This window comes from Lolium perenne, chromosome 7 (assembly GCF_019359855.2).
Source record: "Lolium perenne isolate Kyuss_39 chromosome 7, Kyuss_2.0, whole genome shotgun sequence".
Taxonomy (NCBI): domain Eukaryota; kingdom Viridiplantae; phylum Streptophyta; class Magnoliopsida; order Poales; family Poaceae; genus Lolium; species Lolium perenne.
In genome coordinates this window covers 129,336,746-129,408,834 of record NC_067250.2, presented here as the reverse complement: position 1 = coordinate 129,408,834, position 72,089 = coordinate 129,336,746, and the positions used below count along the sequence as shown (strand labels likewise).

At 45.3% G+C, this 72,089-nt stretch overlaps 1 protein-coding gene across 1 annotated transcript; it reads right to left on the bottom strand.

Annotated features, from left to right (window-relative positions):
* Nucleotides 1–40,149: 40,149 nt before the first annotated feature.
* LOC127318517 (uncharacterized) lies at nucleotides 40,150–46,354 on the bottom strand. Its single transcript, XM_051348997.1, has 3 exons — nucleotides 45,958–46,354; nucleotides 41,293–43,319; nucleotides 40,150–40,703 (listed from the first exon to the last, which is right to left on the bottom strand). Exons 1-3 carry the CDS (start codon nucleotides 46,264–46,266, stop codon nucleotides 40,508–40,510), a joined length of 2,532 nt encoding a protein of 843 aa, XP_051204957.1. The 5' UTR covers nucleotides 46,267–46,354; the 3' UTR covers nucleotides 40,150–40,507.
* Between the last annotated feature and the right edge of the window lie 25,735 nt (nucleotides 46,355–72,089).

Sequence of the window (72,089 nt, the reverse complement as noted above, 5' to 3'; positions counted from 1 at the left end):
CCCTGGTGTTGCGCCGCACTACATCCCGCCGCCATCAACCTTCAACGTGCTTCTTGGCTCCTCCTGGTTCGATAAACCTTGGTTTCTTTCTGAGGGAAAACTTGCTGCTGTGCGCATCATACCTTCCTCTTGGGGTTCCCAACGAACATGTGAGTTACACACCATCAAGCATATTTTCTGGCGCCGTTGCCGGGGATCTGAAGAAAAGCTACACCACAAAGATTTTTAACTCCCACGTCAACTACGCGCCAAGCATATTTTCTGGCGCCATTGCCGGGGAGATCAAGACACGCTGCAAGGGGAGTCTCCACAATCCAATCTCTTTACTTTGTTTTTGTCTTGCTTTATTTTATTTACTTTCTTGTTTGCTGCATTATATCAAAACACAAAAAAATTAGTTGCTAGCTTTACTTTATTTACTGTCTTGCTCTCTATATCAAAAACACAAAAAAATTAGTTACTTGCATTTAGTCTACTTTTTGTTATCATGTCTAGCTCTGCACCTGTTACTTCTTCACCTGAGGAATTAGTTTTTACTTTTAAACAAGGGGATGAGGAGAGTTTTAAAGATGCTTGGTCGAGAATTTTTACTTCTTATCGTAAAGCTGAACCTCAAATGACGCTAAGTTTGCTCCTTAGTAATTTTTATTTTGGTCTTATGATTCGCTATAGATATGCCTTGGTTGCTGTAGTGGGAGGAGATTTCCTTCATTGCAATGGGGATCAAGCTTTTAATGCCATAAAAAAGTTGGTTGCATCACATGATTCAGCTAATAACTTTGATTCAGCCCTTATTAGCATTTATAATAGATTAAACACTCTTGAGACAAGAGCATCTCGCTTGAATGAAAATTATAGATATGTTCGTAACCGTCTTGATCAAGTTTTAGTGAATTCTGAACCTTCATTATGGGATCCTACTATTAAAATTGTTATCGGTGACCAAACTCTTCATGCCAATTGTGATATTATGTCTGAATTTTGCTTAATGCCTAGGAGTATTCATGAATCTTTGCAACTTTGGGGATTCGTTGAAGGGGGAGAAGGAATAACTCTTATTGATAACTCTGTTATAATTCCTAAAGGAATAGCTGCGGGTGTGCATACAACCATTCTTGGGAGAACAATATCCATTGATTATCTTGTTATTGAATGTGCAGGAACAGGACAAATCACACTCGGAAGATCCCTGCTGAAACTATTGGGAGCAGTCATAGATATGGGAGAAGGCACCCTAAAATTCACCTCTACACCTGGGGGTAGACATATATTACCCAAATCAAAGAGTAAGAAAAAGAACAAGAAAGTTAAGGGTAAAGCCCAAGGTAATGTCGATGCTTCATCCCTTGGTAACACTTGATATACACTTTCTGCGCCTAGCTGAAAGGCGTTAAAGAAAAGCGCTTATGGGAGACAACCCATGTTTTTACTACAGTATTTTTTTTTTATATTTGAGTCTTGGAAGTTGTTTACTACTGTAGCAACCTCTCCTTATCTTAGTTTTGTGTTTTGTTGTGCCAAGTAAAGTCTTTGATAGTAGGGTTCATACTAGATTTGGATTACTGTGCAGTTACAGATTTCTTTGCTATCACGAATTTCGACCTGCCTCTCTGTAGGTAGCTCAGAAAACTATGCCAATTTACGTGCGTGATCCTCAGATATGTACGCAACTTTCATTCAATTTGGGCATTTTCATCTGAGCAAGTCTGGTGCCACTTTAAAATTCATCTTTACGAACTGTTCTGTTTTGACAGATTCTGCCTTTTATTTCGCATTGCCTCTTTTGCTATGTTGGATGAATTTCTTTGATCCATTAATGTCCAGTAGCTTTATGCAATGTCCAGAAGTGTTAAGAATGATTATGTCACCTCTGAACATGTTAATTTTTATTGTGCACTAACCCTCTAATGAGTTGTTTTGAGTTTGGTGTGGAGGAAGTTTTCAAGGATCAAGAGAGGAGTATGATATACTAAGATCAAGAGGAGTGAAAGCTCTAAGCTTGAGGATGCCCCGGTGGTTCACCCCTGCATATTTTAAGAAGACTCAAGCGTCTAAGCTTGGGGATGCCCAAGGCATCCCCTTCTTCATCGACAACATCATCTGGTTCCTCCCCTGAAACTATATTTTTATTCAGTCACATCTTATGTACTTTCCTTGGAGCGTCTGTTTGTTTTTGTTTTTGTTTTTGTTTGAATAAAATGGATCCTAGCATACATTGTGTGGGAGACAGACACGCTCCGCTGTTGCATATGGACAAATATGTCCTTAGGCTTTACTCATAGTATTCATGGCGAAGGTTGAATCTTCTTCGTTAAATTGTTATATGGTTGGAATCGGGAAATGCTACATGTAGTAATTCTAAAATGTCTTGAATAATTTGATACTTGGCAATTGTTGTGCTCATGTTTAAGCTCTTGCATCATATACTTTGCACCCATTAATGAAGAAATACAAAAGAGCTTGCTAAAATTTGGTTTGCATATTTGGTCTCTCTAAAGTCTAGATAATTTCTAGTATTGAGTTTTGAACAACAAGGAAGGCGGTGTAGAGTCTTATAATGTTTACAATATGTCTTTTATGTAAGTTTTGCTGCACCGGTTCATCCTTGTGTTTGTTTCAAATAACTTTGCTAGCCTAAACCTTGTATCGAGAGGGAATACTTCTCATGCATCCAAAATCCTTGAGCCAACCACTAAGCCATTTGTGTCCACCATACCTACCTACTACATGGTATTTCTCCGCCATTCCAAAGTAAATTACTTGAGTGCTACCTTTAAATTTCCATCATTCGCCTTTGCAATATATAGCTCATGGGACAAAATAGCCTTAAAAACTATTGTGGTATTGAATATGTACTTATGCACTTTATCTCTTATTAAGTTGCTTGTTGTGCGATAACCATGTTCCTGGGGACGCCATCAACTCTTTGTTGAATATCATGTGAGTTGCTATGCATGTCCGTCTTGTCTGAAGTAAGAGAGATCTACCACTTTAATGGTTAGAGCATGCATATTGTTAGAGAAGAACATTGGGCCGCTAACTAAAGCCATGAATCATGGTGGAAGTTTCAGTTTTGGACATATATCCTCAATCTCATATGAGAACACTAATTGTTGCTACATGCTTATGCATTAAAGAGGAGTCCATTATCTGTTGTCCATGTTGTCCCGGTATGGATGTCTAAGTTGAGAATAATCAAAAGCGAGAAATCCAAAATGCGAGCTTTCTCCTTAGACCTTTGTACAGGCGGCATGGAGGTACCCCTTTGTGACACTTGGTTAAAACATGTGTATTGCGATGATCCCGGTAGTCCAAGCTAATTAGGACAAGGTGCGGGCACTATTAGTACACTATGCATGAGGCTTGCAACTTGTAAGATATAATTTACATAATACATATGCTTTATTACTACCGTTGACAAAATTGTTTCATGTTTTCAAAATAAAAGCTCTAGCACAAATATAGCAATCGATGCTTTCCTCTTTGAAGGACCTTTCTTTTACTTTTATGTTGAGTCAGTTCACCTATCTCTCTCCACCTCAAGAAGCAAACACTTGTGTGAACTGTGCATTGATTCCTACATACTTGCATATTGCACTTGTTATATTACTCTATGTTGACAATTATCCATGAGATATACATGTTATAAGTTGAAAGCAACCGCTGAAACTTAATCTTCCTTTGTGTTGCTTCAATACCTTTACTTTGATTTATTGCTTTATGTTGGGGGGATGACCCCCGGTATGCCAAAGGCATGCCAAACCGGATGGTTTGAGCCATCGAGATACCGGTTTAATGTTTATACCGGAGCACAAGATAAGCGTTTGGCTAAGCGGGGCTAAGCCGGTATCCTCAGGAGAGGTATACCGGAACCGGATAGGAAATACACCGGGTTACCGGAAAGCAGAGCAAGTCGGCAGGACTGGTCAAAGATCCTCTCCAAAGCTAGAAGACAAAGATGAGCTAAGCAAAGTAGCTTTAAACGAAGGGCTGACGATAAAGAGGAGGATGACGATGAAAGAAGCCGGAGGACGTCAGCATCCCTGATTAAAGGAGACCCCGGTGTCATCTATGATTAAAGTAGCTTTGTAAAGTAGCTTTGTAAAGTAGTTTGTCTAGTCAAAGATGCCATTAGGGTTTCTTGCCCTGTAAGCCACCCTCTCCCCTATATAAGGAGAGGGGGCAGCCCTCCTCACGGGCGACGCACGGAACACAGAGGAAGAGATTCTGTAAACACAAACCTGTAACCTGTGGAAATCAATGAAGAAAGTGATCTAGAGCGAGTTCTTCCTTGTGCCTTTCTTCTTCAACCTCTAGCCTCGGCTAAGTTCTATAGGAAACCATCCGGAAGTTCATCCCATCTGATCGCAAACCCTCCCCCGAATCCTCTAGCGTCCATTCGGCCCCAACATAAGCCATCCTATGGCATCTGTCTGTTCACCACGACGACAGTTGGCGCCCACCGTGGGGCCTGAAGTGGCGCTTGCAGGAGTTCATATTCGAGCGGGCATCCTCGAGGTCGCCGGCGAGCGTACGGTGTTCGCGCTCGTGCAACGCATCTACGACATGGACTTCATCAACGACAACGCGGGCTGCTTCGCCAACGGCGGCAAGTTCCCGCAGAACGGCCGCATCATCGAGTTCGGCAGCCACCACGTCTACTTCGGCACCGTCCCCGTGCACCAGCGCCTCTCGCCGGTGCTGGTGGCACCGGACCCGCCAAGATGGCTCTGTGCTGGCCGCGCCGCCGGCAGCGTCGAGGTAATGATGACCGGTGCGGTTGGTGCAGGCAAGGAAACTGTGGATGAAGGTGCTAGTCGTGCGGCTTCGACCCGTGCGGCCAAGCCACCGCTGGAACGAGACGCTGGCGCTGCGGGAGCATCATCCGCACCACCGGCAACGCCACTCCAAGCGGCGATGAACGTGCTGGCAACCCCCATCGCGCAGAACATCGACCCGGCAGCGGCTCAGGCGGAGCTGGAGGCACAACGCCAGAAGCTGCTCGCGAACGGCGCCGACATCGTCCGGGCGCAGCGCGAGCTGAACCTAACCCTACGTGAGTACAACGCTGCCCATGGCTTTGCTTCTGTTAGCGCTCATGCTGCTAGGATACCGGAAAACCGGCTTAAAGCTCGCAATCTAGATCAGGATTTGCGCAAAGAAGTTCTTGTCGGCAAAAGTACCTCTGCATCTGTTAGCATCATGGAAAAACCTAAGTACAGTAGCCCGGATAAAACTATAAAAGCTGCTAAAGCTGCAGTAGAGCTATGTGAATCGCTTTCCGGAGATGCTTTGGCAAAACAGCAAGAGCGTGTTAGAGAGCTGCTGGAAACTATTGAGCAGCAGAATGCTGAGCAGCTGGCTAAGCTGAACAAGGCCGCGGCCTCAAAATCCGCGCGTTCAACAAAGAATGCCGGAAGCAAGTCCCATGGGCAGGCATCGTCCCCCCACCCGGACAGAAGAAGAGAAAAAGAGATGAACGCACAGCAGATGACTGTGTACGATCCGGTTCTTGCCGGAAAACAACAAGCCGGGCAACACGATGCCGGAAGAAAAAGCCAAGGGGCAGGTCGAGGCTACGCCAGAGGAGGCTATGCCAGAAACAATCATGCCGGTAGATATGAAACCGGGCAAAATTATCGAGCTGCAAGGGCAGCGTATGAGGAAATGCCACCACCAAGGTACCGGCAGGCAAGAGCCGCGGAACCGGAAAGATACGGTGAGGGAGATTCCGAAGTAGAACGAACCAGAGTCTACCGGAACCCTTTGGGGGAACGCCTGGGGGAAGATGTTTGCCAGACCACGATGCGAGGCATAGGCTGGACAGGGTACATCTTTCCGAGATGATCGAATCTGAGGGTCCTCCTGGCCCGAAATGTTTTGGCCCACGGATCATGGGAGAAGAGCCACCGGTACGCAATTTCCAGCTGCCCCGGGACACAAAAACGTATGATGGCACGACCAAGCCGGAAGATTGGCTGGCGGACTATGTCACAGCTGTTTATGTAGCTGGTGGTGGAGTAAACCAGCGTTGGGCGGTGAGAATCATACCTTCCTACCTGGTAGGCCCTGCACGGATTTGGCTTAACAACTTGCCGGCAGGAAGCATTAACGGATGGCTGGACTTTGAGGAAGCCTTCGTGAACAACTTCAGTAGCACTTACAAGAGGCCAAACCGGCCCCAACAGCTCGCTTTATGCCAGCAACGTGCCGGTGAAACAGACAGGGATTATCTTACCCGATGGAACTCAACAAGAAACACGTGTGAAGGAGTGATTGAAGCACAAGCAATTGCTTGGTTCAGTCAAGGATGCCGGAGAGGATCACCGCTGTGGCAAAAGCTGCAGAGAAGCATGCCAGCAACCTTGGCAGAGATGATACGTGTGGCGTATAGCTATGCATTGGGAGACCCATTGCAACCAGCAGTACAAGCTGAGCCGGAGCAGTCAAACCCGCCTCAGCAGCGACAGGAACAATACCGGGACAACCGGAACAACAAGAGAAGGGAAGATTTCTCGGATCGAAGGTACGCTCCGCAGCACGTTGCTGCCGTGCAAGAAAATTATGATGCCGGCGGTAGCCAAAGGCAAAAAACCGGATCGCAGCCATGGGCGGGTCCTAAAAAGCAGTGGGTCGAAAAGAAGCCCTGGGGCCAGAAAAAGAATTGGCAGGAACCCGTAAAATACACCATGGAAGCCGCCATGGATCAACCTTGCCGGCGGCACACGCCGAACCCGGATCACCCGTCAAACCACCTGACGAAGGATTGTTCTTGGACCAAGTACTTGATGCAAAGGGGAGCAGTAAAGGACGCGCAAGCACAGGGGTGCTCAACAGTGTTGCCGCCATCGCAAGATATGCTGCATCAGCAACAACTACCACCACCGCCACCACTCACCGGAGCAAATGCTTTACCGGTACAGCATCAGCCAAACAGGCAACAATACCAGCAAGTTAACCGGGTGGAGCAAAACAATGATCAACCACCTCCACCGGCACCTTTAGGCCGAAATGTTTACGAGGACCCGCATCTCTGCTGTGTTGTCTTTGTCACTGAGCCGACAGACAGGAAAGTATGCATCGCCGCTCCATGGAGGTAAACGCCGTGATGCCGGCAGTTCCCAGATACATGCTGTGGTCAGATCAGGAAATTACCTGGTCATTCAAGGATCACCCCAAAATCATGCCGAATCCGGGTGGATACGCTCTTGTTGTGGACCCAATCATGAAAGGGCCACAAACTCGAGTAAGATTCAGCAAGGTGCTGGTAGACAACGGCAGCAGCATATTCCACGGAATCGTTCCGGGCTTGTCCTGCGCCCCGGTAGGAAAAGTTCGGGTGGACGTATCGTTTGGAGGACGTGACAATTGCCGGGTTGAAAATGTTGAGTTTGAGGTGGTGGACCTAGACAGTCCTTACCATGCGTTGCTGGGAAGACCAGCATTGGCAGCTTTCATGGCTACGACTCATACAGCTTACCTCAAGATGAAGATGCCGGCACCTCGTGGACCCTTAAATGTGGTGGGGAACTATAAGGTCTCACTGGAAACAACATCTGCCAGATCAAACCTAGCGGAATCGCTGGTGATCGCGGAGGAAAAAAGAAGAATGCAAACCGCGGTTGCGCTGGCTCAGTCCTCACAGTTGAGCTTAGCGGCAATGAGTGGAAGCTTGGGCTCACCGGCATTCAAGCCGACAAATGAAACAAAGGACATTGTGCTGGATCCGGCTTACCCAGAGCGCACCGTTCGCATCGGTGCCGGACTCGATCAAGCATAGGAAAACGCGCTCGTCAGCTTCCTCCGTGAGAATCAGAATATCTTTGCCTGGTCAACTGATGACTTGGTAGGTGTTCCGAGGGAGCTGGCTGAGCACTCTTTAAATGTCCGGAAAGACGCCAAGCCGGTGCGGCAACCCTTGCGCCGGTTCGCTGAAGATAGGAGAAAGATTATTGGAGAAGAAGTGACCAAACTGCTCGTTGCCGGATTCATTGTGGAGGTCACGCACACAGAGTGGCTGGCCAATCCGGTAATGGTCGAAAAGAAAAAAGATGAGAACCTGGAGGCAAAAGCTCCAAAGGTATGGCGCATGTGCATCGACTACACCAACCTAAACAAGGCCTGCCCAAGAGATCCTTTCCCTTTGCCGCGGATCGATCAAGTGATTGATTCAACTGCTGGGTGTGAGTTGTTGTCCTTTCTGGATGCATATTCCGGTTTCCACCAAATTCCCTTGAAAAAGGAAGATCAAATAAAAACTACGTTTATTACCCCGCATGGGGCTTATTGCTATGTCACTATGCCCTTTGGTTTACGCAACGCTGGTGCAACGTACCAGCGCTGTATGCAAAAAATGCTTGTTTAATCAAATCGGAAAGAATGTGCAAGTCTATGTAGACGACATTGTGATAAAAACTAAGGTAAAGAATACCTTAGTCAGTGACATCCAGCAAACATTCGATAACCTAAGACGGTTCCGGATGAAACTTAATCCGGCAAAATGCACTTTCGGTGTCCCTGCCGGCAAGCTGCTCGGTTTCCTTGTGTCAAGCCGGGGCATTGAAGTCAATCCGGTAAAAATCCGAGCAATAGAAAGAATGACTATCCCACGAGAACTAAAAGATGTGCAAAAATTTACCGGAAGCTTGGCATCGCTAAGCCGGTTCATAAGCAGGCTAGGAGAGAAAGCTTTGCCATTATACGCTCTAATGAAAAAATCCGATACGTTCGTCTGGACCCCTCAGGCAGACGCGGCGTTTAAAGAGCTAAAAACCATGCTTGCAACGGCCCCAATCTTGGCCTCACCTTTAGAAAGGGAACCCATGTTGCTTTACATAGCAGCAACGAACCGGGTGGTTAGTGTTGTAGTTGTAGTAGAACGAGAAGAGGAAGGAAAAACCGTGCAGAGGCCGGTATACTACCTGAGCGAAGTGCTCTCCTCCTCGAAGCAAAACTACCCGCACTTCCAGAAGATGACTTATGGCGTGTTCATGGCCGCCACGAAGCTCAAGCACTACTTTGAGGAGCACCCCATGAAGGTGGTGAGTGAGGCACCCATCTCCGATATCATGTGCAATAAAGACGCCAGCGGCCGGATTGCAAAATGGGCAATTCAGTTATCACCGTATGTGCCGGTATATGAAAGAAGGGATGCCGTAAAATCACAAGCTTTAGCTGATTTCTTGGTTGATTGGGCGGAAATGCAATACAAGCCCTCAGACCAGAGGGTAGAATACTGGAAGATGCACTTTGACGGATCCAAACTCAAAGAGGGTCTAGGTGCCGGTGTGGTGCTCACCTCACCAAAGGGAGATCATCTTCGGTATGTTTTACAAGTACATTTCAGGGCATCAAACAATGTCGCTGAATACGAAGCTTTGATCCATGGGCTTAAGGTCGCAAAAGAAATTGGTGCACACCGGATCATTTGCTACGGAGATTCAGATCTTGTGGTACAGCAGTGTTCCGGGGATTGGGATGCAAAAGATGCCAACATGGCCTCGTACCGGTTTCACGTGCAAAATATTGCCGGATTCTTCGAAGGGTGTGAGTTTCACCATGTGCTGCGCGCAGAAAATGAAGCCGCGGATGCTTTGTCCAAGCTGGGCTCATCTAGGCAGGAAATTCCTCCCGGAATAGCTTTAGCTCACTTAAGAGTGCCATCGATCAAACCGAGTCCGGAATCGGAATCAATTTTTGTACCGGAGTCACATGTTGCACCAATGGATATCGACGAAGGGAACCCGGGGACTGCTCCGGCAAGCTCGGGGACTGTTGTGCCCATACCGGAAGAAGCAATGCCGGTGGATAGCATGGACGTAGACGTACCGGTGTTCCTAGTCCGGGAGGCACCATCATGGGTTAAACCTATTAAGGAATTCCTGATCAACGGCACCTTGCCGGTTGACGAAAATGAGTCTAGAAGGATCCAGAGGAGGTCCAAAGCTTACACCATCATCAATGGCGAGGTATACAAGAGAAGTGTTACCGGTGTCCTCCAAAGGTGTGTGGAACCGGAAGAGGGAAAAGAAATGCTTGAGGAAATTCACCGAGGAGAATGTGGGCATCACGCGTCATCAAGGGCGCTGGTGGCAAAGGTATTCCAGCATGGGTTCTATTGGCCAATGGCTTTGCAAAACGCGGAAGATATGGTAAGAAAATGCAACGGGTGCCAGAGGTACGCCAAGCAAAACCATACCCCAGCATCCGGTTTAAAGAGAATACCGCTAACTTGGCCGTTTGCCGTTTGGTGCCTAGACATGGTTGGCCCGTTCAAAACCGCAAGGGGAAACATGACCCACATCTTGGTTATGGTGGACAAATTCACCAAGTGGCTAGAGGTGAAACCCATTGCAAAGTGTGATGGGCACACAGCGGTCAAGTTCTTAAAAGATGTTATCTTGCGGTATGGCTACCCGCATAGCATTATCACTGACAATGGCACAAATTTTGCTCAAGGTGAGTTCAAAAGATTTTGTGAAGACAACAACATCCGGTTGGATTTGTGCTCAGTAGCGCATCCACAAGGCAATGGCCAAGTTGAAAGAACAAACGCTTTGGTACTTTCCAGTATCAAACCAAGACTCATTGATGCGGTGGAAAAATCACCGGGGTGTTGGCTCGATGAGCTACCATCAGTACTGTGGAGTATAAGAACAACTCCAAACCGGTCTACCGGATACACTCCATTCTTCATGGTTTATGGAGCAGAAGCGGTCATACCAACCGACATTCTCCATGATTCGCCAAGGGTGCAACTCTATACCGAAGAAGAGGTAAAGGAGTCCCGAGAAGATGATGTGGACTTGCTAGAAGAAGCAAGAGAATTAGCATTGGCAAGAACAGCCATTTACCAGCAAAACCTCAGACGCTATCACAGCCGGAAGGTTAACCCGAGAGTATTCCGGGAAGGGGACCTAGTGCTACGCCTAGTGCAGCGCACTGAAGGCCGGCACAAGCTGTCCCCCCATGGGAAGGACCCTTCATTGTGAGCAAGGCTCTCCACAATGATGCCTATTACTTAATTGATGCGCAGGAATGGAAGAAAGGAAAGGCGGACAAATCCGGAGAGGAGACCAAACGACCGTGGAATGTAGCTCTGTTGCGTCCTTTCTACTCTTGAAGTTGTGGTGTAAGAAGTTCCTTTTTATACCTTAATTGCCATGAATAAAAGATGTCGGAACCTTGAATGAATCTCGGGGACTACCCCACTAAGGTTGCATGTAACTTGTTTATTTTTTTCAGTTTACCGGTAGCTTATTGAACGTTTTTTCTTTCCGGTTTAGTAGTGTGCTAAACCCTACCGGAGTCTTCGACTCTGCTGCTGTCCGCAACCCGGCTTCATGGCAAGCAAGATAAACCGGTAGGGGATAAGCACATGAACTACGAAGAGCGAGAGCGGGAAAGAACAATCCGGAAAAATTTAACTAACCCCGGTTATACCAGTTCTTTGCAAAAATTTCGAGTTATTTCTAAGTTCAAGAAAATGCTTGCTTGGTGAAAGAACTTTGTGCTCATACGCCAAAAACGCCCAGAGAAGGTAGGCAGAGCCAAAGCAAAAGAGCCAAGTGTGCATCGAATTGGATGCGGAAACAGTTTCGGAATAATTGCAGTGCAAGACAAAAATCGAAACGATAAGCAAAGTGCTAAGTAGCAAACCAGCATAACTTAATAAGTTACCGATGTGCAAGACACCGGCATAAAATGTTGCACCACAAACCACAAGGACAAGTTTTATCTTACATCATACACCCCGGCATACCGGGGTCGAATTTAACAAGTTCTATTATCAAGCAAGCAGGAGCAGATAAGTTTGTTCAGGCAACGGAGGCGTCTGGTGGAGCAGCACCGGTCTCGGGGGCTTCAGGGGGAGTAGCGCTGGCCTCGGGAGCTTCCGGCAGCACATCCTCGGCATCCTCATCTTCATCTCCCTCTTCTTCTTCCTCATCACTGAGGTAGTCCTTGACATCAGGGGGGGGAGGGATGAAGGTGCGGACCTCGGCGAACTCCGCGAGTCGGTACGCCCGATCCTGCCGCTTCGCGGTAAGAACCGGGTCCACGTCGGTTGGAGCATCTTGGCGCACACCTTGAAGCGCATCCAGATCCAAGTCCGAATACCAGGAGCATGCGGAGCGCAGCACCGTGTCAGCTCCGGCACGAGCCGCGGAGCACTGCCACTCACGAATCCGGCGCCCTGCCTCCTTGAGCCGGTGGGCGGTAAGGGTGATGTTTGCCGGCATCTCTTCTTCAGGCCACAACACCTTGAAAAGTTGGATGGCGGCATCCGGTAGATCGCCAAGGAGCCGGTCCACTGAGCGCATGTGTTGGACTCGAGCGGAGAGGGCGACCAGATAGTCGTACCCGTCCCAGTGCGCGTCCATATTGGGAAATTTCCGCGCCACCCGATCCTCCATCACCTTTTTCACGGCGTGTGCCTGGGAGTCCGGGAAGTGTTCTACAGGAAGAAGGGAAAAGCATAAGCACAAGATACCGGAAAGCAGTATGCCGGAAGGAAAAGGAACACGGATACATTTTCAAAAGGAGAAAGCTTATAAGCGAAAGAAGGGACAAGGCAAGGACTTACGGAAAGCCAGCGCATCAATCTGCGTAACCAGCCGATCATATTCTTTATGATCAGTGGTCATGACCTCAATAAGGCGCTCCGCTGCCTTCCGCGCCTTCCTTTCCTCCTCCAGCTCCATCGTCAGCACCGTGTTGGATTTCGTGGAGTCCTCCACGACCTCCGCCAGCCTGGCCTCGGCTGCAGCCCGGGCATCCTTCAGAGCTTGCTCATGCTGGAGCGCGGCTTGCATAGCTTGTTCCTTCAGCTCCCTCGAGGCGGTCTTCTGGACGTCCAGTGCCTCGTGGTGCTCCTTGATGAGCCGCTCTTTCTCGCCTAGATACCAGAAAGAAGGGTGTTAGCAAGTGGCAACTGATAAAATGAAAAAAGAACGGGTTAACCAGAAAAGAAAGAGTGATACCTTGAAGCGTGGCAATCTGGGCCTTGAGGGCCTCGATGGTAGCTTCCGGAACAGCTGTTGAACAAAAGATGCATAAGTATCAAAGAAGAAAACATTCCGGTGAAAAGATGCCGGAGGAAAAGAAAGGAAACAAACCTTGGCAGTGGCTGTGGGCCTCAGCAAGGTCCCGATGCTCCCACAGAAGCTCCTCGAAGAGCTGCTTCCGGGCATCCGCGGTGCTCTGTTCAAAGGAAGATAATTGTGAGAAAGAAAGAAACAAAGATCTTAACCCGAAACTCGGGGACTGGCTATGCCAGTTTCGTGCGTTTCTAGTTAAGTTTCGCGCTAAGAGCTACGCTCTCAACACGAAACTCGGGGACTGGGAGGATAGACAAGATCCGGAAAGAAAGAAACCGGCATCAACAAAAATTACAAGAAGGTTGGCGAAACTTACCACCACGTTGCTGGTGGCATCGTACCACGCACTGTCGAACTCCTTCACGGCACGCTTGAGCCGCATAAAGTGTTCTTCAGTGGACCGAGGCCCAGCGGGATCTGGCACTGGAAGGCGGTCCTTCCCCAAGCCACGGGTGGATGCAGAGATGTCCGCATCGTTCCATTTTTGGGCATAGGGGAGAAGGTGCCCCAGGTCCTTTCCCTCACGTTTCAGCTCAACGATTCGGCCCAGGAGGCCGGAAGGTTTTTCCGGGGCCGCAGCGGCGGCAGGCCCGACATGCAGCACTAGAGGCTGCGAGCCGGCTGAGGCGCCGCCCTCCACGGCCTTGCCCCGAGAAGCCCCGGCCTTGAGGAACTTGGTGATCTTGGGGGTTTCTGGCGGCGGCATTGGCTTGGCCGTGGAAGGTCCTTGGTTTGGTGGCGGTGTTGGAGCAGCTCCGCTAGGCTCAAGAGTAAGAGCTTCCGGGTGCGGTGCAGAGGAGGCCGGCGCGGAAGTATCCGGCGCAGTTTCGGTGGGGGAAGAGCTTGGCTGCTTCTTCTTCTTCTTCGGGCCAGGAGGAACCAGAGGTTCCGCCTGCCCGGCAACTGTGTCGTCGGCGCCGGTGTTGCTGGTGCCGGTGTCCTGGGTTTCAGGAGGGGAGGTGAGATCCTCCTCCGCGCGGTGATCAGGAGGTGTAGGGGCCGCGCGCCCCGAACTTGTAGTGCCTCCCGGAGGGGAGGCAGAGGTGTTGCCGGCACCAGATGGTGTCGGACTTGAGTGAGGAGGAGGAGTTGAGGTCCTTGCGGAGCCGGCAGAGCCCTCCGGCTTGGAGCCAAGCTCAAGCGCAGGGCTGAAAGAGAGAAAAAGGACGAATTGGAAAAAAGCAACCGGAAAGGAACTTGGTAAGAACAAAACATACAAAAGAGAAGTAAAAAATTTACCCGGAAGAAACCGGCATCTTCTTGTGCTTGTAGCACTTCGTGCCTACCTGCTTTCCCCCAAGGACTTCAGTCCGAGGGCGTTTGGCAGGAGGAGCTTGGCTAGGGCCGGCGTCAGCAGCCGGAGCGTTGTTCTTCTGGCCTTGGGCCATAAGTTTGTCCAGGAACTCCTGGCCAACCTCGGCCTGCAGCGGGGTGACGTGCTCATGGACCTGTGGGTTGATGTTGGCTGAGGGAATGTCTACAGAAGAACAATAACAAAAGAGTATGAGAGATCAAACAGAAGGGCTACCTCAAGCAAGGTCAGGTCATCAGACGAACCGGCTGGTTCCGGCGGAGACTTGCCGAGGCGCGAGGCTGGAGTCCGGCCCATCTTCAGATCCTGCCAGTGAATGAAAGGGTCCGGGTCGAACTTATCCAAAGGCCGCTTCCGGCAAGGGCCTCGCTGATCTGAGTCAATACGGGGGAAGTGGTCCCTGGCCTGAAAACAAAAGAAAAAAGGGGTTAGTCACAGTATAAAAGTTACCGATAAAACGACCCGAGTCGCATAATTTCTTACTTCTTGGGACGGAGGATTCGTGGAGCTGAGAGGACAGAGGCCCCATTCCCAATCAACCGGCATGTCCGTCTGGCATATTTGGCTAGCCTTCAGGACCACATCTGCCGTGCTCAAGGGCAAGCCGGTGATCTTGGTGGGATCGCCGGGGCCGTACATCTCGCTCATCTTGTGAACGCGACGCTTGAGGGGAAGCACCCGGCGGCTGATGAAGGTGCGGATGATATCGTCGGAGCAAATGTTGGTTTTGTTCATCAGCTTCAACATGAAGCGTACCACCCGGTTCGTCTCTGTGTGATCCGTACCAGGGTTGTAGTTCCAGTTAATCTTGGTGGGCGGTGCCGGGTTGAACGCCGACAAGTTGATGAGGTCAGTGGCGCTCTTGTTCTTCACGTAGAAGAACGTTGTCTGCCACAACCAGCAAGACTCGAAGCCGTTAAACTTAAAAAGGGGGCTCCCTTGGCGGGAGCCGATGATACAAGACCCGCATTGTACGGGGGGTTTGGGCTTGGGAATGTCCTTGCCCTGGACCGAGTTGATCCGAAGAGAAAAGAAGCGTGCAAACGTCTCGCGAGCGGGACGGATGCCGATGTAGCCTTCCATGAAGGCCACAAAGCAAGAAAGGTAAAAAACGGCATTGCCGGGAAGGTGGTGAGGTTGGAGTCGATAAAAGTCGAGGAATTGGCGGAAGAAGTCGGAGGCAGGAAGGCCAAAGCCACGCTCAAAGTGAGCAAGGAAAACAACGACTTCACCGGGTTCAAGCACCGGTTCGGTCTCATCACCTGGAAGCCGGCAGGAGACTCCATCCGGTATTCTCCTGGACCGGTAAAGCCAGTCAATCTCATGTTGAGTCATGTCGGAACCTCTCCAGGCTCCGCGTGTGATACCGGAAAGATCCTTTCCGGGGGCCCGGCTAGACGTACCGACCTCTTGGTCTTTGCTGGATTCAGCTTCCATCCGGGCGAGATCTTCGGTTAGCCCGTCGGAGGTCCTACTTCCTTGACTATTGGAAGAGGAAGCGAGAAGAGATTCTTCGCCAGACATGTAGATCTGGAAGACGCCGAAATCTACCGTAAAACAGTTTCCCCCAAAAAGACCCTCGCGCGAAGATCTACGAGTAAGAGAAAAAGCAAAATAAAGAGGGGATAAATACTCTACCGCCCCAAGATCTGGAAAGCAAGAAGAAAAGAGGTAGAGGCGTATCGGGCCTAACCTGAAGCGGCGGAGGCGTTCAGGGAGAAGTCCGCCGGAGGAACGGCGAGCCCTTGGCCGTCGACAAAGGCCGGCGATGGAGAGGGGTGAGGTCCGTCGGAGGAAGCTTGAATTTGCGGCGAGGAAGGAACGCAGCAAGAACTCCGTGCGGTGAAGAGCTTCGGCGCGGTGAGAGCGACGTCCTAGCACCGACAGAAGCAGCACTCTGGCGGCGACCGGCGGCGAAGAGGAAGCAAGGGGCGAAGGGCTCGAACTGCTCTGGAAACGGGGGCAAGTGCGAAGAAGAAGACGAAGAGGAACTGCCCCTTCTTTATATAGAGAGAGGGGAGAGTGGGCCGAAAACCGTCGGGCCACGGCGGTTCACCTTGGGGGCCGCCATGTGGCGCGCAAATACACGTGCAGAAAACAACATGTCACAGGAAGGCCACACGGATCCGGAACGGCCGCGAGGATCCGGTGTGGCGCCATAAATGATGGCGCAGAAGCCGAAGGGAAGTGACCCCTGACACTGGCGCGTCAGTCACAGTGCGCATGTCTCTGACAGGCACGGGGCCCGAGATATTCTCGGCTTCGCCGAGGAGGTGTTTAATGACTAAGATGCCGGAGGATAAGATACCGGAAAATGTCTTGCATAGAGAGATAACGAAAATACGGGCAAAGATGCCGGATCCAAGCCCAGCACGGATAGATTAAACCGGTATCCAAAGATGTGAGAACCTGGCATGGTCTGTTGGATAGAATCCGCCAGACTATACCAGCTTCGGGGACTAATGTTGGGGGGATGACCCCCGGTATGCCAAAGGCATGCCAAACCGGATGGTTTGAGCCATCGAGATACCGGTTTAATGTTTATACCGGAGCACAAGATAAGCGTTTGGCTAAGCGGGGCTAAGCCGGTATCCTCAGGAGAGGTATACCGGAACCGGATAGGAAATACACCGGGTTACCGGAAAGCAGAGCAAGTCGGCAGGACTGGTCAAAGATCCTCTCCAAAGCTAGAAGACAAAGATGAGCTAAGCAAAGTAGCTTTAAACGAAGGGCTGACGATAAAGAGGAGGATGACGATGAAAGAAGCCGGAGGACGTCAGCATCCCTGATTAAAGGAGACCCCGGTGTCATCTATGATTAAAGTAGCTTTGTAAAGTAGTTTGTCTAGTCAAAGATGCCATTAGGGTTTCTTGCCCTGTAAGCCACCCTCTCCCCTATATAAGGAGAGGGGGCAGCCCTCCTCACGGGCGACGCACGGAACACAGAGGAAGAGATTCTGTAAACACAAACCTGTAACCTGTGGAAATCAATGAAGAAAGTGATCTAGAGCGAGTTCTTCCTTGTGCCTTTCTTCTTCAACCTCTAGCCTCGGCTAAGTTCTTGAGGAAACCATCCGGAAGTTCATCCCATCTGATCACAAACCCTCCCCCGAATCCTCTAGCGTCCATTCGGCCCCAACATAAGCCATCCTATGGCATCTGTCTGTTCACCACGACGACACTTTATGAGTTAACTCTTATGCAAGACTTATTGATGCTTGTCTTGAAGTACTATTCATGAAAAGTCTTTGCTTTATGATTCATTTGTTTACTCATGTCATTACCATTGTTTTGATCGCTGCATTCATTACATATGCTTACAATAGTATGATCAAGTTTATGATGGCATGTCACTCCAGAAATTATCTTTGTTATCGTTTACCTGCTCGGGACGAGCAGGAACTAAGCTTGGGGATGCTGATACGTCTCTGACGTATCGATAATTTCTTATGTTCCATGCCACATTATTGATGATATCTACATGTTTTATACACATTATATGTCGTATTTATGCATTTTCCGGCACTAACCTATTAACGAGATGTCGAAGAGCCAGTTGCTGTTTTCTGCTGTTTTTGGTTTCAGAAATCCTACAAAGGAAATATTCTCGGAATTGGACGAAATCAACGCCCAGGGTCCTATTTTGCCACGAAGCTTCCAGAAGTCCGAGGGAGAGTCGAAGTGGGGCCACGAGGTGGCGACACACCAGGGCGGCGCGGCCCAGGCCCTGGCCGCGCCGGCCTGTGGTGTGGGCCCCTCGCGTCGCCTCCTGACCTACCCTTTCGCCTACTTAAAGCCTCCGTCGCGAAACCCCCAGTACCGAGAGCCACGATACGGAAAACCTTACTGAGACGCCGCCGCCGCCAATCCCATCTCGGGGGATTCTGGAGATCACCTCCGGCACCCTGCCGGAGAGGGGAATCATCTCCCGGAGGACTCTTCACCGCCATGGTCGCCTCCGGAGTGATGAGTGAGTAGTTCACCCCTGGACTATGGGTCCATAGCAGTAGCTAGATGGTCGTCTTCTCCTTATGTGCTTCATTATTGGATCTTGTGAGCTGCCTAACATGATCAAGATCATCTATCTGTAATGCTATATGTTGTGTTTGTCGGGATCCGATGGATAGAGAATACTATGTTATGTTAATTATCAATCTATTACCTATGTGTTGTTTATGATCTTGCATGCTCTCCGTTATTAGTAGAGGCTCTGGCCAAGTTTTTACTCTTAACTCCAAGAGGGAGTATTTATGCTCGATAGTGGGTTCATGCCTCCATTAAATCTGGGACAGTGACAGAAAGTTCTAAGGTTGTGGATGTGCTGTTGCCACTAGGGATAAAACATTGATGCTATGTCCGAGGATGTAGTTATTGATTACATTACGCACCATACTTAATGCAATTGTCTGTTGTTTTGCAACTTAATACTGGAAGGGGTTCGGATGATAACCTGAAGGTGGACTTTTTAGGCATAGATGCATGCTGGATAGCGGTCTATGTACTTTGTCGTAATGCCCAATTAAATCTCACAATACTTATCATATCATGTATGTGAATTGTTATGCCCTCTCTATTTGTCAATTGCCTGACTGTAATTTGTTCACCCAACATGCTATTTATCTTATGGGAGAGACACCTCTAGTGAACTGTGTACCCCGGTCCTATTCTTTACATCGCATACAATCTACTGCAATACTTGTTCTACTGTTTTCTGCAAACAATCATCTTCCACACAGTACGGTTAATCCTTTGTTACAGCAAGCCAGTGAGATTGACAACCTCACTGTTTCGTTGGGGCAAAGTACTTTGGTTGTGTTGTGCAGGTTCCACGTTGGCGCCGGAATCCCTGGTGTTGCGCCGCACTACATCCCGCCGCCATCAACCTTCAACGTGCTTCTTGGCTCCTCCTGGTTTGATAAACCTTGGTTTCTTTCTGAGGGAAAACTTGCTGCTGTGCGCTGATACGTCTCCGACGTATCGATAATTTCTTATGTTCCATGCCACATTATTGATGTTATCTACATGTTTTATGCACACTTTATGTCATATTCGTGCATTTTCTGGAACTAACCTATTAACAAGATGCCGAAGTGCCGCTTGTCGTTCTGCTGTTTTTGGTTTCAGAAATCCTAGTAACGAAATATTCTCGGAATTGGACGAAATCAACGCCCAGGGGCCTATTTTGCCACGAAGCTTCCAGAAGTCCGAAGAGGAGACGAAGTGGGGCCACGAGGAGCCCAGACTACAGGGCGGCGCGGCCTAGGTCTTGGCCGCGTGGCCCTGTCATCTGGGGCCCTCGTGTGGCCCCCTGACCTGCCCTTCCGCCTACAAATAGCCTCCGTGACGAAACCCCCAGTACCGAGAGCCACGATACGGAAAACCTTCCAGAGACGCCGCCGCCGCCGATCCCATCTCGGGGGATCTAGGAGATCACCTCCGGCACCCTGCCGAAGAGGGGAATCATCTCCCGGAGGACTCTACGCCGCCATGGTCGCCTCCGGAGTGATGTGTGAGTAGTCTACCCCTGGACTATGGGTCCATAGCAGTAGCTAGATGGTTGTCTTCTCCCCATTGTGCTATCATTGTCGGATCTTGTGAGCTGCCTAACATGATCAAGATCATCTATCTGTAATTCTATATGTTGCGTTTGTTGGGATCCGATGAATAGAGAATACTTGTTATGTTGATTATCAAAGTTATATCTATGTGTTGTTTATGATCTTGCATGCTCTCCGTTACTAGTAGATGCTCTGGCCAAGTAGATGCTTGTAACTCCAAGAGGGAGTATTTATGCTCGATAGTGGGTTCATGCCTGCATTGACACCTGGGACAGTGACAGAAAGTTCTAAGGTTGTGTTGTGCTGTTGCCACTAGGGATAAAACATTGATGCTATGTCTAAGGATGCAGTTGTTGATTACATTACGCACCATACTTAATGCAATTGTCTGTTGCTTTGCAACTTAATACTGGAGGGGGTTCGGATGATAACCTGAAGGTGGACTTTTAGGCATAGATGCAGTTGGATGGCGGTCTATGTACTTTGTCGTAATGCCCAATTAAATCTCACTATACTCATCATGATATGTATGTGCATGGTCATGCCCTCTTTATTTGTCAATTGCCCAACTGTAATTTGTTCACCCAACATGCTGTTTATCTTATGGGAGAGATACCTCTAGTGAACTGTGGACCCCGGTCCAATTCTCTTTACTGAAATACAATCTACTGCAATATTGTTCTACTGTTTTCTGCAAACAATCATCTTCCACACAATACGGTTAATCCTTTGTTACAGCAAGCCGGTGAGATTGACAAACTCACTGTTTCGTTGGGGCAAAGTACTTTGGTTGTGTTGTGCAGGTTCCACGTTGGCGCCGGAATCCCTGGTGTTGTGCTGCACTACATCCCGCCGCCATCAACCTTCAACGTGCTTCTTGGCTCCTACTGGTTCGATAACCTTGGTTTCATACTGAGGGAAACTTGCCGCTGTACACATCACACCTTCCTCTTGGGGTTCCCAACGGACGCGTGTTGAACGCGTATCAAGCAGCTTTTTCTGGCGCCGTTGCCGGGGAGATCAAGACACGCTGCAAGGGGAGTCTCCACTTCTCAATCTCTTTACTTTGTTTTTGTCTTGCTTAGTTTTATTTACTACTTTGTTTGCTGCACTAAATCAAAATACAAAAAAATTAGTTGCTAGTTTTACTTTATTTACTATCTTGTTTGCTATATCAAAAACACAAAAAAATTAGTTTACTTGCATTTACTTTATCTAGTTTGGTTTATTTACTGTTGCTAAAATGGCCAACCCTGAAAATACTAAGTTGTGTGACTTCACAACCGCAAATAATAATGATTTCTTATGCACACCTATTGCTCCACCTGCTACTACAGCAGAATTCTTTGAAATTAAACCTGCTTTACTGAATCTTGTTATGCGAGAGCAATTTTCTGGTGTTAGTTCTGATGATGCTGCTGCCCATCTCAATAATTTTGTTGAATTATGTGAAATGCAAAAATATAAATATGTAGATGGTGATATTATAAAATTAAAATTGTTCCCTTTCTCATTAAGAGGAAGAGCTAAAGATTGGTTGCTATCTCTGCCTAAGAATAGTATTGATTCATGGACTAAATGCAAGGATGCTTTTATTGGTAGATATTATCCCCCTGCTAAAATTATATCTTTGAGGAGTAGCATAATGAATTTTAAACAATTAGATACTGAACATGTTGCTCAAGCTTGGGAAAGAATGAAATCTCTGGTTAAAAATTGCCCAACCCATGGATTGACTACTTGGATGATCATCCAAACCTTCTATGCAGGACTAAATTTTTCTTCACGGAATTTATTGGATTCAGCTGCTGGAGGTACCTTTATGTCCATCACTCTTGGTGAAGCAACAAAGCTTCTCAATAATATGATGATCAATTACTCTGAATGGCACACGGAAAGAGCTCCACAAGGTAAGAAGGTAAATTCTGTCGAAAAAACCTCTTCCTTGAGTGATAAGATTGATGCTATTATGTCTATGCTTGTGAATGATAGGACTAATATTGATCCTAATAATGTTCCGTTAGCTTCATTGGTTGCACAAGAAGAACATGTTGATGTAAACTTCATTAAAAATAATAATTTCAACAACAATGCTTACCGGAACAATTCTAGTAACAACTATAGGCCATATCCTTATAATAATGGCAACGGCTATGGTAATTCTTATGGGAATTCTTACAACAATAATAGGAGTTCACCCCCTGGACTTGAAGCCATGCTTAAAGAATTTATTAGTACGCAAACTGCTTTTAACAAATCTGTTGAAGAAAAGCTTGGGAAAATTGATATACTTGCTTCTAAAGTCGATAGTCTTGCTGCTGATGTTGATCTTTTGAAATCGAAAGTTTTGCCTAATGAAAATCATCATAATAAAATTGTTACTACAGCAAATGCCATTCAAGTTAGAATTAATGAGAATATAAGATTAATGGCTGAACTGCGTGCTAGGTGGGATAGAGAAGAAAATGAAAAACTAGCTAAAGAGAAGAATGTAGCTAAAGTTTGGACCATTACCACCACTAATAATGCTAATGCTACACATGTTGCTGCACCTCCTACTATTAATAATAAAAGAATTGGTGTTAGCAATGTTTCCACTTCTAATGCAAAGCGCGAGAAACTGCCTGAAACTGCTAAAACTCATTAAACTGCTCATGATAAAGCTGCTGAAATTTTTTCCAACATTGGGGATGATGATCCCATTGCTTTAGATTATAATGGTTTGAATTTTGATGATTGCCACATCTCTGAAGTTATAAAGTTCTTACAAAAACTTGCTAAAAGTCCTAATGCTAGTGCTATAAATTTGGCTTTCACACATCATATTACAAATGCTCTCATAAAAGCTAGAGAAGAGAAACTAGAGCGCGGAGCCTCTATTCCTAGAAAGCTAGAGGATGGTTGGGAGCCCATCATTAAGATGAAGGTTAAAGATTTTGATTGTAATGCTTTATGTGATCTTGGTGCAAGTATTTCTGTTATGCCTAAGAAAATTTATGATATGCTTGACTTGCCACCGCTGAAAAATTGTTATTTGGATGTTAATCTTGCTGATCATTCTACAAAGAAACCTTTGGGTAAAGTTGATAATGTTCGCATTACCGTTAACAATAACCTTGTCCCCGTTGATTTTGTTGTCTTGGATATTGAATGCAATGCATCTTGTCCCATTATATTGGGAAGACCTTTTCTTCGAACTGTTGGTGCTATCATTGATATGAAGGAAGGTAATATAAAATATCAATTTCCTCTCAAGAAAGGTATGGAACACTTCCCTAGAAAGAGAATGAAGTTACCTTTTGATTCTATTATGAGAACAAATTATGATGTTGACACTTCGTCTCTTGATAATACTTGATACACACTTTCTGCGCCTAGCTGAAAGGCGTTAAAGAAAAGCGCTTATGGGAGACAACCCATGTTTTTACCTACAGTACTTTGTTTTTATTTTGTGTCTTGGAAGTTGTTTACTACTGTAGCAACCTCTCCTTATCTTAGTTTTGTGTTTTGTTGTGCCAAGTAAAGCCGTTGATAGAAAAGTTCATACTAGATTTGGATTACTGCGCAGTTCCAGATTTCTTTGCTGTCACGAATCTGGGTCTACCTCCCTGTAGGTAGCTCAGAAAATTAAGCCAATTTACGTGCATGATCCACAGATATGTACGCAACTTTCATTCAATTTGAGCATTTTCATTTGAGCAAGTCTGGTGCCATTTTAAAATTCGTCAATACGAACTGTTCTGTTTTGACAGATTCTGCCTTTTATTTCGCATTGCCTCTTTTGCTATGTTGGATGAATTTCTTTGATCCATTAATGTCCAGTAGCATTATGCAATGTCCAGAAGTGTTAAGAATGATTGTGTCACCTCTGAATATGTTAATTTTTATTGTGTACTAACCCTCTAATGAGTTGTTCTAAGTTTGGTGTGGAGGAAGTTTTCAAGGATCAAGAGAGGAGTATGATGCAACATGATCAAGGAGAGTGAAAGCTCTAAGCTTGGGGATGCCCCGGTGGTTCACCCCTGCATATATCAAGAAGACTCAAGCGTCTAAGCTTGGGGATGCCCAAGGCATCCCCTTCTTCATCGACAACATTATCAGGTTCCTCCCCTGAAACTATATTTTTATTCCATCACATCTTATGTGCTTTGCTTGGAGCGTCGGTTTGTTTTTGTTTTTGTTTTGTTTGAATAAAATGGATCCTAGCATTCACTTTATGGGAGAGAGACACGCTCCGCTGTAGCATATGGACAAGTATGTCCTTGGTTTCTACTCATAGTATTCATGGCGAAGTTTCTCCTTCGTTAAATTGTTATATGGTTGGAATTGGAAAATGATACATGTAGTAATTGCTATAAATGTCTTGGGTAATGTGATACTTGGCAATTGTTGTGCTCATGATTAAGCTCTTGCATCATATGCTTTGCACCCATTAATGAAGAAATACATAGAGCATGCTATAATTTGGTTTGCATATTTGGTTTCTCTAAGGTCTAGATAATTTCTAGTATTGAGTTTGAACAACAAGGAAGACGGTGTAGAGTCTTATAATGTTTACAATATGTCTTTTATGCGAGTTTTGCTGCACCGGTTCATCCTTGTGTTTGTTTCAAATAAGCCTTGCTAGCCTAAACCTTGTATCGAGAGGGAATACTTCTCATGCATCCAAAATACTTGAGCCAACCACTATGCCATTTGTGTCCACCATACCTACCTACTACATGGTATTTTCCGCCATTCCAAAGTAAATTGCTTGAGTGCTACCTTTAAAATTCCATCATTCACCTTTGCAATATATATCTCATGGGACAAATAGCTTAAAAACTATTGTGGTATTGAATATGTAATTATGCACTTTATCTCTTATTAAGTTGCTTGTTGTGCGATAACCATGTTCACTGGGGACGCCATCAACTACTCTTTGTTGAATTTCATGTGAGTTGCTATGCATGTCCGTCTTGTCTGAAGTAAGAGAGATCTACCACCTTATGGTTAAGCATGCATATTGTTAGAGAAGAACATTGGGCCGCTAACTAAAGCCATGATCCATGGTGGAAGTTTCAGTTTTGGACAAATATCCTCAATCTCAAATGAGAAAATTATTAATTGTTGTTACATGCTTATGCATAAAAGAGGAGTCCATTATCTGTTGTCTATGTTGTCCCGGTATGGATGTCTAAGTTGAGAATAATCAATAGCGAGAAATCCAATGCGAGCTTTCTCCTTAGACCTTTGTACAGGCGGCATAGAGGTACCCCTTTGTGACACTTGGTTAAAACATGTGCATTGTGATGATCCGGTAGTCCAAGCTAATTAGGACAAGGTGCGGGCACTATTAGTATACTATGCATGAGGCTTGCAACTTATAAGATATAATTTACATGATACATATGCTTTATTACTACCGTTGACAAAATTGTTTCATGTTTTCAAAATCAAAGCTCTAGCACAAATATAGCAATCGATGCTTTTCCTCTATGGAGGAACATTCTTTTACTTTTAATGTTGAGTCAGTTCACCTATTTCTCTCCACCTCAAGAAGCAAACACTTGTGTGAACTGTGCATTGATTCCTACATACTTGCTTATTGCACTTATTATATTACTCTATGTTGACAATATCCATGAGATATACATGTTATGAGTTGAAAGCAACCGCTGAAACTTAATCTTCCTTTGTGTTGCTTCAATGCCTTTACTTTGAATTATTGCTTTATGAGTTAACTCTTATGCAAGACTTATTGATGCTTGTCTTGAAGTGCTATTCATGAAAAGTCTTTGCTTTATGATTCACTTGTTTACTCATGTCATATACATTGTTTTGATCGCTGCATTCACTACATATGCTTTACAAATAGTATGATCAAGATTATGATGGCATGTCACTCCAGAAATTATCTGTGTTATCGTTTTACCTGCTCGGGACGAGCAGAACTAAGCTTGGGGATGCTGATACGTCTCCGACGTATCGATAATTTCTTATGTTCCATGCCACATTATTGATGTTATCTACATGTTTTATGCACACTTTATGTCATATTCGTGCATTTTCTGGAACTAACCTATTAACAAGATGCCGAAGTGCCGATTCTTTGTTTCTGCTGTTTTTGGTTTCAGAAATCCTAGTAACGAAATATTCTCGGAATTGGACGAAATCAACGCCCAGGGGCCTATTTTGCCACGAAGCTTCCAGAAGTCCGAAGAGGAGACGAAGTGGGGCCACGAGGAGCCCAGACTACAGGGCGGCGCGGCCTAGGTCTTGGCCGCGCGGCCCTATCATCTGGGGCCCTCGTGTGGCCCCCTGACCTGCCCTTCCGCCTACAAATAGCCTCCGTGACGAAACCCCCAGTACCGAGAGCCACGATACGGAAAACCTTCCAGAGACGCCGCCGCCGCCGATCCCATCTCGGGGGATCCAGGAGATCGCCTCCGGCACCCTGCCGGAGAGGGGAATCATCTCCCGGAGGACTCTACGCCGCCATGGTCGCCTCCGGAGTGATGTGTGAGTAGTCTACCCCTGGACTATGGGTCCATAGCAGTAGCTAGATGGTTGTCTTCTCCCCATTGTGCTATCATTGTCGGATCTTGTGAGCTGCCTAACATGATCAAGATCATCTATCTGTAATTCTATATGTTGCGTTTGTTGGGATCCGATGAATAGAGAATACTTGTTATGTTGATTATCAAAGTTATATCTATGTGTTGTTTATGATCTTGCATGCTCTCCGTTACTAGTAGATGCTCTGGCCAAGTAGATGCTTGTAACTCCAAGAGGGAGTATTTATGCTCGATAGTGGGTTCATGCCTGCATTGACACCGGGACAAGGATGAGAAAGTTCTAAGGTTGTGTTGTGCTGTTGCCACTAGGGATAAAACATTGATGCTATGTCTAAGGATGTAGTTGTTGATTACATTACGCACCATACTTAATGCAATTGTCTGTTGCTTTGCAACTTAATACTGGAGGGGGTTCGGATGATAACCTGAAGGTGGACTTTTAGGCATAGATGCAGTTGGATGGCGGTCTATGTACTTTGTCGTAATGCCCAATTAAATCTCACTATACTCATCATGATATGTATGTGCATGGTCATGCCCTCTTTATTTGTCAATTGCCCAACTATAATTTGTTCACCCAACATGTTGTTTATCTTATGGGAGAGACACCTCTAGTGAACTGTGGACCCCGGTCCAATTCTCTTTACTGAAATACAATCTACTGCAATATTGTTCTACTGTTTTCTGCAAACAATCATCTTCCACACAATACGGTTAATCCTTTGTTACAGCAAGCCGGTGAGATTGACAACCTCACTGTTTCGTTGGGGCAAAGTACTTTGGTTGTGTTGTGCAGGTTCCACGTTGGCGCCGGAATCCCTGGTGTTGCGCCGCACTACATCCCGCTGCCATCAACCTTCAACGTGCTTCTTGGCTCCTACTGGTTCGATAACCTTGGTTTCATACTGAGGGAAACTTGCCGCTGTACGCATCACACCTTCCTCTTGGGGTTCCCAACGGACGCGTGTTGAACGCGTATCATGCGCATCATACCTTCCTCTTGGGGTTCCCAACGAACGTGTGAGTTACACGCCATCAGTGTGCTACCTTTAAAATTTCATTCCTTGTCTTTGCAATGCATAACTCATGGGAAAATAGCTTAAACACTATTGTGGTATTGAATTGGAGTGTGGATTTTGTATCTTATTTCTTATAAGTTGCTTGTTGAGCGGTAACCATATTTCTGGGGACGCCATCAACTTTTTACACCTTTGTTGAATATCATGTGACTTGCTATGCATGTTCGTCTTGTCTGAAGTAAGCGAGATTTCTCATGATTAAATGGTTTGAGTATGCATATTGTTAGAGAAGAACATTGTGCCTCCAACCAAAGCCATGTATCATGGTGGAAGTTTCGGCTTGGACATTAATCCTCAAATCTCTTATGAGAATATTATCTGTTGTTGAATTCTTAAGCATTAAAGAAGAGTCCATTATCTGTTTTCTATGTTGTCCCGGTATGGATGTCCTTAAGTTGAGATCTATCAAAACTGAGAAATCAAATGCGATCTATCTCATTGGACCTTTGTACAGGTGGCATAGAGGTACCCCTTTGTGACACTTGGTTGAAACATATGTAATGCAATTATAATCCATGGAAATCCGAGCTAATTAGGACAAGGTGCGGGCACTATTGGTATTCGATGCATGAGGCTTGCAACTTATAGGAGGTTTTATGCATAACACATATGAATTATTACTACCGTTGACACAATTGTTTCCATGTTTTCAAAATAAAAAGCTCTAGCACATGAGTAATCCCTGCTTCCCTCTGCGAAGGGCCTTTCTTTTACTTTATGTTGAGTCAGTTTACCTACTTCTTTCTATCTTAGAAGCAAACACTTGTGTCAACTGTGTGCATTGATTCTTACATGTTTACCTATTGCACTTGTTATATTGCTTTATGTTGACAACTATCCATGAGATATACATGTTAAAAGTTGAAAGCAATTGCTGAAACTTAATCATCCTTTGTGTTGCTTCAAAACCTTCTATTAAGAATCTATTGCTTTATGAGTTAACTCTTATGCAAGACTTATTGATGCTTGTCTTGAAAGTACTATTCATGAAAAGTCTTTGCTATATGATTCAGTTGTTTAATCATTATCTTTACCATTGCTTTGAATCACTTCATTCATCTCATATGCTTTACAATAGTATTGATCAAGATCATGTTGGTAGCATGTCACTTAAGAAATTATCCTTGTTATCGTTTACCTACTCGAGGGCGAGTAGGAACTAAGCTTGGGGATGCTTGATACGTCTCCAACGTATCTATAATTTCTTATGTTCCATGCTAGTTTTATGACAATACCTACATGATTTATTCATACTTTATAATGTTTTTATGCATTTTCCGGGACTAACCTATTAACAAGATGCCGAAGTGCCAGTTCCTATTTTCTCCTGTTTTTGGTTCCAGAAAAGCTGTTCGGGCAATATTCTCGGAATTGGACGAAACAAAAACCGAACCTCCTATTTTACCGAGACGGGCCCAGAATACCGAAGGAGAGACGGAGAACGGCCAGGGGGGCCCACACCACCTGGCGGCGCGGCCAAGAGGGGGGGAGCGCCCCCCTACGGTGTGGGCCCCTCGGGACTCCACCGACATCGCCCTTTCGCCTATAAATTCCCTCGCGACGAAAAACCCTACATCAATCCATCATACTCCAGAAAGACTCCAGGGGCGCCGCCACCATCGTGAAATTCCGTTTTGGGGGACAGAAGTCTCTGTTCCGGCACGCCGCCGGGACGGGGAATTGCCCCCGGAGTCATCTCCATCGACACCACCGCCATCTTCATCGCCGTTGCTGTCTCCCATGATGAGGAGGGAGTAGTTCTCCCCCGAGGCTAAGGGCTCTACCGGTAGCTATGTGGTTCATCTCTCTCTCCCATGGTGTGATCTTTATGTGATCATGAGCTTTATATCACTATTAATCTATGTGCTACTCTAGTGATGTTATTAAAGTAGTCTATTCCTCCTCCATGATGTAAAGGTGACAGTGTGTGCATCATGTAGTACTTGGCATAGGTTATGATTGTAATCTCTTGTAGATTATGAAGTTAACTATTACTATGATAGTATTGATGCGATCTATTCCCCCTTTCATAGCTATTGGTGACAGTGTGTATGCTATGTTAGTACTCGGTCTAAATTGCAACGGTCTATTATGCACTCTAGAGGTTACTTTAATATGAACTCCGGACATTGTGGAGCTTGTTTACTCCGGCTTGAGGTGTGCTCTTGTAGCCCTACGCAATGAATGGTGTTTGTTATCCAACAAGAGAGTGTTTGAAAGTATCACAAGTGAAGAGAAGTTATTTATTTATGTGATCATTGTTGAGAGTGTCCACTAGTGAAAGTATGATCCCTAGGCCTTGTTTCTAAGCATTGAAACACCGTTTTCAACAAGTTCTACTACATGTTTGCTTGCTGCCATTTTTATTTCAGATGTTTTTATTTCAGATTGCAATTACTACTTATAATCATCCATATTACTTGTATTTCACTATCTCTTCGCCGAACTAGTGCACCTATACATCTGACAAGTGTATTAGGTGTGTTGGGGACACAAGAGACTTCTTGTATCTTAATTGCAGGGTTGCTTGAGAGGGATATCTCTGACCTCTACCTCCCTGAGTTCGATAAACCTTGGGTGATTCACTTACGGAAAACATGCTGCTGTTCTACAAACCTCTGCTCTTGGAGGCCCAACACTGTCTACAGGAATAGAAGCGTGCGTAGACATCAACCGCTGTCCAGTGTTCCATTCCTGGATCACTTTGATATATGCTAGTCAAACTAACAGCATGTGCTATATCCGGTCTAGTACACAGCATGGCATACATGATAGAGCCTACTGCCGAGGAATAGGGGATCTGATTCATCCTCTCTCTTTCTTCTGCCGTAGCCGGACCTTGAGTCTTACTCAAGACCTTACCTGGCAACATCGGTAAGAATCCTTTCTTACTTTCATCCATTCTAAACTTCTTTAGAATCTTGTCCAGGTATGTACTCTGTGAAAGCCCTATTAGGCGTCTTGATCTATCTCTATAAATCTTGATGCCTAAAATGTACGCTGCTTCACCAAGGTCTTTCATTGAAAAACACTTATTCAAATAACCTTTTACACTGCTTAATAGTTCTATATCATTCTCAATCAATAATATGTCATCTACATATAATATCAGGAATGCTATGATGGCGCGTGATGCACACGTCCGTTGGGAACCCCAAGAGGAAGGTGTGATGCGCATAGCAGTAAGTTTTCCCTCAGAAAGAAACCAAGGTTATCGAACCAGTAGGAGATGAAGGCCACGTGAAGGTTGTTGGTGGAGGAGTGTAGTGCGGCGCAACACCAGGGATTCCGGCGCCAATGTGGAACCTACACAACACAATCACAATACTTTGCCCCAACTTAACATTGAGGTTGTCAATCTCACCGGCTTGCTGTAAACAAAGGATTAAACGTATGGTGTGGAGAATTATGTTTGTTTGCGAAGAACAACAGAGAACAGAGATTGCAGTAGATTGTATTTCAGATGTAAAAGAATGGACCGGGGTCCACAGTTCACTAGTGGTGTCTCTCCAATAAGATAAATAGCATGTTGGGTGAACAAATTACAGTTGGGCAATTGACAAATAAAGATGCATATACATATCATGATGACTACTATGAGATTTACTTAGGGCATTACGACAAAGAACATAGACCGCTATCCAGCATGCATCTATGCCTAAAAAGTCCACCTTCGGGTTAGCATCTGCACCCCTTCCAGTATTAAGTTGCAAACAATAGACAATTGCATTAAGTACTGTGCGTAATGTAATCAACACAAATATCCTTAGACAAAGCATCAATATTTTATCCCTAGTGGCAACAGCACATCCATAACCTTAGAACTTTCTGTCACTGTCCCAGATTCAATGGAGGCATGAACCCACTATCGAGCATAAATACTCCCTCTTGGAGTTACAAGTATCAACTTGGCCAGAGCCTCTACTAGCGACAGAGAGCATGCAAGATCATAAACAACACATATATGATAGATCAATAATCAACTTGACATAGTATTCAATATTCATCGGATCCCAACAAACACAACATGTAGCATTACAAATAGACGATCTTGATCATGATAGGCAGCTCACAAGATCTAAACGTGATAGCACAAGAGGAGAAGACAACCATCTAGCTACTGCTATGGACCCATAGTCCAAGGATGAACGACTCACGCATCAATCCGGAGGCGGGCATGATGATGTAGAGTCCTCCGGTGATGATTCCCCTCTCCGGCAGGGTGCCGGAGGCGATCTCCTGAATCCCCCGAGATGGTATTGGCGGCGGCGGCGTCACAGTAACTTTTCTTGTATCGTGGCTCTCGGTACTAGGGTTTTCGCGACGGAGAGAATATATAGGCGAAGGGGCAGAGTCGGGGTACGCTCGAGGGGCCCACCCCATAGGGCGGCGCGCCTAGAGGTGGGGCCGCGCCCCCCTAGGGTGTGGCCGCCTCGTCGCCCCTCTTCGTCTCCTCTTCGGACTTCTGGAAGGCTCCGTGCAAAATAAGACCGTGGGCTTTTGTTTCATCCAATTCCGAGAATATTTCCTGTGTAGGATTTCTGAAACCAAAAACAGCAGAAAACAGGAACTGGCGCTTCGGCATCTTGTTAATAGGTTAGTGCCGAAAAATGCATCAAAATGATGTAAAGTGTATATAAAACATGTGAGTATTGTCATATAACTAGCATGGAACATAAGAAATTATAGATACGTTTGAGACGTATCATGCTACAGAGCTCCCACTCACTTTCTTGTAAATATAGGTCTCTCCATGACACTGTATAAACCCGAAGTCTTTGATCACCTTATCAAAACGTTGGTTCCAACTCCTGGATGCTTGCTTCAGTCCATAAATGGAACGCTGAAGTTTGCATACCTTGTCAGCATTTTTAGGATCGACAAAACCTTTGGGTTGTACCATATACAACTCTTCCTCAATGTCACCATTAAGGAACGCCGTTTTGACATCCATCTGCCAAATCTCATAATCGAAAAATGCAGCTATTGCTAACAAAATCCTCACAGACTTTAGCTTCGCTACAGGTGAGAAAGTATCATCGTAGTCAACACCATGAATTTGTCGGAAACCCTTTGCGACAAGTCGAGCTTTATAGACAGTAATATTACCATCAGCATCTGTTTTTCTCTTGAAGATCCATTTATTCTCGATAGCCTTACGGCTATCAGGCAAGTCTACCAAAGTCCATACTTTGTTACTCCCTCTGTTCCATTCTATAGTGTCTATAGTTTTTTGGCACGGAAATTAGCGCAAGAGTATTTTTTACACAAGACCCCTAGCTGAACGATTTAAGATCAACGTAAAATTTGGGAATTTCATATCTTCCTAACTTACCATAACAAATTTGGGAGCTGAACGATTTGGGAGCTGAACGGGGATGGGGTAATTGAAAAAAAGCTAAGCTACAACCTTATATTCTGAAACAAATGCCAAAAATCTATAGGCACTATAGAAAGGAACGGAGGGAGTATCATACATGGATCTCATTTCGGATTTCATGGCTTCTTGCCATTTGTTGGAATCTGGGCTCATCATCGCTTCTTCATACGTCGCAGGGTCCTCATCATTGTTGTCCACAATCATGACATTTAGACAAGGATCATACCAATCAGGAGTGGTACGTTCCCTTGTCGATCTGCGAGGTTCAGTAGCTACCTCGCTTGAAGTTTCATGATTATTATCATTAGCTTCCTCTGTTAACGGCGCAAGCGGCACAGGATCATCTTCCGGTACTGCGCTACTCTGATCAACGAGAGAAGGTTCAGTAACCTCGTCGAGTTCTACTTTTCTTCCAGTCACTTCTTTAGTGAGAAACTCTTTCTCAAGAAAGGTTCTGTTCTTAGCAACAAAGATTTTGCCTTCGGATCTGTGATAGAAAGTATACCCAATAGTTTCCTTAGGGTATCCTATGAAGACGCATTTCTCCGCTTTGGGTTCTAGCTTGTCCGGTTGTAACTTTTTTACATAGGCTTCGCAACCCCAAACTTTAAGGAACGACAGCTTAGGTTTCTTATTAAACCATAATTCATACGGTGTCGTTGCAACAGATTTAAATGGTGCCCTATTTAAAGTGAATGCAGCTGTCTCTAATGCATAACCCCAAAACGATAACGGCAAATCAGTAAGAGACATCATAGAACGAACCATATCTAAGAGAGTTCGATTACGACGTTCGGACACACCATTGCGCTGTGGCGTTCCCGGCGGTGTCAACTGTGAAAGTATTTCGCATTTTTTTAAATGCATGCCAAACTCATAACTCAGATATTCGCCTCCGCGATCAGAACGCAGAAACTTGATCTTCTTGTTACGTTGATTTTCTACTTCACTTTGGAATTCCTTAAACTTCTAGAAAGTTTCGGATTTATGTTTCATGAAATAGATATACCCATATCTACTCAGATCATCTGTGAAGGTTAGAACATAACGATAACCACCGCGCGAAGCTACACTCATTGGTCCGCACACATCAGTATGTATGATTTCCAATAAGTCTGTAGCTCGCTCCATAATACCAGAGAATGGAGTCTTAGTCATTTTTCCCATTAGACATGCTTCGCATCTATCAAGTGACTCAAAGTCAAGTGACTCAAGTAGTCCATCGGAATGGAGTTTCTTCATGCGTTTCACTCCAATATGACCAAGACGACAGTGCCACATATAAGTAGAATTATCATTCAATTTAATTCGCTTAGCGTCAATGTTATGAACATGTGTATCACTACTATCGAGACTTAATAGAAATAAACCATTCTTCTCAGGCGCATGACCATAAAAGATATTATTCATAAAAATAGAACAACCATTATTCTCAGACTTGAATGAATAACCGTCTTGCATTAAACAAGATCCGGATATAATGTTCATGCTCAACGCAGACACTAAATAACAATTATTGAGGTTTAAAACTAATCCCGAAGGTAGATGTAGAGGGAGCGTGCCGACAGCGATCACATCGACCTTGGATCCATTTCCAACGCGCATCGTCACTTCAGCCCTCGCTAGGCTTCGTTTATTCCGTAGTCCCTGTTTCGAGTTACAAATATGAGCAACCGAACCAGTATCAAATACCCAGGCACTAGTACGAGAACCAGTAAGATAGACATCTATAACATGTATATCAAATATACCTTTCTTCTTCTTGACAAGGCCGCTCTTCAGATCAGCCAAGTACTTGGGGCAATTACGCTTCCAGTGCCCCTTCCCATTGCAGTAATAGCACTCAGTATCAGGTTTAGGGCCCCCCTTAGGCTTCTCAGGAGGCGCGGTAGCTTTCTTGCCGCCCTTCTTGACGTTGCCTTTCTTAGGTTTGCCTTGTTTCTTGAAACTGGTGGTCTTGTTGACCATCAACACTTGGTGCTCTTTCTGTATCTCAATCTCAGCAGATTTTAGCATGGAGAAGAGTTCAGGTAACTCCTTGTTCATGTTCTGCATATTGTAGTTCATCACGAAGTTCTTGTAACTTGGTGGCAGTGATTGGAGAACACGATGAATACCCAGCTGGTTAGGGATGATTATCCCCAAGTCACTGAGCTTCTTCGCGTGTCCGGACATAGCGAACACGTGCTCACTAACGGAGCTGCTCTCTTCCATCATACAGCCAAAGAACTGTTTTGAGGCCTCATAGCTCTCCACAGCCGCATGAGTTTCAAAGATAACCTTGAGCTCATTGATCATATCACAAGGGTCATGGTGCTCAAAACGCTTTTGCAGCTCTGCCTCTAGGCTGCACAGAATGGCACACTGAACTTGAGAGTAGCGAGTCACCCGAGTATCGTAAACATTCTTTTCTTCCTCGGATACTGCAGGGGTGGTGGGGGACCTAGCGGTGCATCAAGCACATATTGCAGATTTCCGCCATTGAGGAAGATCCTCACATGACGGAACCAGTCGGTGAAGTTGCTACCATTGCTTTTAAGCTTTTCTTTCTCTAGGAACTAGTTAAAATTTATTGATGGGGACGCCATGATCTACAACATATATTTGCAATAGTTTAGACTAAGTTTATGACAAATTGAGTTCAAATTTTAATTCAACAAAATTAAAAACTAGGTGAACTCCCACTCAAAACAATATCCCTCGCATTGTTTTAGTGATCACACGAACCAAATCCACCACACCAAGTCCGATCATCATGAGACAAGATGTAACTTCAATGGCGAACACTTAAAGTGTTCATCATATCAATCATATGACTCATGCTCTACCTTTCGGTATCCCGTGTTCCGAGACCATGTCTATACATGCTAGGCTCGTCAAGGCAACCTTAGTATCCGCGTGTGCAAATCTGGCTTGCACCCGTTGTATGCACATGTAGAATCTATCACACCCGATCATCACGTGATGCTTCGAAATGACAAGTCTTAGCAACGGTGCTACTAAGGATGAACACTTTATTATCTTGATATTTAGTGAGAGGGATCATCTTATAATGCTACCGTCGCGATCTAAGCAATATAAGATGCATAAAAGGATTAACATCACATGCAGTTCATATGTGATATGATATGGCCCCTTTGTCTTTGCGCCTTTGATCTTCATCTCCAAAGCACGGACATGATCTCCATCATCAACGGGCATGATCTCCATCATCGTTGGCGTAGCGTCAAGGTCAATGGCGCCGTCTTCATGATTGTTCTCCCATGTAGCAACTATTACAACTTCTTTGAAATACTACTCAACATGAAATTTAAAGAGAACCATAAGGCTCCTGCCAGTTGCCACAATACAATAATGATCATCTCATACATATTCATCATCACATCATGGCCATATCACATCACCAAACCCTGCAAAAACAAGTTAGACAGTTCTAATTTGGTTTGCATATTTTACGTGGTTTAGGGTTTTTGAGTAAGATCCAATCTACCTACGAACATGAACCACAACGGTGATACTAGTGTTGTCAATAGAAAGAGTAAATTGGATCTTCACTATAGTGGGAGAGACAGACACCCGCAAAGCCACTTATGCAATACAAGTTGCATGTTAAGCGTGGAGCAAATCTCACGAACGCGGTCATGTAAAGTTAGCCCGAGCCGCTTCATCCCACTATGCCACAAAGATGCAAAGTACACGAACTAAAGACAACAAAGCATCAACGCCCACAAAACAATTATGTTCTACTCGTGTAACCAATCTATGCATAGACACGGCTCTGATACCACTGATGGGATTCGTAGCATAGAAAACAAAAAAAATTCTACCGCAAGAACGAAAGCACAAGCCAAGATCTAATCTAGAAGACGGTAGCAACGAGGGGATCACGAGACTAACCCTTGAATATTTCCAAAGCCTACGAGATTAGATCTCGTTGTTGCAGAAGATGATCACTTGTCGCTTTTAAAAGCGCGTAGAAGATCTTGACGGTGTCACAATCGGGCAGCACCTCCGTACTCAGTCACACGTACGGTGTTGATGAAGACGACGTCCTCCTCCCCGTTCCAGCGGGCAGCGGAAGTAGTAGATCCTACTCGGAATCCTGACAGCACGACGGCGTGGTGGCGGTGGTGGTGGAGATCTCCGGTAGGGCTTCGCCTATGCGCTGCGGGAGAGAAATGTGGAGGACGGGCGCTAGGGTTTGGGGAGAGGGGGGTCTTGGGGCGCCGGCCACTTGGGGGCTGCGGCCAAGAGGGCTTTGGTGTGGCCGGCCCCCTCCCCTTGCTCCTTATTATATAGGTGGAACCCCCAAGAGTTGTAGTTCAAGTCTTCGAATAAGACCCCAACACCAAAACTTGCCATAAGGACAAATCTTACTCAAGATGGGAGTCCTACTCAAGGTGGGACTCCCACCTTTCCTTGGAGGGGGGTGGCCGGCCACCTTAGGTTGAGTCCACCTGGGACTCCTCCCCCTTAGGGTTGGCCGGCCATGCTAGTGGAGTCCCTCCGGGACTCCACCTTCCATAGTGATTTCTTCCGGACTTTTCTAGAACCTTCCATAAATGCACCGGATCATTTTCAAACTTATAAAATGACTTCCTATATATGAATCTTATTCTCCGGACCATTCTGGAACTCCTCGTGATGTCCTGGATCCCATCCGAGACTCCGAACAAAACTTCGAACTCCATTCCATATTCCATATCTACTTAAACGACATCAAACCTTAAGTGTGTCACCCTACGGTTCGCGAACTATGCAGACATGGTTGAGACTTCTCTCCGACCAATAACCAATAGCGGGATCTGGAGATCCATAATGGCTCCCACATATTCAACGATGACTTAGCGATCGAATGAACCATTTACATACGATACCGATTCCCTTTGTCACACGATATTTTACTTGTCCGAGGTTTGATCATCGGTATCTCTATACCTCGTTCAACCTCGTCTCCTGACAAGTACTCTTTACTCGTACCGTGGTATGTGGTCTCTTATGAACCATTCATATGCTTGCAAGCTAATTAGACGACATTCCATCGAGAGGGCCCAGAGTATATCTATCCGTCATCGGGATGGACAAATCCCACTGTTGATCCATATGTCTCAACTCATACTTTCCGAATACCTAATCCCACCTTTATAACCACCCATTTACGCAGTGGCGTTTGATGTAATCAAAGTACCCTTCCGGCATAAGTGATTTACATGATCTCATGGTCGAAAGGACTAGGTAACTATGTATCGAAAGCTTATAGCAAATGAACTTAAGGACGTGATCTTATGCTACGCTTAATTGGGTGTGTCCATTACATCATTCACATAATGACATAACCTTGTTATTAATAACATCCAATGTTCATGATCATGAAACTATGATCATCTATTAATCAACAAGCTAGTTATACAAGAGGCTTACTAGGGACTCCTTGTTGTTTACATAACACACATGTATCAATGTTTCGGTTAATACAATTATAGCATGGTATATAAACATTTATCATAAATACAAAGATATCTAATAACCACTTTATTATTGCCTCTTGGGCATATCTCCAACATGGGCTTTCGGTTAATACAATTATAGCATGGTATATAAACATTTATCATAAATACAAAGATATCTAATAACCACTTTATTATTGCCTCTTGGGCATATCTCCAACATGGGCTTCCTCCTCCGCCACCCAAGCCTGGCGGCGCTGGGCGTCCCCAGCCAGGGACTCGAAGGACGCGAGCAGAACCCGCTGGTCGCCGGCGCATTCGAAGCGCCTGGGCACGGGGGGGCTCGTCGTCCGCGATGTCGTGGATCCACGGCGTCGGCCGGAGGGGCCGCGATGGCCGCCCGCGCCTCCGCGAGCTCGGCCCTGGCGTCGGCGAGCTCGGCCATGGCGTTGGCGATCTCCGCCCTGGTCGCCGCGAGGCGCCCTTCCGCGCGCTCTGCCGCCTCCGCCTCCGCCGCCTCCAGGTCCAGCTGCTGGGCCTCAACACCGGCGGCGGCTACCTCCTCCTCCTCCCCCTCCGGGTGGAGCTGGCGGCACATGTGAACAACGTGCTCCCAACTCATGTGGTCGGCCATGGATGGATGGTAAGGTTAGCTTGAGGTGTGCCCGTCGCCCCCACCAGTGTCCACCATATATAGCCACGGCGGGGCAGGAAACGGCGTTCGCACGCAGGGCGTTTCCCGCGCGCGCGAAACGCCGACGAAACTTGCCAATGTATTGGGCACGCGCGGGAACGATCGTCATCGCGCAGGAACAGTTAATCGCCGGCGGCAGTCCTCGACGGGACGTAAAACGCCATTAGCGAGCTTGACGCTGTCCCCGGATAAAAAATGCGTCCGCACCGCTGGAGGTACTCCAGACGCAAACGGTCGCCCTGGGCCACAACGCGTCCGCGGGCCGACGCAAATGGACATTTCGGACGTCCGAAATGCGTCGGCCCGCTGGAGATGCCCTAACATTAGATTTCATGTTTGTGAAATGTATGTAGTAGCCAACAACTTAAAGATGGCATTACATAGTACTTTCAGCTGGCACAAGTCAGCGACTCTATTGTCTGCTTCCCTTAATCCCTTTGTGTATGCATGCGCCTTCTTCTTTTAGTCCCAAAACATGGTCCATGGTAATGCAATTCATGGAAGGTGCAATATGATGTTGTAAGGTATGATGTTTCAAGGGAAGTGGCGTTTTGGCTCATAGGTACATATGCATTTATTATTACAAAAAATAAAACATATTTAAAAAAAAAATAAAAAAATTGAATGAAAAAATTTCAGGCGTAGATCCCGACATTCTACGTTCGTACATAAATTTTCGTGGGAAAACAACATTTTATGTGACATATATAAAGAAGACAAAAAAAATATCATGTAATCGTGTTGGAGCATCAAAATTTATCTTTTTTACACGAGATACAAAAAATATTATTTTTTTTCCCGAAAACTTCTATGCGATCGTACAATGTCTAGATATACGTGCAAAATTTTATTTTAGAATTTTTTGACACCTTAAAATGTATTTTCACACAAGTTTATATGCACCCATGAGCCAAGTTCGATTTCCCGTTTCAAGTTACCATCAGCACGAGTAAGATTTGTTCTTGTAACCTCCAAAAAAGAGCACGATGTTTTCAATAAAAATAAAAGCAGAACAGGCAGGCCATATCGTCTCAATCTTCCAATACAACATATACAGGCCCGAAAATGTTACATATACATGCAGGTACAGAACAAAAAACATCGCTCGAATCTCAACTCAGCAGTAACAGAAAGAAAGAAAATAAAAGAAGTGGGGCTCAGGGTCTGCACTTCTCTTCTAACTGATTGGAGAAATGAACAGAGAATTACTCTAATCTTCCACCGATCAATGTACTGGTATAAAGGGCACACATTCCAATGGAAAACAGGATTGTTCGCCACATAAATTGACCACGTGGCTGGTTCCTCAAGGGAAACGCTACAGCTCCCCGATCAAGTCTGTCTTGGCAGATAGGTAGCAGATAACAAATTACTGCTATGAACTTCAGGAATCCACTGGTTTATCAGGGACTGAAAGTTCGTCTTTCAACATAAAAGATAGATCATGCATCTGAGACAGCAACTTCTCTACATTTGAATTACCAGCTTCTGATTTTGGTCTGGAGTTATTGCCATGACTCGTTGTTGCCCATACTGCAGACAGTGCATCATCATCACCCATGTGTGGAGTTATGTTCCTCCTGCACACAATGAAAACATGCAACATATGATGAATTATTTATCACCAATGGGATTGAGTGAGATACTAAACATTATACAACATGAACCGCAATATATCTCACAACCGATCGTCACCTACTTTACTCTGGCAGCTGTAAGCATAAATTGACCTAAAAGAGAGCAAAGTGCAGTAAATAATAGGCATGTTACAGAGTGGTGCTTACTGGCCAGAAATTTGGAATCAAACAAAAGGATCCGAATGGGTCAATATTTTGATTTATCTGTACAAAGCGAATAACTAGTTGTTGACTACAAACCTTGGGCCATGGCATAAAAATATCAAAGAAAATAAAATATAGAAACCAGCAATCAACTTATGGTGCCATGTGTCTATCCTTTGCATGAAGCGTCTATTTGTATGATACATTTGTCAACCGTAATTTATGAACGACCTATATTGTCTAGCTTGGCCCACAAGTTAATCTACACATTTGGCTATTGCTTTAGAAAACATAATTAATCAAGTATACAGTTACGACTTACGACTCATCCACAAACCATGAACAAAAGAATACGCATTCAGCTTAAAAAGTGTGCACCATCACAAACCTTTCCAAGTGTTCACCAGATGGAACTGCATTTGCTTCCATAGAATTATCCTTTTTATCTATTTGGCTTTGGGATGGAGCATACTGTGCATAGTTCCCAGATTCCAGCCCTAGTATATCAATCGCAGATACTGAGGGCTTGTCAGACAATGGATCATGTGGCAGTTCTTGTGAGTTTGTTTCCAATTGAGTGGAATTTTTTAAATCTTGCCAGCTATCAAATGGATCATTATTTTGATTTATCTGTTCAAGGTTCTTAAATTGCTCCGTATGGCTCGAAGACCACAAGTCCACAGGTTCAATTCCTGAAAAATCTTTTTGGAACTGTCCTTCCACAGGAATCGTTATATTTCCTTGTGCTTGACCAAAACTAGCAAAATCTTGCCATCCATCAGATAAGTCATTAATTCTACTTGCACCTTTGCTGCTACTATTAGATTCCTTGACATTGCTGGTTAGCCACAAATCCATGGAGTCAATTTCTTGAGCAGGCTTAGATGATACACCAGACACTCCTCTCCCAACATTAGGTATGTTTTCTTGTTGGTGACGTGATGTGGTGACATCTTGCCAGATATCAAATGTATCATCTTCTATATTTGTTGAAACAGTATTTGTGGCTTCATTACTGCTGGCATTTGCCCATAGCTGCACAGGACCAGTTCCTTCATGCTGCTCAAATGAAATATCTGTCAGTTCTCCACCTACATTATATAAACTTTGCTGTGTTTGATCTGAACCAGCAAATCCTTGCCAATCATCCAGTGTTGTCTTATTCCCATTTACTAAGTCAATGTTTGTTGATTCCCTAGTATTATTGTCTGTGAACCATGAGCCCACATCCATTTCTCTGTGACTGAAATGGGAAACTTCCGTCAGCTGTCCAGCTTGATTGAATGAAGCAACCTCTGCTTGGCCAGATGTGGTAAAATCTTGCCAGTCATCACTTGCATCATCAGTTTGCTTAATAATTTCAGTAGTGGTATGTTCTTTGACATTACCGACAGGCCACAAATCAACAGAAATAGTTTCTAATGAATGTTCTGGTGAGATTGATGTTTCTGCAACAGGGTTCCCTAAATCACAGCCTCCTTCACCACTTGATGATCCTTCCACCAGTTTCATCACATCTCCTCCTTGAGCAGAAGTAGATGCAAAAGCTTGCCAATCATCAGAATCGCCTGCAACATCATTAGATGACTCCATGCTTCTTACTGCCAAGGAATCCGTTCTTTTTATTTGTGAAGAGTCGCCCTCTGTATGTTCTCCGGTATTTGATAGTGTGCCCTGATTTCCACCTTCTGTAAATTCTTGCCACTCGTCAAAAGCTTCCTCAATGCTGACTCCGCTGTCACCCCTTCCATGCAATTGATTGCTCTGAACTGAATTCTCGTTAAGGGAGGACCCAGTGAACTCAGTACCACTGTTTTCAGCAACCAGCCCGCTGTTACTCTCGACAATAGCCAGGACAGACTTTTGAATGAAAAGGTTATCTTTATTAATTGTGCCACTTGCTGAAGCCAAATCTTCTGAACGTTCTAGGCCAGTACTTCTCAAATCCATTTCATTTCCAGCAGCTAATACCGGGGAGATGGCAGCCCCAGAAGCTGGAAAAATAGAAGACTCGGCAACTGGCGCTCCCTTAAATAGGTCCAGTTGCTTGGAGTCTCCAACAACACTTTCTGAGTCAGTAGACTGAAAGTCAGCATCCCAATTTGCAAAGGCTGTAGTAGTTTCCATTTGATGTGTGTTATGCTTTTCCTGCACTACGTTATGGGTTCCAGGAAGAGCTGCAGCAGCTGTCTCCTCTTTTCTTTCAATGAAAAATGAGTCCAGGTTAACACCAGGCAAATTTAGTGTGGATGCAACCGATGGTTGTTTGTTGCTCATGGAACTTCCGGATATTTCCCTATTCTCAGGGGGGAAAGTAAGTCTTAAGTCCAGAAGATCAGATAAGACCACCCCGCTCTTTAGCACCTCATTGCTTTTATTTGAATCCGTAGAGTCACCATCAAATTCTACAGGTTCCTGAATGAAAACATTCAGATATCAGACTGTATCCAGTTCAAAGACAAAATGGAACTCTAGTGCAAATCTTAAGAAGGTAACTACCAACAACAGTGATGCCTTTGCATTATCCACAATCGAGTTTATTCTTTATTGGGAAGCTCAAGCTTACTGAAATAATCCAGATTCCAAAACTACAATGGTAAGGAACATCCATGTTCTCAACAGCACATGAAGCTCATGCTCTAGAAATGGCTTTACATTGTCCGTGCAGTGAGCGAGCAAGTAAGCACCCAGACAACTAAACAGTACTCCTATATTACTGTATTAGTCAAATTACAACACATCTAGATAAGCATATTGCCAAATTTATACTAAGTAATATAATAATATGAATCATTTTTCAAACAACATTTTAGACAACCTGTGTGTGTTCTCTAGATATTTCGGTGCCATCCAACAATGGACATGACATCAAACACTGCTTCAGATTGAATATTATATCTACAAAGCTTTTCTTTTCTTCTACTATGTAAAAAATCTTTAGCATTTGTAGTGAAAAAGATAAGTTTGAGTCGTAACAAATACATGCGCTTAGGCCACAATGATGATATGTTTAGAGAGTTTCAGCTTCCCAGTCAGAAAATATGTACCCCAAGGACTATTTGACCAAAGCCTGTAGGGCAGCTTCTCCGTTACTTTTACAAAGGGAAGAAGAGAAAACGCTTCCCCGTTGATCTTGTATAAGGCAGAATTTGTTGTATGGTCAAAGCAATTGTATCTAAGAGGCATAAGTTCCGTTGGACGAACTTTGGGTTTACAGACCACCAAGTGCTAACAGATTACAATCCTAGGGAATGTTTGATTCTTAGGATAGGAAAACCATAGGAACAGGAAAAATGTAGGATTGCAATGTCATGCCCAACCCAATCCTTACATGAATTCATAGGAAGAAAAGTTTGTTTGATTCCACCACAGGAAAAGCAATGGATTCTGAAAAAGAGGTGTGAACGGATGTCTGATTTCCTATGAAATCTAGTGCAAAGAACTCCTTAGGAAAAAATTCCTATGGGAGTCAATCCTACAAATCAAACAACCATCATAGGAAATATTCCTATAGGATTTAATCCTACAAATTTCTTATGCAAATCCTTTAAATCAAACAAGCCCTAGGTTAGTAAGGATGGCAGGACCTAGACTTGTTAGATAGTAGGCATGTTTCTTCTCTACTTTAGATAACTATGAAGAGCCAAACAGTTCCCAAGAACACTGTAAATTGAGATGCAGCTTACTAAGAAAAGCTTCTAGCTTGCAACTTGATGCAATCAAGGTTTCTCACATTTATACTGTATAGGGGATTCCCTTAAAGTCTTTCCATCAAAACAAAATTATGCACTCAAGGTTTCTCACATTCTCTAGAATATGCTGTTATAAGGTCATCATTGGCAAACAGACAAGGTTTATATATCATAACTGAAGTATGGAACTTCTAGCTCGATAGTTCACCTAAGGAAGTGCATTAGTCATTCTAGGAGAGAAGCCCACAAGCAAGAAATTTTTGCTTAGGCTACTCACATCTCACAAATATAGGTTACACAAAACAGGTATCAAAATCCAGTGTATTTGATCTTGGTAGGCTCACCAGTAGCATCATGAATTAGCAAACTGGGAAGGATTGCTAACATAAACTAATAGCATTGTGACAGCCTTGTGAGCAGCCAATTATTATTCCATGGTCTGAATTATTTCGTCAAAGAACCATGCACAAAAAATTATTAACATACGAAATGGTTGTGTTGAAGAACTGGAAAGTGGTGATATAGCAACAGATTTCCTGTTATATTATTACATGTACTCCCTCTGAACCGAAATAGATGTTACAGATTTGTCTAGATTCACATGTATCTATACACTAAAACGTGTCGACATACATGCTTGTCTAGACAAATATACGACAAGTAACTCAGTACAGAGGGAGTATTAATTATTCAAGTGCATTCTTTACATTGCACTTTCTCACAACAACTGAACAACAAAATGATCCTAATGTTCAAATTGCCTTCAATAAGATGATAACTGTAGAAAAAGGGCGAATTGTACTGCCAATAAAAAATTCGAAGTCCAAATTTAACACAAAACACATGTCAGAAAACATGTCCTGCGCTTAATAATATGACATGTGCCTTATTTGCCTCACAGCATAATCTCTTAGCGACCTAGCAGAGTATTTCTCTCCTGACTTCTTATCAATTGGTAAGTCCAATTTCCACAAATGTACGCCACATTTTCGCCAAAGACCTGTTTATGGTTCTGCAATTTCTCTTTTAAAGGTCTATTTTGGTCTTTGGAAGAAAAGGAAACAGCAATCATCACTAAACTGCAATAGCACTAAAAAAAATGACAAATTTTGCACATAGCAAGTAAAACTAATTTCCATGGCTCAGATTTATAAACAAGCATCCCGATCTTTTCCAGTTATTATTACTTCCCTACTTCAACATAACACATTCAAGCCATGCCACTAGAAATCCTAAGCGCAGAGACTAAGACGCCAAATCTACGGCTTTACGTCTCCCTGGATACTGGAAACGAACGGCAGTCGACTAGATCGCCAAACAGTGCAGCATAACAAATCGACGAGGTGAGAAAAGGAGCTCACGGATCCATCCAGCCGGAGAGAGCCGAGCAGCCACCGGTAGGCCGCACTGCCTCGGAACGCGATACCATCGTCCTCCTCTCGCCTAGGAGACCCACAGTAGGCGCAGACGGCGGACTGCGCGCCACGGAGGAGGCCGCCCGCGGCGCCGCAGCGGCCGCACAAGAGCTCCGGCGACGCATCGGGGTCGAAGGCGGCGACGGCGTCGGCGAAGGAGGGGAAGGGGGCGCGGGAGGGGGAGGGGGGAGGCGCGGAGGCGGCCTCGCGAATGGAGGACTGGAGGCGGTGGATGGCAGCGGCGGGGATCTCCATCTCCGGTGAGTAGGGGAGTGCGTTCAGAATTCTCAGATCTCTCGACCGGACCGCTCGACGGTTCTGCTCCTGAGCACTTGGGTTTGTTGGTGCTCACGGCTGCCAAGTGCCAAGTCGCACGTTTCTTTCGAAATTTGCCGATTGATTTCAGCATTTCAGCCCCGGTAAATTTGTAGAGTACTTCAGTGTAATTTTAGGTTTAGTTCAATTTTTTATTAAGTTTGATCAATGTATAGAAAATTTTACTACCTCTGTCTATAAAAAAATTTGTCTTAAATTTATTAAAACTTGGATGCATGTGAATACTACTTGACAGCTCCGTCCTTGCTTAGGAAAAAACCGTTAGTGTATAGATACATCAAAGTTTAGAGAAATCTAAGACACCTTTCTATGGATGGAGGAAGTAGTAATAGTTATACTCCTTAACATAAAGGTAGTATACTACGAAACTAAATTTTATCATCCATCTAGTGATGTTAAGTTTTAATTTAGTGTTGTACTAGTAATTGTACATTTGCAATGCACCTCGTGTTTTGACTAACATTTTATATCCCCAAACATAAAGAAAGACTAAACTGCAAACATAACAATGATATTATCATACTTTTAAAAAGAGGACATTAAACACAGCAACCGTTATTTTCAAAGCATGTATCCTTGATTGAAAAAATTAAAAGCATTGAACTACCGATCCCTATCTGCCCTCCATTTGTGTGAAATTAGGGCACATTTGTAAGAAATTAGGACTCTGCACTACAATGGACATATTAATTTTATCCTAAACGGATATGCATAATCTATATGTGCTATCAAATCAATTGAAATGTGATTTCGACATATGAACATAAACTTCATTACATACATAGGCTCACAGTCGGTACACTTGCAAGAATTTAAAGTAGATTTAAGATATGAAAAATGATTGTCATATGGATGGAGTTCAACACACCGCGTGGCTAGAGGAACATAACCGAAGCCCTTGACATGTGGGTAGTTGAGTTCGCGTGCTTCTCATCCTAGGGCCTCGACAACAGCACATGCGGCATCTCTAGTCGATAGTAGAGCTGATAGACCCAACATTATAATTTGACGAAGAAGTCACAAAATATGAGGCTCAATATTGCATAATATAAGTTGTTGGATAACAACTCCAATTCGAGACATCTATTAGGTTCTACAAGGAAAGCTCCTTTTTCCATTCATCAATATGAAATTCTCTATTTCTGCATGTTGGTGCCAGTTATATGACATTTGTATATCACATCAGAAAATTAGTTGAAATTCAATCAAGAAAGGGAAAGATAAGAATGATTTATCTTAATTGTTATATGTTTAATTTGCACAATACTTGAACTTTATCTCATAATCAAATTACAATGAGGAGCAATACCAATATCCCTAGAGCTTTAGATTAATTGCAATAGTAATTTGTATATGATAACCCAAGTTCATGATTCAAATATGAAAATAGAATATGACACATAGTTCCTAACAAAGAAAAGTAGCAGGAAGGTTGCAACCACAAGCTCCAGCTATCATAAGTATAATCATACTGGAAACATAGCAATTTAAGTGAATGTATCATGCATGGTTTGTATCTTGACATTAAAAGTTAGGCAAGAAAAGGCACATACTACATAACTTGGCAATTCAGTTTGGCACCGAGATATTCTTGCAGCTATGGAGTTGGCTTAATGGTCATTACATGAACTTTTCTCCCATTATGACAAGAGAAGCATCATTGCCTCCTACTCTAAGAAATATTTTTTTTGATTGGTCATTACCTAAATTCTTCGTTGACAAATATATAAGTTGATGTTTCAGAACTCTTGAAGCTGGTTGTACAACTTTACAACATAGGGCAAACATAAGAGAAAAAAAAAGTATTGCTACTCAAAGGAATGACTAATAATCATATAAATAATTAGAAACCAACCAACCTAACCTTGGGGCGAAATTTATTCCACAAAATACATAATTTGCGTGCACTCAACGGAGATTTTGTTATCACCAGAATTTGACCGAATCAGGGGTGGGCCGCGATCAAGATGGGCTTGAAGAATATACATGGAAGAATATACGTGAATCGGCCTTATATGCAAAGTTTGGGCTAGTTTGCCCGTGTATCTGTAATATAGTAGGATACGTGTCGGTTAGTTAGAGTTTGGCTCGTGCACGGTTGGGATTATTCCCACGTTAGAAAGTCTACGGACTATAAATATGTATCTAGGGTTTATGAAATAAACAACAATCACGTTCACCACAAACCAATCTAGGCGCATCGCCAACTCCCTTGTCTCGAGGGTTTCTTCCGGGTAAGCATCATGCTGCCTAGATCACATCTTGCGATCTAGGCAGTACACGTTTATTCGCTGTTCATGCGTTGCTCGTACTGAAGCCTTTTTGATGGCGAGCAACGTAGTTATCTTAGACGTGTTAGGGTTAGCATTGTTCATCGTATCATATGCTATCGTCGTGCAACCCTGAGACGTCTAGCCGCCCTTACGCCTATCTTAGGTGTAGGGGCGGCACCCCGCTTGATCATTATTTAGTAGATCCGATCCGTTATGGTTGCTCCTTGTTCTTCAAGGATTAGTTTAATATCTGCATAGTTAGGCCTTACAAACGGATTGAAGGATCCAGTGGCGCGTAGGGTGTAGTTTGCTAGCCCTAGACAGGATGTTCCGGGGATCAACCTCGTGTTGGTTTTTAGGCCTTGCCTAGGGTCGGTTTACGAACACCGTGCGTGGCCGCGAGGCTCAATCACGAGTAGGATGTTCCGATTATGTGGTGAAAACCCTAAATCGTAGTAGATCGCTTTAGCTTTATATTGATCAAGCAGGACCACCATATATTCGTACACCTCGTGCGAATCATGGGTGGATCGGCTCTTTGAGCCGATTCACAGGACAACCTGAGAGCCGATCGAGGCTCGTATTTAATGTTTACGTGTATGCCATGTAGGAAACTAAGCGAGGCATCTCCATCACCTTCCTGACCAGGTATAGGTCAGGTGGCACGCCCTTGCACCAGCATCAGACGTGCGTGCCGAGTCTTTGCGGGCCGTCGCTCGGAGGGACCAGGGCCAGCCGCAGTCCTGGGAGCCTCCCGGCTCTACTGTGTTGCCCGTCGCTGCTCGCCGGTGGGTTTCTGACCGCAACACATTCTGGCATGCCCGGTGGGACCGTCTTCGACATCAACCGCATCGCCATCTACATCTGAGATGGCGGACGGCACCCCAGTCACGTACGAGGATCTGACCGAGGAGCTCAAGAAGAAGTATGACGAGGTCAAAGCGATCCTCGAAGCCGACCTCATCGGCTTTTTTTTTTCACAGAACCCGCTCACATGGCGTCAGGTGGAAGGGGTTCTCACCTGAAGGCGCGCTCGATGGAGTGGACCTCTCCGCCCCGTCAGAAGAACGCACCAGGTCCCTGCGTCAGGAGATTAACTACATGGTAGCTCACTCGCTGCACCGCCATTCTGAGAGCCTGGTGAACACTTTGGAGCGTGTCGCTCTTCGGGTGATCCAGGAAATCATGAGGCATCAGTACTCTCCGTCAGGACCAGCTCTCGGGACTTACCAAGGAGAGATGCCATTCCAGTCCCGTCCACCGCTGCCATTCGCGTTGGCAGCACCAGAAGTGCCGAATTCACCGGCATACGTCGTCTACAAGATCGGTGGTGACCCTAGCGACTACCAGTTCTTGCATGAGGCGCCTAAGGAGATCCCTCACGGATACACGTGCACAGACGTGCCGCATCGCAGAATCGGGCACTCACAAACCAGATCGCAACAAAGCAGGGACTTGGAAAAACAGGAGGAACTTCAAGAACAGATCTTGAGAAGCGAGACGTGGCTAGCCAAGTATGCCACTCCGACAAATCTCCGCAGCTCAGCTCCTGCAGCTTGGCTCGGAGCTGGAAAAGCAAGCATGGCTGGCTAAGTATGCCACTCCGCGAATCTTCGTAGTTCGACTCCTGCAGCCAAGACCGCGGATCAGATCGATACCATCCTCGAGAGACCAGATTCGGCATGGTGCCGAAAAGGAGGACAATCGGCTATTCCAAGCCGTACCCCAACGAGTACGAGTTGATCCCGCTACCACCCAAATATCGGCTCCCTGATTTCTCCAAGTTTAATGGATCAGATGGTTCCAGCTCCATCGAGCATGTGAGCCGATATTTGGCACAGCTGGGCACGATCTCAGCGAGATGAGCTGCGTGTGAGGTTCTTCGCTCACCCTCACAGATCGGCTTTCGGGTGGTACACATCGCTGCCACCGGACTCAATCCGGACGTGGAAGCGATTGGAAGAGCAGTTCCACATGCGGTATCACTCGAGGCTTCCGAGGCCGGCATTGCCGATCTAGCACAAGTACGTCGAAGCGTGGAGAAACCGTGGCAGAATACGTCCGGCGCTGCAGACTTGTTAGGAACCGATGGTCTTCGGCTCGTGTGACCGACCACGAAGCAGCCGAGTTGGCGGTGGTGGGCCTTGCATCACCAATCAAGGATATGGCCTCCCAAGCGGACTACCCTTCATCGGCGCACATGGTTCGTAAACTGTCGTTATATGAACAGCGCCACGAGACTTGTACCAGGGACAAATTCAAGCGTGCGGTAGTCCTGGTTGAGGCGGATGAAGACGAAGGCTGCGGGAGATCAAGAGGTAGCAAGGCTGAATGGACTCGGGGGCAACCCCGTGTCCCGCAAATGGGTTAAGCCACCAGGTCCGCCCGTAGGGTTCGATTTTGACGTAACTAAAATCGAGCAAATCTTCGACCTCTTACTCAAGGAGAAGCAGTGAAGATACCCGAAGGCCTCAAAATCCCCACGGTACAGGAGCTGAACGGAAAGCCATACTGCAAATGGCATAACTCGTTCTCCCATACCACCAACGACTGCAGGGTGTGGCGTCAGCAGATCCAAATGGCGATAGAACAAGGACGTCTAATTTTCAACCAAGACGCCATGAAAGTCGACACTCACCCCTTCCCCGCCGTTAACATGGTGGAGTACACTTACCCCGGAGGGTGCCACCAAGATTCTCGTTCAACATCAACACGGTAGGACCTGGACACCACTCTGGTAAGGACGGAGACGAGGGCAGCTGCTCTCGTAGCAAGGACACAGAGGAAGTCGTTCCACGCGATCGGCTCCATCACGATGGCAAGCGCTACATCACAGAGGGAGAAGTGAGGAACGTGAGATATCAGCGACCTCTCTCTGATCACCTCCTCAACAAGTATGTGAGTCAATATGACCAACGCCGACGACCCAACGACGATGATGAAAGAGATCGTCTGGCTAGGGACGCCAGGAGACGTCGTCGGCATGATCGCGACGAGGAGAGATATGAGCGCCACGCCAAGGAAAGGTTAAGAGAGCAAGACGACGAGGATAGGCACTGGGACTGCCCCTTCTTCGTACATCGCCGGGATTCAGAATGAGCCGATTGCCTACAATCGGCAACCGCCGTAATGTAGACAAGAGGAAGGATGCAGCTAACGTGTCCGTGATCAAACGTCTAGGGCCTCTCCCACCTCGGAACAAGCACGCGGAGGCCCCTCGGGTGGAAGCTCTCGTGGATTTGGACGACGACGATGAAGAAGAAGAAGACAGGTACCACCGACCAAGGAGGTGCCCCGAAGGACTCAGCCGGTCACAAAAGCCCAGGGTTCAGCCGATCGCGTGGCTTGGAGGAAGCCGAAAGGTTATACCTGCACACGCTAAGGAAGGCGCGGCCTGATCTGGCCGCGAAAATTCAGCGAACCCTGGATGAAGAGGGTCGACCACAAAAAATGGAGTGGCGCCCCAAGCAAAGGAAAGCCGATGATGAAACATCGGCTGGCACAAACATGGTGTTCATCCTTCCGACGGAGTTTAGTGCTCCAGGATTAGACGAGGCACCCGTGGCACAACTTGATCGTGCCCACGGCCGGTTATCTTTGAGAAGCCACGAGAAAGAAGCTACGCATATCCGAAGGCCCTGTACTTGCGAGGTTATATCAATGGGCAGCCTGTCAACAAGATGCTGGTGGACACCGGAGCGGCAGTCAACATTATGCCATACTCCATGCTACGTCGGTTGGGACGCTCTAGCTCGGATCTGATCAAGACCAACGTGACACTGAGCGATTTCAACGGCCAAGCATCTGATGCGCAAGGTGTTCTGAACGTGGATCTGACCGTAGGAAGGAAAACCATCCCTACGACGTTCTTTATTGTCGATAGCAAGAGCACCTATGCTGTCCTGCTAGGAAGAGATTGGATCCACGCCAACTGTTGCATTCCATCCACGATGCACCAATGCGTAATACAGTGGGATGGAGATGAGGTAGAGGTCGTCCATGCAGATGACTCAGCCGAGATTTCAACGGCTGGCATGAACGCTTGGGAGACAGCATGCCAAGAGCCACTCTCAGGCATCAATTTGGACGACTGCGAGCGCATCGATGTGACAAAGGATGGGGTTAGGCTGGTCTTATCCACCGGCCTGACCATATAGCAAGAACAAGCCTATGGACAAACGTGGCAAGGCCGATCCTTGGGATCGGCCCCAAAGATTTATGGAGGAACATTGCAAAAAACCTTCATGAGCGATTCAATTAACGTGGAGGCCGATCCCAGCAATCGGCCAAATTTATCCTCACCACACATTCTGTCTGTGTTCAACGTCGATCTAATGGGCAGCGGTTTTACGTCGGCTGATGAGCTAAAAAATCAGCATTGGTCCTACTGGAGCCGACTCTCAAATACAGTGCCTTGGCTAACTATAGAGCCAATATCTGCAGTTACCTGACAGATTCGGCTCGGGGGGCACCTAATCAGATGAACATGTGTAGATGAACATGTGTGCAGTAAAATATTGGGGGGGCCGATAAAAAATCGGCCAGTAAAAATTTTTCATGGTATACAGCCGATGCACGGACATCGACTTTAGAGCTAAGAAACAAAGCCGATGCACAGCCATCGACTCTAGTATAATTACACAGGATCTACCCGTTGCATGTTCAAGACGCGGATTTCCACCAAGTCGGTCTTCAGTTCAGCTGTGAGGCCTTCTGCTTCCTCGAAGGAGTGAACAATGAGAGCTTCCTCAGCCGCAATGAGCCGATTTTTGGTGCCCGAACTTTCTCTTCGAGTACTTCCAACCCTTTGCGCCAGTTCAGCAGTACTGTCAGAAGCATCAGTTTTGGCATGCGAGGCAGCCTTTTGCTCATTAAGCCGTTGGTGTTTCGTCTACAATATCGGCTTTCAACGGAGGAAAGGTGATCAATGGGGGCAAGTTTGGCTGACTCTGCATTGGTGGCTGTCTCAGATTACCTGAGTTCAAAGCCCTTTGTTTGACCTGTGCATCCTCACCGCTATTCTCGCCTTGACTGAGGCTCGGGGGGGCAGCTGGCCTGGTAGATGCTCTGTTTTTAGAAGCCGATTGGAGTGTCGTCGGCTGACCCTGCATCATAACCTTCTTCGAAAGCGGTGAGTTGTTGCAGTAGAAGACTACTAGAGCTGCTGAAAGGGAAGCCGTCATCATCTACAGGGTCAGAACCGTTTCTGTTGCTGCGAAAAGGTAGAACAAGGCGCTATGTTCGGACAGTAAGGGGCAGTTAAGGATCACCTTCAGGCTAGAAACCATAGCGTGGGCATTGGATGGTGCTGCCCATGGATTCATTGCAGTTGCGAACCTGTGCGATTGACATCTGGGGTTCGTATGGCCGTGGGTTGGATCTGTTCAAGTGGCGCTTTGGGGAATTGGGTTTTGCCCTTGCGGACAGGCCACAGATTACCATTTGGGTAAACAATAGAGTTGGCTCTGCTCGCGTTTTCATGGCAAGGACCGGTGCGCTGCCATCGGCTCGTAATTTGTTGACTTATTTTAGCAATCGGTAAATTTGGTGAGAGGATAGAATCAGCTGAGAAGTTCTTCTTCATAATAAAAGGGGTTTTTTACAAAAGAAGAGCCGATTGCTCGAGAAAGGGAAAACAAAAGAAGAGCCGATTGCTCAGGGGCTACTAGTCCTACTTTACTAGTCCTCGCTGGCCTCGTCGTCGGCATCGCTGCCGTCGGCGCTGCTTCCGGAGAGTTCCTCGTCGCTGCTACCCCAGCCCTCGGCCGTAGCTTCTTCTTCCTCGTCATCATCATCATCCTCGCTGTCCGCCCAAGCGCGGAAGCGCTTTGCCGGCGGATACCCAGCGGAGGAGGAGGAATCATCCTCCTCCTTTTCCTCTTCTTCCTCTACTTCTTCTTCTTCCTCCTCCCCGTCGGAGGAGGTGGGTTTCGCCCAGGGGTGGAGGTCGTCTTCGCTTTCGCTCTTCAGCTCCCCTTCGATGAGGAACTTGAGGTCGTCTTCCCCATCGGTCAGAGGTAAGTCACCATCTGACCCGACGAGTGCTTCAGGTGGGCCGTCTGGCACATGATCAAAGTTCCACTCCTGCTCGCTTGAGGAGGAAGACTGGAGAGAGAGGCCTGAGGAGATGGAGGAAGAGGATGACATTGCTGCAGGGGAAGAGGGTTTTTTAGGTGCCGATAGCCGGAACAGAGCAAGGGGGTGAAGTGGCGAACCGTTCGGCACAGTTAAATAAGGGGGAGCCTAGTGGAGATTTAATGCCATTACAGTTTCCGAGGAAGTGATGCTAAAGCTATCAGATCTTGCAGAGAAGTTGAGAAGGCAAGGCATCATGATGAAGGATGCTGCGACGGTTCTGCTCTGCCACGACATGACCCGACGAAGAAAAAGCAGAGTGATTTTGGAATTATGAATTCCAAAACCAGGGGGGCATGTGTTATCACCAGAATTTGACCGAATCAGGGGTGGGCCGCGATCAAGATGGGCTTGAAGAATATACATGGAAGAATATACGTGAATCGGCCTTATATGCAAAGTTTGGGCTAGTTTGCCCGTGTATCTGTAATATAGTAGGATACGTGTCGGTTAGTTAGAGTTTGGCTCGTGCACGGTTGGGATTATTCCCACGTTAGAAAGTCTACGGACTATAAATATGTATCTAGGGTTTATGAAATAAACAACAATCACGTTCACCACAAACCAATCTAGGCGCATCGCCAACTCCCTTGTCTCGAGGGTTTCTTCCGGGTAAGCATCATGCTGCCTAGATCGCATCTTGCGATCTAGGCAGTACACGTTTATTCGCTGTTCATGCGTTGCTCGTACTGAAGCCTTTTTGATGGCGAGCAACGTAGTTATCTTAGACGTGTTAGGGTTAGCATTGTTCATCGTATCATATGCTATCGTCGTGCAACCCTGAGACGTCTAGCCGCCCTTACGCCTATCTTAGGTGTAGGGGCGGCACCCCGCTTGATCATTATTTAGTAGATCCGATCCGTTATGGTTGCTCCTTGTTCTTCAAGGATTAGTTTAATATCTGCATAGTTAGGCCTTACAAACGGATTGAAGGATCCAGTGGCGCGTAGGGTGTAGTTTGCTAGCCCTAGACAGGATGTTCCGGGGATCAACCTCGTGTTGGTTTTTAGGTCTTGCCTAGGGTCGGTTTACGAACACCGTGCGTGGCCGCGAGGCTCAATCACGAGTAGGATGTTCCGATTATGTGGTGAAAACCCTAAATCGTAGTAGATCGCTTTAGCTTTATATTGATCAAGCAGGACCACCATATATTCGTACACCTCGTGCGAATCATGGGTGGATCGGCTCTTTGAGCCGATTCACAGGACAACCTGAGAGCCGATCGAGGCTCGTATTTAATGTTTACGTGTATGCCATGCAGGAAACTAAGCGAGGCATCTCCATCACCTTCCTGACCAGGTATAGGTCAGGTGGCACGCCCTTGCACCAGCATCGGACGTGCGTGCCGAGTCTTTGCGGGCCGTCGCTCGGAGGGACCAGGGCCAGCCGCAGTCCTGGGAGCCTCCCGGCTCTACTGTGTTGCCCGTCGCTGCTTGCCGGTGGGTTTCTGACCGCAACAGATTTGTGTTGCAGGAGTTTTTTCACCAGCCCTGCAAAGAGAAAGAAATGGTAAGTACTAAGTAAACCATCACTGCTTAAGAAAAGAAAAAGGGGTTAGTACAACTTTGTGTACATCCAGCATCTAATATTAGAACATGCAAGAGGTGGATATAGACCAAGCTAATACATTGCGTGCGATTTTACTTGACAGGACCAAAAAACCCACAGAAAGTGCCACATAAGATAGAGCAGACGAATTTTCCAGCCAATATTTTTCTACTATAATCATGAACGCCCTAAAGAGCTAACCTCTCAAGCAAAAATTAGGCCAAATGATAAAGCACAAACAAATTTCAATCTGAACCAGCCTAACACAATCAGTAAAATGCACAAAACACAAAGCTCTAGTCTGCTTCAGTTTCACAACATACGCTGATTAATGGCATGCATGCAATTGATGGATCATTCTAGTTAGCAAATAATTTTGTATAAAGGTGAACCATTTATCAATTCAGTAGATAGAGAAGATTTGCATGCCTGCAAGAGAAAAAGTTGAAGATTGTTCCTGCACCAACAATCTACCAAATCAATTTACACCAAGAAATGAGTAGAAATACCATAATCGGCATTTCCAATAGATAAGAGGAATGTGTGCAGTGATGTATGGGTTTTCTGCACCAACAAACATAGGGTAATTGCAGTGCTTAACAACAACAAGCATTTATTAAAAGATTAATCTCACGGGAGTTTTGCATAATGGACACCACACAACCTTGCAGCTGCATTGTCACTATAGCCACGTTCACACCCAAAAACGTGGTTTGAAAATAGCATATTCTATATGTTTCTACGGAACTATTGTAATCAACCAAAAAAAATGAAGTTTCTTCGAATAATAACAATAATAAAACAAGGCAAAGTAAAATAAAACTTAAAGTAAAATAAAATGGGTGTAGATGTAGGGTTGAATGGAATGAGGGATGGTTTCTAGGCTTCAGTCTCACTAGTACTAATGAGTGAATATATGTTATCCATTATTTACAAGAGAATACTTAGATAAATAAGTGTTCCCCATTTGGTTAGTAGAAAACATGTCTTTCGTCCAGGCCTTTAGTCCCGGGCATGCCCTGGGCCGGGACTAATGGCCCAGACACGTCACCCCGAAACCGCCCCATGGTGCGGTAACCATCAGTCTTGGTTTTTATGGGCATCTAGTCCCGGGTTGGGATGCAAGCCGGGACTAATGCCCCTGCGCCTGCTCGCACCCCCTTTAGTTCCGGTTGGTGACACGAGCTGAGACTAAAGTCAAACCATTCGATTCCCGCGCGGAACTGGACCGTCGTCGCCATTACTGATCGTCGTCGAAAGTTGCATCGGCACACGAAAATCGATCCGATCGGAAGTTGCATCGCCGCCATCGGCCGGCCACGGGAATTGATCACCTGGTGTCTAGCCTGTTCACCTCCCTCGCATATATATGCATATTCACATCTGCTCAATTAGCCACATCTTCACATCCTCCATTAGCCAGCTCTCCCAAAGAGCTCTCTCTAGCCCCGACCCCAATGGAGCAGCTCGCGCGTACCCTCTCTCTATCTCGATCTTGGGTGTACTACCTCACCGCCGAAGAGATGCACTTCAAGATCACGGTCACTCTCCGTGCATCAAGGTTCAAGGGTGGAGAGGTGGATCCGCGCCATCAAAAGAAATTTCCTCGACGTCGCATGATACGCGTACAGCACGCGTTCGTTGGGAACCCCAAGAGGAAGGTGTGATGCGTACAGCGGTAAGTTTTCCCTCAGTAAGAAACCAAGGTTTATCGAACCAGTAGGAGCCAAGAAGCACGTTGAAGGTTGATGGCGGCGGAGTGTAGTGCGGCGCAACACCAGGGATTCCGGCGCCAACGTGGAACCTGCACAACACAACCAAGATACTTTGTCCCAACGTAACAGTGAGGTTGTCAATCTCACCGGCTTGCTGTAACAAAGGATTAGATGTATAGTGTGGATGATGATGTTTGCAGAGAACAGTAGAACGAGTATTGCAGTAGATTGTATTCGATGTAAAAGAATGGACCGGGGTCCACAGTTCACTAGAGGTGTCTCTCCGATAAGAATAAGCATGTTGGGTGAACAAATTACAGTTGGCCAATTGACAAATAAAGAGGGCATGACCATGCACATACATGTTATGATGAGTATTGTGAGATTTACGACAAAGTACATAGACCGCTATCCAGCATGCATCTATGCCTAAAAAGTCCACCTTCAGGTTATCATCCGAACCCCCCTCCAGTATTAAGTTGCAAACAACAGACAATTGCATTAAGTATGGTGCGTAATGTAATCAACAAATATATCCTTGGACATAGCATTGATGTTTTATCCCTAGTGGCAACAGCACATCCACAACCTTAGGGGTTGCTATCACTCCCCCAGATTTAATGGAGACATGAACCCACTATCGAGCATAAATACTCCCTCTTGGAGTTACAAGTATCAACTTGGCCAGAGCCTCTACTAGCAACGGAGAGCATGCAAGATCATAAACAACACATAGATGATATTGATAATCAACATAACATAGCATTCACTTATTCATCGGATCCCAACAAACGCAACATGTAGCATTACAGATAGATGATCTTGATCATGTTAGGCAGCTCACAAGATCCAACAATGATAGCACAATTAGGAGAAGGCGACCATCTAGCTACTGCTATGGACCCATAGTCCAGGGGTGAACAACTCACTCATCACTCCGGAGGCGACCATGGCGGTGAAGAGTCCTCCGGGAGATGATTCCCCTCTCCGGCAGGGTGCCGGAAGCGATCTCCTGAATCCCCCGAGATGGGATTGGCGGCGGCGGCGTCTCTGGAAGGTTTTCCGTATCGTGGCTCTCGGTACTGGAGTTATTCTCGACGAAGGCTTAAGTAGGCGGAAGGGTAGTTCAGGGGGCGCCACAAGGGGCCCACACCACAGGCCGGCGCGGCCAGGGCCTGGGCCGCGCCGCCCTGGTGTGTGGTTGCCTCGTCGCCCCACTTCGTTTCCTCTCCGGACTTCTGGAAGCTTCGTGGAAAAATAAGATCCTGGGCGTTGATTTCGTCCAATTTCGAGAATATTTCCTTACTAGGATTTCTAAAACCAAAAACAGCAGAAAACAGCAACTGGCTCTTCGGCATCTCGTTAATAGGTTAGTGCTGAAAAATGCATAAATATGACATAAAGTGTGCATAAAACATGTAGATATCATCAATAAAGTAGCATGGAACATAAGAAATTATCGATACGTTGGAGACGTATCACCGTGATGTCTACGGGTGCTTCTATTCTTGTAGACAGTGTTGGGCCTCCAAGAGCAGAGGTTTGTAGAACAGCAGCAAGTTTCCCTTAAGTGGATCACCCAAGGTTTATCGAACTCAGGGAGGAAGAGGTCAAAGATATCCCTCTCATGCAACCCTGCAACCACAAAGCAAGAAGTCTCTTGTGTCCCCAACACACCTAATACACTTGTCAGATGTATAGGTGCACTAGTTCGGCGAAGAGATAGTGAAATACAGGTGGTATGAATGTATATGAGCAGTAGTAACGGCACCAGAAAATAGCTTGATGCTACAACTGGCGTGTGGTTGATGGTGGTAATATTGCAGGCGATACATGCGGTAAAACAAGAACAAGCGATGATTGCAGTATTTGGGAACAAGGCCTAGGGATCATACTTTCACTAGTGGACACTCTCAACATTGATCACATAACAGAATAAATAAATGCTATACTCTACACTCTCTTGTTGGATGATGAACACCACTAATTGCGTAGGATTACACGAACCCTCAATGCCGGAGTTAACAAGCTCCACAATATTCGATATTCATATTTAAATAACCTTAGAGTGCATGATAGATCATTGCAATTACACCAAGTACTAACATAGCATGCACACTGTCACCATCACACTATGAAGGAGGCATAAATCACATATTTACTATCATAGCAATAATTAACTTCATAATCTACAAGAGATTACAATCATAACCTACGCCAAGTACTACACGATGCACACACTGTCACCTTTACACCGTGCAGGAGGAATAGAGTACTTTAATAACATCACTAGAGTAACACATAGATTAATAGTGATACAAAACACATTGTAATCATAAAGGGATATAAATAAGCACTTCACTATGCTATTCATAACAGTGAATAAGTATTCTGTGAAATATAGCCTAAGAGACCCACACGGTGCACACACTGTCACCTTTACACACGTGGGACAAGGAGTCTCCGGAGATCACATAAGTAAAATCCACTTAACTAGCATAATGACATCTAGATTACAAGCATCATCATATGAATCTCAATCATGTAAGGCAGCTCATGAGATTATTGTATTGAAGTACATAGGAGAGAGATTAACCACATAGCTACCGATACAGCCCTTAGCCTCGATGGAGAACTACTCCCTCCTCATGGGAGACAGCAGCGTTGATGAAGATGGCGGTGGTGTCGATGGAGAAGCCTTCCGGGGGCACTTCCCCGTCCCGGCGGCGTGCCGGAACAGAGACTCCTGTCCCCCAGATCTTGGCTTCGCGATGGCGATGGCTCTGGATGGTTTCTCGTATCGTCGCTTTTCCGTATCGAAGATTTAGGTCAGGGACCTTTATATAGGCGAAGAGGCGGAGTCGGAGGGGGTACGGAGCCGCCACACAATAGGGCGGCGCGGCCAAGGCCTGGGCCGCAACAGCCACATGTGTGGGCCCCCTGTGGACCTCCTCTGGTTCCTCTCGGGTGTTCTGGAAGCTTCGTCCAATTCTAAGACTCTGGGCGTTGATTTCGTCCAATTCCGAGAATATTTCCTTACTAGGATTTCTGAAACCAAAAACAGCAGAAAACAGGAACTGACACTTCGGCATCTCGTCAATAGGTTAGTTCCGGAAAACACATAAAAATGATACAAAGTGTGAACAAAACATGTAGGTATTGTCATAAAACAAGCATGGAACATAAGAAATTATCGATACGTCGGAGACGTATCACACCGCACCAATCAAGTGCGTGGGACTGGACTGCGAGTTCACCAACCATCGCGAGGGTAGAGATAATCAGCGTGCCGCCGTTCTTCAACACTCGGTGGTGACCAAGAATTTGTTCTTCCTAATTTGTTGGGCTGATGAAGTGCCACAACTTCTCAAGGATTTCTTGCAGAACAAGACCATTAGATTCTGCGGCGCAATGATACGTCTCCAACGTATCAATAATTTCTGATGTTCCATGCTAGTTTTATGACAATACCTACATGTTTTGCTCACACTTTATAATGATTTTATGCATTTTCCGGAACTAACCTATTAACAAGATGCCACAGTGCCAGTTCCTGTTTTCTGTTGTTTTTGGTTCCAGAAAAGTTGTTCGGGCAATATTCTCGGAATTCGACGAAACAAAAGCCAAACATCTTATTTCACCGAGACGGACCAGAACACCGAAGGGGAGCCGGAGAGGAGGCCCAGGGCCCCCAGACCACAGGGCGGCGCGGCCTAGAGGGGGGGGGCGCCAGCCTATGGGGTGGGACCCCCAGGCACCCCCTTGCGCCGCCTCTTCGCCTATAAAATCCCTCGAGACCTAAAAACCCGATACCAATTGACGAAACTCCAGAAAGACTCCAGGGGCGCCGCCGCCATCGCGAAACTCCAATTCGGGGGACAGAATCTCTGTTCCGGCACGCCGCCGGGACGGGGAAGTGCCCCCGGAAGCCATCTCCATCAACTCCACCGCCTCCATCATGCTCCGTGAGTAGTTCCCCCAAGGAGTACGGGTTCTAGCAGTAGCTAGTTGGTACTCTCTATACAATGATCTCATGAGCTGCCTTACATGATTGAGATTCATCTGATGTAATCGGTGCTGTGTTTGTTGGGATCCGATGAATTGTTACATTATGATCGGTCTATCTATATAAGTTTGTGAAGTTATTGTTGCTGCAATCTCGTTGTGTTTAATGCTTGTCACTAGTGCACGAGTGGCATGATCTTAGATTTAAGTTCTATATGTATTGCTTAGATTGTATCTACAAGTTGTTTGCACATGTCTATGTCCGGAACCCGAGGCCCCAGAGTGACAAAGAACTGGGATAAGCTGGAGGAAGGCTTAGGTATGAGGATCACATGTTTTCACCAAGTGTTAATGCTTTGCTCCGGTGCTCTATTAAAAGGAGTACCTTAATTACCAGTAGATTCCCTTGAGGCCCGGCTGCCACCGGCTGGTAGGACAAAAGATGTTATGCAAGTTTCTCATTGCGAGCACGTATGACTATATATGGAAAACATGCCTACATGATTAATAATCTTGATCTTCTGTCTTAATGCTTTCAATCCTATCAATTGCCCAACTGTAATTTGTTCACCCAACACTTGTTATTGGAGAGTTACCACTAGTGAAGATAGCTGGGAACCCCGGTCCATATTTCATCATCATATACTTGTTCTACATGTCATTGGAAGTAGTATCAACTATTTTCTGGTGCCATTGCCTACGTATTCTTTATTCTTTTTGTATTCTTGTTACTATTGCTCTCATATTACTGCTGCTTTCACATCACCCCTGTTACTAGTGCTTTTCCAGGTGCAGCTGAATTGACAACTCAGTTGTTAAGGCTTATAAGTATTCTTTACCTTCCCTTGTGTCGAATCAATAAATTTGGGTTTTACTTCCCTCGAAGACTGTTGCGATCCCCTATATTTGTGGGTTATCAAGACTATTTTCTGGCGCCGTTGCCGAGGAGGCATAGCTCTACTCATAAGTTCACCTGGGGAGTACACTCTACCTCTCTCTCTGTTTTTATTCTATTTTATTTTGTTTTGCTTTGTTTACTTTTGTCTAGTTTATTTGTTCTTAGTTTATTTCTGTCTAGTATTATTTTGCTTAGTTTACTTTTGTCCAGTTTGTTTTTGTCTTGTTTTATTTTTCTTATATACCCAAAAATCCATAAATATTTGAAAAAATGAAAAATTAAAAATTGTTGTTATGGAAGAACGCATAACCATGTTGGAGCTTATAGAATTATATAATAATTATAGAGAATCAAGAAAGGGAGAAGTGATGAGTGCTCTGTTAAAAAAATTGAATATAATTGCTAAAATCTTGGTTAAACGCCATGATATAAACTGTTGCTCTCAACGGGATACTAAACATCTTAAATTCCAATGTGGCTTTAGTAAAGAAGTTTTAATTATGAACTACAATTGGAATAACTATATTCATCTTGGGTTCGAAGAGGTAGAACAATTTGTCTTATTTATGGGAGCCTCTGAGATAGAATCCTTCATGGTTAAAAATTATGAAACTTGTGTTGCTTGTAAGGACCTTAAAGATTATGTCTCTTCTATCCTTAATTTTTGCATAGAAAGTTATAGCGATAATCCTTATATCATTGATTATAAAGAGAGACTCATTAATGCACAAGAATGCACTCACAATTTGCAGAAACTTGTGAAAGAAGAAATTGATGAACCTGAAAGCTCATTGGATGAAAAAGAGGAGGAGATTGATGAACCTGAAAGCTCATTGGATGAAAAAGAGGAGGAGAGTGATGAACAAAAGGAGGAAGAATGGATTAGCTACCCATGCCAACCTTCTAATGAGAGTAACTCTTTATCTCTTACACTATTTGATTGTCCTCCATGCTTACCAAAGGGGGATGAATGTTATGTTCATGTGGATTCTCTTGAAATATTACCTATTAGTAAAACTTGTGAGAATAATTATGCTACTGTTATCTATGATAATACATGCTATTTTGATAAATCTTATGATAATGCTTTGTTTGTGCCTGATGTCGAAATGCATGGTACTAAAGAGTGTTGCTTGGCAAATGTTTATGATAAAGCTCTAGATGATGGTCCTATGTTACTTGATAATATTAATTGTACTACTAATGAAAATGGGATTGGAGAGATCTTGACTTATTCTAGGAGTCCCATATCTTTTGAGATTGATCAATCATCTTGTTATATTATTGATAAAAGTGGGTTTGAAAGTTTTAATCCCATTATTTTTGAGTTTGATAAAAAATATGTGTTTATGGATCATGAGAAACATGCTTTATGTGATAGTTATATTGTTGAGTTTGTTCATGAAACTACTGAAAATTATTATGAGAGAGGAAAATATTGTTGTAGAAATTTGCATGGTACTAAAACACCTCTCTACATGCTGAAAATTTTGAAGTTACTCTTGTTTTATCTTCCAATGCTTGTCACTTTGTTCTTCATGAATTTATTTGTGTACAAGATTCCTATGCATAGGAAGTGGGTTAGACTTAAATGTGTTTTGTACTTGCTTTTTGATGCTCGCTTTGCTTCAACTCTCATCCTTATGTGAGCATCATTAAAATTACTGAGCCCATCTTAATGGCTATAAAGAAAGCACTTCTTGGGTGATAACCCATGTTTTTATTTTTCTACTGTTTTGTTGTGTCTTGGAAGTTGTTACTACTGTAGCAACCACTCCTTATCTTTATTTTATTGCAATTTTGTGCCAAGTAAAGTCTCTAATAGAAGGTTGATACTAGATTTGGATTTCTGCGCAGAAACAGATTTCTATCTGTCACGAATTTGAGTAGGTCTCTATGTAGGAAAGTCAGAAAAATCTGCCAATTTTCATGCGTGTTCCTCAGATATGTACGCAACTTTCATTAGTTTTGAGTTTTCTGATTTGAGCAACGGAAGTACCTCTAAAAAAATCGTCTTTACTGGCTGTTCTGTTTTGACAGATTTTGTCTCTGTTTTTTGCATTGTCTCTTGTGGACTTTAAGCAAGGCTTTCTAGATGTGGAGAGCTATAGCTAATGTTTTATTGAGTTCTTGCAATGTGTCACTACAGGACTAAAGTGGATTAAAGTTTTTTTGAGTACTAACCCCTCTAATGAAGTTTATGAGAAGTTTGGTGTGGCAGAAGTTTTCAAGGGTCAAGGGAGGAGGATGATATATGATCAAGAAGAGTGAAAAGTATAAGCTTGGGGATGCCCCCGTGGTTCATCCCTGCATATTTCAAGAAGACTCAAGCGTCTAAGCTTGGGGATGCCCAAGGCATCCCCTTCTTCATCAACAACTTATCAGGTCACCTCTAGTGAAACTATATTTTTATTCGGTCACATCTTATGTGCTTTACTTGGAGCGTCTGTGTGCTTTTATTTTTGTTTGTGTTTGAATAAATTCGGATCCTAGCAATCTTTGTCTGGGAGAGAGACACGCTCTGCTTTTTCATATGAACACTGGTGTTCTTAGTTTTACTTTTAATGTTCATGACAAAAGTTGGAAGCTATTGCATTTATTGCTATTTGGTTGGAAACAGAAAATGCTTCATATTGTCTTGAATAATTTGATACTTGGCAATTGTTTTGAGCTCTCAAGTAGATCATGTCTAAGCTCATGCATCATGTAGTTTAAACCTATTAGTGGAGAACTACCGTAGAGCTTGTTGAAATTGGTTTGCATGATTGGTCTCTCTAAGGTCTAGATATTTTATGGTAAAAGTGTTTGAGCAACAAGGAAGACAGTCTAGAGTCTTATAATGCTTGCAATATGTTCTTATGTAAGTTTTTCTATACCGGTTCATACTTGTGTTTGCTTCAAACAACCTTGCTAGCCAAAGCCTCGTACTGAGAGGGAATGCTTCTCGTGCATCCAAAACCTTGAGCCAAAACCTATGTCATGTGTGTCCACCATACCTACCTACTATGTGGTATTTCTCTGCCATTCCAAATAAATACTTCATGTGCTACCTTTAAAAAATTCAAAAGTTATTATCTCTTATTTGTGTCAATGTTTTATAGCTCATGAGGAAGTATGTGGTGTTTTATCTTTCAATCTTGTTGGGCAGACTCTCACCAATGGACTAGTGGCTTGATACGTCTCCAACGTACCTATAATTTCTGATGCTCCATGCTTGTTTTATGACAATACCTACATGTTTTGCTCACACTTTATAATGATTTCATGCATTTTCCGGAACTAACCTATTAACAAGATGCCGAAGTGCCAGTTCCTTTTTTCTGCTGTTTTTGGTTCCAGAAAGGTTGTTCGGGCAATATTCTCGAAATTTGACGAAACGAAGACCCAACATCTTATTTTTCCCGGAAGACTCAAGAACACCGAAGGAGAGTCGGAGGCGGGCCAGGGGGTCACCACACCACACCTGGGCGCGGGCCCAGGCCTGGCCGCGCCGCCAGGTGGGGAGGGCGCCCTGGTGCCCCTCCTGCGCCGCCTTAATCTCTACGCACGCTTCTATTCATGTAGACACTGTTGGGCCTCCACACTACAAGAAAAGTTCTGATAGACAACGTCTCAAAATCGTCCGCTAAGGGGTATTTTTCGTCGCCTATGGGCCTAACCCGACGATATGGGTTCTGTTGTCGAAACTGCGTCACGCAAAGTCCTACCACATATTTTTCGGTCCATCGCGCTTGGGTGCCCTTCCGCCACGGAAAATCGGATCGTTGCAGAAGTGTTTCCGGGAGCCCGTTGACTGCTGACGTCATGCAAACTGCCACGTGGCAGACGCCGTTAAATGGCGGTTAACGGCGATAACCGCTGAAACCCCGTGGTGGATGGTAGGCCCACACGAGGCCTCCCACGTCTTAAGCGGGCCGGCCCATTAAGTTTGCGGGCCGGGCCAGCTGACTTAGTTTGACAGGTCAACTATATAGCTGGGCTGGTCCATTAGTTACGTGGGCCGGGCCTAACCTCTAAGGTTGACTGGTCAAAAGATTAATGGGCCGGCCCACTAAGCATGTGGGCCGGGCCGAATGCACTCGTTTGACCGGTCAACAGGCAAAAGGGCCGGCCCACAAAACATGTGGGACCCACTTTCATGTTATCGGGCCGGCCCATTTACCATGTGGGGTCCACCTTAAAGCAAGTGGGCCGGCCCACGATGTTATTGGGCCGGCCCAATTAGCATGTGGGTCCCACTTTCCTGCTATTGGGCTGGCCCATTTAGTACGTGGGGTCCACATTAGATCAAATGGGCCGGCCCACCAAGCCAGTGGGCCGGGCCAAAAGCACAGGTGGGTCCCACTTTCCTGTTAATGGGCCAGCCCATTTAGTACGTGGGGTCCACCATATAGCAAGTGGGGCGGCCCAACAAGATAGTGGGCCGGGCCAAAAACACAGGTGGGTCCCACTTTCCAGTTAAAGGGCCGACCCATTTAGTATGTGGGGCCCACCATATAGCAAGTGGGCCGGCCCAACACGCTAGTGGGCCGGGCCAAAAGCACAGGTGGGTCCCTCTTTCCTCTTAAAGGGCCGGCCCATTTAGTATGTGGGGTCCACCATGTAGCAAGTGGGCCAGCCCAACAAGACAGTGGGCCGGGCCAAAAACGCAGGTGGGTCCCACTTTCCTGTTAAAGGGCCGGCCCATTTAGTATGTAGGGTCCGTCATGTAGCAAGTGGGCCGGCCCAACAAGACAGTGGGCCGGGCCAAAAGCACAGGTGGGTCCCACTTTCCTGTTAACGGGCCGGCCCAGTAAGTACGTGAGCCGGCCCAAAATGAAAGTGGGTCCCACACTACTATTAATGGGCCGGCCCAATCTGTTATAGGGCCCTGGTTGTTTGACTAGTCAACTTGCATTAAATTACATGAGCCTAAAATCTGATATCAATGATACACACAATTACATACACAAATAAAATAACTAGGAAAATTACAAGGCAATTAATGTGCCCAAATAAAAAAAATTACATAGAATCATTGAGGACTTTTATTAGCAGCATCAATAACATGTTGACATTTGGCAATAGCCTTGATTGAATCTTGTGTACTCTTGGTCAACATATCAACTGAGACCTTAAAGCGACAATACCATGTCTTTTATAAAGTACAGCCTTGAGATGTTCAATGTTTGATGAAAAGAATGGTCTAGGTTGACGGCTATGAGAGGATGCATCGAACAAAGATCGTAACTTTTTGTGGGCCTCTCTTCTAATGAAGATTGCTTCATCGTAACCGCATTCGATAATAATGCAAAAAGAGTTAAACGATGAACTATGCAAACATGTATTAAGCATTGTCGATATGAGATAGTCACAAGTACTAAGCGCAGACTTACATTATATCGTTGCATAGGCTCACGCCGAACCTTTTTTGCGCTCTATCTTCTACTAAGGACTTCTTCATTACAACTGCATTCTAGTAATATTGCAAACATAGTTACAACAGTGAACTATTCAAACATTTATTATGCAATGTAGATATAAGATAATAATAAGTTGCATAAATAAGACAATGTATGGAACTTGTACTAAGCAGACTTACATCATAATGTTGCACAGGGTCGCTTTGGCGACTATCTTCTAATGATGACTGCTTCACTAAAACTGCATTCTGGTAATATTGCAAAAATAGTTACAACAATTAACTATTCAAACATGTATTACGCAATGTAGAGATCAGATAACAGCATGTAGCAGAACATACTGGCTCGCTGCAGGTCCTTCTCTTGCGTGCACTAGTCGTGGTCGACATGCTTGTCATTTTAGGTTCAGCCATCAAGTGAAATGCTAATCCTCCTGCTCCATTGTCCTTAATCTGTGTTTAGATATCACATTTAAGACCAAGTCAGCTGGTTTCAAATAACAAAAAACTTGAGCTGCCAAATGAATAAGCCAATATTTACCAGATATCAGATTAAAACCTACTAGATGTTGCTTTGCATGAGATACGAATTTCAGACATTCAGATTTAGAGTAGGGTAATGCCAAGGTTTTCCACATAAAGTAAACTGGCATTAAGAATGACCAAATGTCAGGTTCAAATCACCTTCGCAGTTGCTCCAAGACAAGCATATCAAATAGGCAGAAACATAGTAAAGCATGGATGGCATTGCTATGGCAGGGTTCCAAGTGTTTATTTCTTGCATAAGGAACAATGCATATAGGTTATAGATAATAATGGAAGTAAACTGCCAAAGTTACCAACCAAGAACTCAGATTCCAACCTTCCCTAGCGTCCCCGCTGTTAATGTTGGATATTCTAATAAGTGGTTCGCATGATCAATCCCTAGGAAAAATAACATTGACAAGTTAGTCTACGATAATACAAAGACCAGACATGCACGCAGCAATAACTATACAAGCTGTGCGACAGGAGCATTCATGGAAAAAAATAGCTATAAGCTAAAGACGAGGTATAAGAGCAAGCAGATTGGAAATGCACAAAGCATGATTATAAAAGCAGTAAAAGAATAGCAGACACGAGAAAACAGCTAGCGGCTAGCGGTGAGCTAATGACGTGGTATAAGAACAACCAGATTGGAAATGCCCATAGCATGACTATAAAAGGAATAGCATGCAGTACAAAAACAGTTGGCAGCAAATGAATGGGTCCCCTATAAATATGTGGATGCACACAGGTATCAGTAGAATGAACATGATGGTAGCGACCGGATAATGCTTTGGTACTGTACAATATTTAAACGAACTTCATGCGAAGTAACACATCAAGAAATTTAATGGCATATGAGATCTGCAAATAACTACACAAAACATGGCTAAAGAAACACCGCGATCTAACGGGCCAGCGTACTAACCAAGCTGCGGCGGGGTGGACGGGGGCGGCAACTTGCATTCCAGCGGCGGCGAACGCGGGAGACGATGAGTCGACCCTGTTTCAGTAGAAGCGGGCATTAGTGAAGCAGATCTGGTTGGCTGGCAAGGGATTCGGTGAAGTTGATACAACCGCTGCACCGAGGTAGTCGGTGGAATAGATCGGCTTCTGTGGAGGGGGGGGGCGCGGTGAAGTAGACACGGTTCCGTTGGAGAGGATCCGGTGCGTCGACAGGAAAGGCGTTGATTGCTACACTGTGGATGAGGTCGGCGGTGAAGCAGATCCATCGGTGGCGAGGTCGGCGGTGAAGCAGATCCGTCGGTGGTGAGGGCGGCGGTGAAGCAGATCCGTCGGTGGCGAGGGCGGCGGGGGAGCGGATCAGGTGGGTGGACAGCCAACACGATCAAGGCTACGCTGTGGAGGAGTATGCCGGCGGCGAAGTAGATCTAGTAGTACTGTAGAGAGTCAGAGCTTTGGCGTGTGAGAGTATTTTTGAGCTAATGGGGCGAATGGTTGGTGGGTGGGTGTGGGCCTGTGGGGAGGGTTCGGGATCTAGGCAAGATATTTCATTGTTACCGAATGAGCCCTCCATGGTCGGTGGGTTGTAGCTTCCGGACCAGGGTTAAAAGGGTAAAACTGGTCACGGGATCTTCGAATGGATGCGGCGGGATGATTTGGCGCGCGGCCGAAATTTTCAGTTTCAAGCTACGAGCAGAACGACAAAAATAATGTTCTTCCCCAGGGAGCTCTCATTTCTTCCTCTTCTCTTTCTCTCTCGAGTCTCTCCCACTCCCCTGGCTCCTCTCCCCCTTCTCTCCGGCAGCCTCGCCGGCCGGAGACGAGGCCGACTTCTCTCTGTATATCGTACACCCTCCGAACTAAATTAATTGATTCAACTTTCCTTAGACGTGTATGTATCTCGAGTAAAAACATGTGTGGATACATCCATATTTAGATAAGCAAAGTTGAGTCAGTTAATTTGGATCCGAGGGAGTTCATGTTGTTGTAAGCTTAGATCCAGTGTTTCCCATGAGCGTAATGGCGCAATGGAGTCGGGGATCTCGTCATCGGCTTCAGATCTGGCCTACGGTGAATCTGGCGGATCTTGCCGGCCAAACCCCGATCTGGTGCCATCAAGGTGATGGCGCTAACGGTGAGGCTTGCTTTGGTCAGTGCTTCAGATCTGGTCAATGGGGAAGTCAAGCTGCTAACGTTCACAAGCTCGGGGCATACGACGGCGTCATCCATCTTGCCCGTGAACATCTTGGCCTTTCAGCGGCCCTTCTCAGAGCCAATGTGCCGTTGCTGAGGCCCTTCTTCTCCTTCATCCTGGCGACTACCGGCGACACCGTCCCAAGTGGTGCGTCCCCGGCGACGGAGTTGCTGGAAAGGATGCGGAGCAGAGATCTGATGTGCGGTCCAGAAGGATTCGATTGATTTTCTTCTATATGTTTTGGGGTCCTTTTTGTAAAGTTGCAGGTCCTATTAGTTATTGTCTAGTTCTCTTGGACCTCTATGTAATTTTTTGGACTAGTTTCCATCTGCACCGATAAACTTGAATTTTGACAAGTTCACGGGAAAAAAATTCCTTTGCACATATGGCCTATCATGTATGAACATTCTTGAGTTTTAAACTATATGTAATGGCCAGCACTTGCGCAAGGGGCTCGTCTAGTGCGCACTAGTTTCCATTAGCACCGATAAATTTGAATCTTGACAAGTTCTTGGAAGAAAAAATTGATTCACATATAGCCTATCATGTATGAACATTATTTGGATTCAAACTATACATAGATGGCCAACACGTGTAAGAGGGGGTCCTCTAATGTGCACTAGTTTCCATTAGCACAGATAAATTTGAATCTTTACAAGTTCTCAAAAAAAAATTGCTTCACACATATGCCCTATCATGTATGAACATTATTGGGATTCATATTATATATAGATGGCCAACACTTGTGCAAGGGGTCCTCTAATTCTTGGGGATTTCAATCTATCTATCTCTCTCGGTCTATCGTTGGTGGCCAGAACAACACACATATGCATGCACTTTATGCGCAAAGGCGCGGGTGCCTCTAATAATTCATGTGTGTGCGTATATTTGAACATATTCTTGGGGATTTCAATCTCTATCTCTCGATCTATATATCGTTGGTGGACAAGAAACACACTTATATATATACACATGCACTTTATGCGCAAAGGCGCGGGTGCCTCTAATAATGTGTGTGTGCACTCGATCGATGATCCCTAAACCTTAAACCCTAAAACCCTAATCCCTAATTATACCCTAAACA

Coding starts and splice junctions, on each gene's coding strand:
- LOC127318517 (XM_051348997.1), bottom strand. CDS start 46,266: ATGGAGATCCCCGCCGCTGCCATCCACCGCCTCCAGTCCTCCATTCGC. Junction 43,320..45,957: donor CTCTCCGGCTGGATGGATCC/GTGAGCTCCTTT, acceptor GTTTTCATTCAG/GAACCTGTAGAATTTGATGG. Junction 40,704..41,292: donor TCTGGTGAACACTTGGAAAG/GTTTGTGATGGT, acceptor CATTGTGTGCAG/GAGGAACATAACTCCACACA.